The 71661-nt window shown below is 48.7% G+C and overlaps 1 long non-coding RNA gene across 2 annotated transcripts; it reads left to right on the top strand.

Moving 5' to 3' along the window:
* The first annotated feature begins 22442 nt into the window (after positions 1 to 22442).
* Positions 22443 to 63508, top strand: LOC112545549 (uncharacterized). Of its 2 annotated transcripts, none has more exons than XR_016347860.1 (3): positions 22443 to 22963; positions 25557 to 25755; positions 63261 to 63508. It is a non-coding gene; the product is annotated as an uncharacterized LOC112545549 (long non-coding RNA). The 2 variants fall into 2 exon arrangements; XR_016347859.1 differs by lacking the exon at positions 63261 to 63508 and adding an exon at positions 26127 to 26499 and having other exon boundaries at positions 22444 to 22963.
* The last annotated feature ends 8153 nt before the right edge of the window (positions 63509 to 71661 follow it).

The raw sequence follows: 71661 nt of genomic DNA, 5'->3' as shown, positions 1-71661 counted from the left end.
TATTCATTTACACCTGTGCCAAGCGGGTGTTAAATGCAACCCAATCATAATTGTCTCTGCTTGCTCCTATGGCTGGTATTTGTTCATGGCAGGGACTCTGCAATGCAGTGAGTAGAGAGCCTGGAGGAAGCACATTTTGTTACGTCCATTATGCAAAGGAAGAAACTGAGGCATAGTGGATAAGTGAGTTGCCCAAAGCTAACACAAACAAGAGGGCCAAGATTAGAACCAGGGATTTCTGGCTCCTTGCCAAACTCTCTGGGCCTGATTCTCTGTTGCCCAGCAACTTGTGCATAGTAGGAGTCAAATGTTGCTACCTAAGAGTGGTAGCTACAGTGTATGGGAATTGAATGGGGAGTGGAGAGTCATTGGCAGAAGCCACCCAGAACAGAATGTCAAGATATATATGTGTGTGCCTGCAGAAAGCTAGGCCTTAGGTGCCTGAATGCAATTAGTAAACCTAGGTATTTGGAACCTTGCTATATCTAGGTGGTTTCCTCGTCTTCTCAGGGTGTAAAGAGCAAAGACAGAAAGGCAGTGTTTTGCACTTAGTTTGCACTTCTGTTAAATGGGACCAGGACAGGATAATGCAAGATCAGACTTCTTTCCTTTTCCCCACCTGTCCCAGACACTGCTACCTTTCTTCACACTTCATTTTCCTTACTGGTTTGCTTAACTGATCTTAAAAAAGATGACTAGCCCCCACAATCAGTGTTCCCTCTCATCTTTTCCATCCAGGTGCGGAATAAATTTTTGCGTGCACTGACGCACGTGTCAGTGCGCGCCACCCATAGAAACACAAAACCTAGCTGAGTGCGCTCTGCTAATCAGCTGGGCGGCATTGGAATTTCTTCTGAGCAGCTGCACAAGGGCCCAGCTTATAGGGAACACGGCTCACAATCCTTCGAGCATCCGTGCAAGAGCAGCAATACCAGCAGGAACAGCTCCTCCACTGTGTAAAGACTGAAATGAGGAACTGCTAGTTAAACAGTATTTTTAAAACCTTGGTTGTTTTCCCAACCCCAAAAGGTTGCTTTGAGCAAACACACCAGCCCTTTCAGACAGGGATTATTGACTGGGAGCCATACGCCGTGTAAACAGGGCTGACAGTTTTGATCTACAGCGTGTCCGTATCAATATTTTAATTGATCCACACCGAGGGAGTTTAAAACGTAGAGTGCAATCATTCTTAGCGTGCAGAAGCAGAGCTTTCACATGGAGGGAGCTAACCTGGATTGAAGAGCTGGGCTGTAACTGGCAAAGCTGAATGATTTGCCTGCAGCAAGAGGTGGCATCCCCAGCTACGGCGCAGCATGTTTGCTGGTATGGTCAGCCCCTCCGAAAGGGAGCAGGCACGAGGCAGAAGAGGGACAGCTTGCAAAAACCTGGCCGGAGAAGACATTGCCTCTGAGTTGTATTTACATGCATCTGAACTGCAATCAAGGCTAGGTTTGTTCTCCTTAGCGGCGCGCCAACCACTCACTGGACGTGTAGTCAAATTCAGACTTGATCTGGAGAAGATCTGCTTGCTCTGTCTGTCTGTCCATCCTTCCAGGTTTTTCTTCTGTCTGGACACCTGCCCCGCACATGCACCTCGCTCTGGCAGGACATTGAACGGCCTCTCTCTTTTTCAGCCAGCGATCGGGAGATTTGAATGGGCCGCATAGCGTTGGACACTGCTCATCCCAACAGGCCAAGATGGATGGGTCACGCTAGTGGAAAGGTAGTGCAGGGGGCAGTTTGGTGTCTCTTCCCTTCCCACATGCTGGTTACTGGCGGACTCCATTCTCCAGGGCTGGTCATCTGGCACAACATTCAAATCTGACCTTTGGGACTTATAATGAAACAAGGAGACTGAAGACCAGGACTAATATGGCTCAGATGCTCTTGGAAAAGGAGGGCATAGAAGTACCTAGAAAGAGCAAGAATACCTAACTTTCCTCTGTGTGTGTGTGTGTGTGTGTGTGTGTGTGTGTGTGTGTGTGTGTGTGTGTGTGTGTGTTCACACTTAAAATGTCTCTCTGGTTTGAGAGACTTGCAGTTTTGAACCTAGATTTTTAAGTGGAGAATACTGGTCTCTCTCAAACCAGAATCAAACAAACCAAAACCTTTCACTTGATTGTAATAGAAGCAGGGGCCTATCAAATTCACAGCCATGCAAAATGCATCATGGGCCATGAAATCTAGTGTCCTCCTGTTCAATCTGGTCTTTTCAATGCTTTTTTTCTGTACCGTACAGAGTTCACAGGAGGAGACACGTGTTTATCAACGTGGGGGTCCTGACTCAAAAGGGATTTGCACGGGGGGCCCAAGGTTATTTTAGGAGGGTCACGGTAGTTTACTTCCATGCTGCCTTCAGTGCTGGGCCCCTGGAGATCAGTGGTTGTAATGTGGGCCAGGTGTCCAGTGCTGAAGGCAGTGCTCGCCAGCAGCAGCACAGAAGGGTGGTAACACTATAACTATGTCGCTCTTACTGCTGTGCTGCTGCTTTCAGAGCTGGGTGACTAGAGAGCGGCTGCTGCTGACTGAGGGCCCAGCTCTGCAGGCCGCAGGGCAGAAATAAGGGTGGAAACACCACAGCAGGCCATCCTACTGCGCTGCTGCTGGCAGGAGCTCTGCCTTCCGAGCTGGGTTCCTGGTCAGCAGCCGCTGCTCTCCAGCTGCCCAGCTCTGAAGACAGCACTGCCACCAACTGCAGCACAAAGGTAAGGGTAGCAGCACCGCAACCCTCCTTACAATAACCTTATGGCCTCCACAGAACTTCTTTTTGAGCCAGGACCCCTACAAGTACAACACCGTGAAATTTCAGATGAAAGTATCTGAAATCATAAAATTTACCATTTTAAAAATCTTGTGACCATGAAATTGACCAAAATGGACCATAAATTTGGTAGGGCCCTACTTATAAGGTCTTTGGAGCATAGGCTGTCTCTTAGTTCTGTAGAGCCCCTGGCTGGATGGGATCCTGAGCCTGATGGCAGCTTTGCCCCAATACAAATTATAATCAGTGTGAGCACTGCACACACATAATTTCAGGAGTCTATCAGGGAAACTTTCTTAGAACCATATGTTTGACGTGTTACTTTATAGGAATAGAATCGCATGTCATGGGAATCAGACAGCAAGATTCAGATATGTACCAATGGGATATATACAACTGCTTTGACAAGAGAAATTCAGTACTGTCACTTTCACCAACAACAACAAAAAAAAAATCAGAGAGAAATGTCTCTGTGTGTATCATGGACAGAAGGAGTGTGTGATTTGTGTGTGTGAATGAAGGAGGGAGCCAGGGAAGAGGGATGGATGCACATTCATGTTTCATGCAGTAAGAAATCACTGTTACATTTTGATTAAATACATGGCTCCTTTGTGATAAAAAAGCCAAAATATAACCTACAGTCACTTGGTCAACAGTGCAGGAGATCTGAAAGCCTCTTGGAATATATTATCTCCTCCTTGGACCGCCAGCACGGTGGAAGAAAACCGAGCATGAGCATTAGACCTCCTAAGGGTTGGGAAGGAAATCTGCAGGAAAAAGCCCAGATTCAAGGGTTGTCTAAAGGGGGTGGGAACCCAACCAACCAACTAAACATCTCCTGCCCCCAGAGAGGGTCTGAAAGAGCGGGGAGAGGGCTGTAATGAGTGTGCTGGGATCAGCTCAACGCTTCGGCTCCTTAGCAGAAAAGGAGCAGAGAAAACTCTGGTGCCTCCACATTCAGACAGGTCACGTCTTATGGAGCGGAGCGGGATTCAGGACAGCTGGGTTCGTGTCCCAGCCTTGCCCCAGGCGGCCTGTGCAACCTTCAGCCACTCGCTTCAGCTGCGTCTCCGTTCCCCATCTGCCCAGCGGGGGTGAATGGTCCTGCCTTTGGACGATGGGTTCGGATTGTAACCTTGTGGGTGCAGCTGTCATGTGCCATGTGCCGGTGCAGCTGCTGCCACTATGGGATCTTGGTATAGGATGTGGCTTCTAGAGGAGTAATGACCAACCAGGCCTGCTGATGGAGGTGAGGGGCAAAGAGGGCAGTTGCCCCAGGGGCCGGCAATTCAAAGGGACCCTGGGGCTCCTGGCTGCTGTCCTTTGAATCACTGCCGGAGTGCCACATGCTCCAGGCAATGCCAAGGGTGCCTTGGTGCACACCTTTCAGGGGCATGGAGCTGGCCTCCCCACACTTTGCCCAGGGTCCCACAGAGACAATCCCTGCCCCAAAGATACTGCCGGGGCAGAAGAAAGAGATGGTGTCAGGAGAAGGGAGGGAGGAGACCAAAGGGAACTGGCCACATGCTGCCTGCTAAGCAGCTGTTCTCATAGCTCCCCTCCTGCCCAGCCCTTTCTCCGAGAGGGAATGGCATCCCTGCAAGGGAAGAACCCTGGGAGATGTACCCACTTCCACCCTGGGCACGTACACCGTCGCCATCAGGGGTAGGCAGGCAAGCGCTGGTGAGGGCTGTTTTTACTGTGACGTGAATGTCTATAGCACCCGTTGCCAGAGTTAGTGTTTGCATCAATCAGGTGAAGAGGCTGGACTAGCCTCGTTCAGACACTTTGACGGGGAAAGGACAGGTCTGCTAATTAACACCCACAGCACTAACCCGTGACACACCCAGCCCTCATTACCGCTCCTGTTTAATAAACATGTCGATGTAAAAGGAGAGTTCAGCCACGTTACACCAGTTAATGCAAACTCCCCGCCGGTATCGGAGAAGCAAATGCTCTCGTAGTGCGGATCGTACTTGTAAAAAGGGAGCAAAGAGCTAGAGGAGTAACTTTGCTTACACCTGAGCTGCGCACTGAAGGTTTTCTATCCGTCTGGTGGGATGTAATACAGACTCACCGTTGGGAGGCATTCCTGAGCCTCTTGAAAAAAACATGCTTCCAGAGTGGTTGCATGTAATAACCTGCATCAGAATCGGCTTCCTGTAGCTCCCTGCAGCACAGTTTAAACACGCACCCCCAAATAATCCTACCTTTCTCTGTCATTACTTGTCTCTACATGCAGTATCCAGGGTTTGGTAATTAAATCAAGCAGCAGAAGGGCAAAAACACCTAGCGCGATCCGATCTGATATCCTATCAACACCCAGGAGCTGCCAATCACTTCACATGAAAAACAAAGTGCACAATTTCCAACCTTGTTCTGAATTTATTGCAAGCAGTTTGTTTAATCACTCTGGTTTTTGATCTCACATTCCTCCCCACCCTGGGTCCCCAGCACTCCTGTTTGGAGTCTCCTGTTCCTGCCAGATATTTCTCACAATGTATGTAATTCAGAATGGAGCTTTATCCTTTCCAAAGGTGTCTGTGAAATCTGATCACCGAGTAGAATGTGAACAGTTGGGAACAACCCCTCATCTACATGTTGAACCTCTCTAGTCCGGCACTCTCTAGTCCGGCACTCTCTAGTCCGGCACTCTCTAATCTGGTACTCTATAGTCTGGCACTCTCTAGTCCCAGCAAAATCCATGAGTTTGATTAGCCTGATATCCACTTACTATAGGTGTGGCCAAGTTTCCCACAGCCCCATAAAGTTTGTTTACAGCCACCAGTCTTGGCTTTCAGTGTTCTGGGCTGTTTTTTCGCTCTAATGTACCCCAACATGTCTTCTGAGAGCCCAGTAAGCAGTGGAAGTGTTGGTCATGCTGCTAGACTATAGTGACCTCCCGTGGTCCAGTAAATTCTCTGGTTTGGCACCGGTCAGGTCCCAAGGGCGCCGGACTAGAGAGGTTCAAGTTACATTGCAAATCAGTGCAAATCTGTTGACTTTAACAAAGCTATGTGAATTTACACTACCCAAGGATGTGCTTTTCAAATGGCACCAAGGAACCAATTTGGATTTAAAATAGAAGAATTCAATACTTCCTGACCCACGTTCAAACTCTCAGCCCAGCCCAGGTCTCCTTAGGACTTCAGAGAAGCTGTGATAACTTTTTTTCCAGTTTGGGCCGGTCCACGTGGAGCTAAGAGTGCAAATGCTGAAATATCCCAGGAGCGGCTGTTGTTGGTTCTTGAGGATCGTTGTGAGAACAACAGCGTAGAAGACCCAGGAGGCGCCATTTAGTGGGACAGTGTTGCATTTCTCCTGACAAAACTGCCTGGGAACATAGCACCAAAGGAAGACCTCAGGGGTCACCATGAGAGACCACTTGGCTTGAGCCAGGCCCGTTGATTTCTAAAGCATTAGCTTCATGCTGAGAGATGCTGGCTCGTATGCTCCTGCAGTTTGGTCGCATCTTGAAGTATTTTGTGCGCAGAGATACCTGATTGCAAGGAGGCGGCTGCGGCGCGGCATGAGACGGGGCGTTCCAGCCTTCTGCAGGAACCTATTTATCTTTGGGAAAAACAGCAGAATATTTTGTATCTTTGACAAACCAGCACTTTACAGGCGCTTGACACTTTATTAACTAATCTCTGGTACTTGAGTAATTTATTATGTTTAAGCTGGTGCCATCCAGTCTCTCAGCAGTGCCCATGTGCGCCGGAAAATAAATTAAAGACTGTCTAGAGATACTTGGCTCATTGCTGTGATTGCTGGGCTGGCGTGATGGAGGGCGAAGGTTCTCGCCTCCTGCAAATTGGAAATTAGGAATTAATAAGACAGCAGGCCAAAGAGCCCCGCAAGCTGCCTTTAGGTGGAGAGACGGGGAGCGGGGACTGGCCACACTTCCCATTGGGGCTCCGTAGGCCTGTTCCCTACCGCGATGCCTAAGGATAGGACTACGCTGCAACCACCAGGGGTGGCCGTTGCGTGTGCGGATACACGAGAGCTGAATTTGATCTCCTTGAGTCGTGCACTGGAGTAGCAGAGCTGGCAGCACATGCTTGAGCCGTAGTGTGTCCAACCCGGAGCCTTGATCAGTCCCTTGGGCAGTTAGCCCAAACCAAAACCTCAGCTGTGGCATCACTGCTCTGGCTCCTGAGATAGCTTAAAGTGAGCTCTGGGTTGTGTGTGAGCTGCAATCACCCCCCCCCCACCACTGCAGGGCAGGCATATGCTGAGTCTCGGTACACTGGAGACGGAGCTGTCCTGTCCAGAGGATTGTTCGGGGCCCCGAGTTTCAGGGGGACGAGGAGCCCGTGCCGCTAGCCCCGGTCCGACAGCAGCACCTGCTCCGCTCTGCCTCACTGGCTCCCAGTGTCGCTCAGGAGAGGAGGGTGCAGGGACTTGGAAGCAGGTATGGGGGGGGGGGGTTGTCCTGGGCCTCACCCCCCACTAGTGACGGCCCTGACTGGACAGGTTCCAGAAGAGTGGGAGCTAGTTCATCTTACGCAAATATTTTAAAAGGGCAATCCAGTTTGCAAAGGCCTGTCATCTTGACCTTGATCCTAGGCAAAAATAACAGCCTGGCAGATACCAGGTTCCATTCATAAGGAATTAGAGGATGGTAATACAATTAATGCCAATCAACGTGGCTTTCTGGAATACAGAACCTGTCAAGCAAATGTGCTACTTTTTGGCTGAGATGACGGGCTTGGTTGATAAACACAATAGTGTGGCCATAATAGACTTTTGTAAAGCAGTTGACTTGATACCTGTCAGCATTTTGATCAAAAAAAAAGAAAAGGAAAAAAACCCTACGACAATACAAATTCAAGGGGCCGTACCTTAAATAGATAAAAAACTAGCTAACGGCGAGGTCTCCGAATAAAATTGTAAACGAGGAAGTCTCATCTCGTGTGTGTATTCTAGCGGGGTCCTTGAGGGATCTGCTTCGTGCTCCTGCTCACTCCATCCTCCCTCCCCAAGCTGGGGCATTGACTTGGGGTGCAGGCTCTGGTCATGAGTTAAGGGATTTGGAGCGTGAGAGGGGCTGAGCTGAGCTTGGGGTACTGGAGGGGGTTCCAGGTGCAGGCTCTGGAAGGGTGTTTGGATACAGGGGTGCTCGGGGCTAGGGCAGGAGCTCGGGGTGCAGGAGGGGGTTCATGACTGGGGTAGGGTTGTGGGCTCCAGCTAGGCCCTGCTGACTTCAGGTGGCTCCTGGGTGGTAGTGCAGTGGGGCTAAGGCAGGTTCAGCCAGGCCCTGCACCGCTCCCGAAAGCAGCCAGCAAACTCCTCACCCCCAAGTCTTGTTGTGACCCCTCTCTGCTCTGTGGGGAAGGGGCACCTTGACGTCAGCACCCTCCTCTCCCTCTCCTGCCTTGCACAGGGAGCAGGAGGCTCCTGCAGGGCCGGCTCCAAGGCAAAGGGCAGGAGACGAGCAGCAGTGGTGGGAGGGGCAGCTGAAGTGCCGGCACTTGGCCAAGCCAGTCTGGATCCCCTGTCAGAGGCTCCAAGATTGACCAGTGGGTCCCGATCGACTGGCTGGTGACCACTGGTGTAGGCCTTGCATACGGGATGGGTGGATCTATCCTGGGTAGCAGTGACTCTGCAAAGGAACAGGACAGAGGGCTGAACATGAGTCCCCCGCGTGCCGCTGTGCCTAGAAGGGCTAATGTGAGCGTGATGACGTGCGCTAGGCACTTGATGCCTGTTGGGAGCCCATCTGCTCTGGGGAACCCTGCCTGCTCCTTCCTTCACACGCGGAGGCCCCTGGTGGCTCCCCTTTGCCAGCGGCTCTTTATTCCTTTTCTCGCTCCCTGCGGCTGTCAGTCCCAGCTCTTTTGGAGGATCTCTCTGGCCCTCTGTCAAATGTCTGTGCGCTGAAAGCCAGAGGCTCCACTGTGGCAGCGCAGAGGCTAGAACCCAGGGGGGCATGGTCAGCTGAGAACTCTCTTGGCATGGGGCAGTTCTCCATGGCTGCATGGCTGCTTATAGACGGCCAACACGCCATCCCTATTCTGTCTCAGCATAGAAAACATGCAGGTTGTGGCCAGAGCCACAACAACCCCCAACTGCTGCCAGCTGGCATAAATTAGAGCAGCCCGGAGGCTGCTCTAGGCTGTGCCAATGCTGAACAGACCAGCCCCAGGATCACTTGTCCCCCAGACGTCTCTTGGTGCTGGAGGGGGTTTACACCAATATCTCTAGAAAAGCAGCACAAGCTGAGGGTCAGTTCCCTTTGTAGGAGAAGCAGAGAATGACACCCAGACAGCTATGTCAATTTACCGCACCCCTGTCTTTTCCTGGCAGCAACAGGAGGGGTCAGAGATGCTGAGGAGGTGCTTAAAGCTTTAGCACTAACCACCGATGACCCAGCTCTTATCCAGAATTGCTGCGGCGCCACTTCAGAGCCAATTTTAGCATCTGGATTATTTATTTATTGCAAGGTGGTGGGTGCAGGGTTAATTTTAATTGGATCTTTCAAGCCTCAGTGGCATGCCGCCTGCCCCTCCCCCAGGACAAGGGCCTATTTAGCGGTATTTCATCAAAATAATCTCCCAAACCATCTAATTCAGGGGCCTTAAACCTCGCCTTTCATTTTCTCTTCACCTCTGATCCATAAAAGACTAAAGTCTGGGGAGGTAGGAAATCAATACACTGAAATCTATCTACAAAAGGAGAGCAGAGGCGAAGGGGGAAAAAAGCCATCAGACCACAGACTGGCAGAGGGATGCTATCTTGAAAATCCCTGCTGCTCAGAATCTCTCCTCACCTTCTTGTTTACCATCCTCTCTGAGCACCTACTTAGCTCCCGTGTCGTGCACTGAGGCAGGGGCTTCATGGTACCAGTAGAATGCTGATTTTTGAGGATGTTCTTCCGGAGGGAGAACTACAGCTCAGCAAGGAAGTAGATCCAGCCCTTCCTCAATTCGTGACTCGATCGCAGGCTCCTCCAATCAGCATCTCCAAGAGCTCAGGACGGCACGGGTGTGGGATGTAGCCAAAAGCCTCGGAGCACTGGAAAGGTGGTTTTGGGACAAAGGATTCTTGGATTGGGGTTCAGGCTTGAAATCCTCGCCGTGCCGCAGATTCTAGGCAAACCATTCGTTCCGTTGGTGTCTCTTTTCCCAGCAAAAGGCATCGCACAGGTTGGACCTCTCTGGTCTGGTGCCTTCAGGAATCCTGCATAAATATGTGGTCTCCTCATCTCAAAAAAGAGATGTAGCTTCCCCAGTTATCACCCCTAATGTCATTATCTCATAGGGTATGTCTACACTACCACCCTAGTTCGAACTAGGGTGGTTAATGTAGTCATACGAACTTAAATGAAGCCCGGGATTTGAATTCGGAATAGGAAGCCTAGTCCGAACTATCTAGTCCATGCCGCATGTAGCCGCGGGCACGGAGTCTGCACTAGCGGACATTTAAAAATGGCGGCGCCCGGCAACATGCAAATGAAGCCCGGGAAATTCAAATCCCGGGCTTCATTTGCAAGTTAGTATGACTATATTAACCACCCTAGTTCGAACTAGGGTGGTAGTATAGACATACCCATAGACATTAACCTCCCCCCCATCCCTTCTCTGTTCTAAAATCTGATTTGTCAATTTTATATGTGTTCACTTTTTTTAATTGTATCCCTTTGGTATATATGGTCGTGCCAATTTTCTTCCACAATTTGATCTGAGGAAGTAGGTCTGGCCCACGAAAGCTCATCACCTAATAAACCATCTTGTTAGTCTTTCAAGTGCTGCATAGTCCTGCCTTTTGTTTCAGCTACACCAGACTAACACGGCTACATCTCTATGGCATTGGAAAAGGTTCAGAGAAGGGCAACTAAAATGATGAGGGGTTTGGAACAGGTCGCATATGAGGAGATATTAAAGAGACTGGGACTTATCAGCTTGGAAAAGAGGAGACTAAGGGGGGATACGATAGAGGTCTATACAATTCTGAGTGGTGTGGAGAAAGTGAATAAGGAAAAGTTATTTATGTGTTCCCATAATATAAGAACTAGGGGCCACCAAATTAAATTAACAGGCAGCAGGTTTAAAACAAATAAAAGGAAGTTTTTCTTCATGCAGCGCACAGTCAACCTGTGGAACTCCTTGCCAGAGGAGGTTCTGAAGGCTAGGACTATAACAGGGTTTAAAAGAGAACTATATGAATTCATGGAGGTTTAAGTCCATCAACAGCTAGTAGCTAAGATGAGTAAGGAATGGTGTCCCCAGCCTCTGTTTGTCAGAGGGTGGAGATGGATGGCAGGAGAGAGATGGCTTGATCATTACCTGTTCGGTTCACTCCCTCTGGGGCACCTGGCATTGGCCGTTGTCGGCAGACAGGACACTGGGCTGGATGGACCTTTGGTCTGACCCAGTCTGGCCGTTCTTATGTCCCAAATGAGGGAGTTTGCTGGAGCAGGGGAAGTCAATGCCAGTCTCCTGACCCAGGCCCAGCTGGGCTTCTGGCCTGCACAGGACTCCCAGCCACCGGAGCCCTGTGGGCTAGGAGCATGCATGGTCCAGACCAGAGAGTCCCAGTTTCGATGTTCAACCTGTATTATTTCCCCCTCCTTTTCTGTGTGGATCGGAAGCTCTTTGGGTGCGGGGCTATTCAATACTGTGTCTGTACAGTGCCTAGCACAGTGGGGTCCTGATTTCAGTTACTGCAACCCTTGCCAATGGGGCCTCACAGGTGTGCCCGGTGGGGCGGGGGAAGGAACTGCAATGATAATTAAGTTTCAAGCATTTTTGACAACAACAACAAACTCTTAAACTGTCACCTCTATTACAGTCACCATGGCAACTCAAAATTACTCACTTTGGAGGAAAAAAAAGTCTTTCTGTTTCTGTGCAAGCTTGTGGCAGGCTGTGGTGGCGGGTTTCCTCCTCAGCGAGCCTAGGTGGCTTGAACGCATGGGCAGACTCAAGGGATAATTAAAACATGTACTATTTAACAAATGACAACAATCTAAACTTTAATTACTCAGCCTGAGCCTGGCACCCCCTCCTTTGCCAAACTGGAGGTGGGGTCTAAGGAGGGGGAGCTGGGGAAACAGAGGGTGAAACCTGATTGTGTTCATTAAGGCAACACACAAACTTGGCACAGTAATAATAATTAAATTAATTATAAAAGCAATTTGCTTTTGAAAATTTGATTTGACGGTTTACGAGCTGCCTCGCTGATCCAGGGCTTCAAATAGGCAAGATGCAAACCCACCCAGAAGAGTATCAGCTAATTTTAATGAGATGCCAGAACTGGTAAACAAAAGACCACAACACACACTCATTGCTCTTGACTTTAGCAAAGGGGAGGGAAAGGAATAAGATGCTGTGGTGTGTAATCTGAGTGGAAACAAAGCACAGGTCATTTTGAACCTCAGTGCAGTCAGTTTAGTTAAGCCCCAGGTTGGAGGAGAACAAGGTTGAATTCAACTTCATACGTTAGAGCAGATGGACAATGTCTTGTCTCCCTTAAGGTTTTACACAGGGATAGCTGCGAGAGGCATGCAGCAGAGGTATCACCTGGCACAAACGCTTCCCCTTTCTTCCCCTCCCATTATGTCTTGTCTGTTTAGAGTCTGAGCTCTCTAGGCAGCTGGAGCCTTGTGTTTGGGCAGTTCTGAGGACAACCAGGCCCGGCTAGGATACACTCAATTAATGACGAGAGGTGATCCAAGTTGTACACTCAAATGGAAAGCCTGTGTCCACGAGTGTGAGGACCAGGCAAAAAGAATCCAGGCAGGGGTCCCTGTGAAAATCACTCCCTTCTTTTACAGGAGAAAGATGGGGTGGAATACAGCCCGGTTCAAAAGACAGTATAAGGTCAGTGCCCCACTTAAACCTTGATATGAGGATGGCATTGGAACACAAGCCTTACGCTAGTCCTCTGCAACGGGGTGAATTCTATCTAGGGTGGATGGAGGAGAAGGATCCCTTGGGATGGTGGGAGGAACCAATGCCTCAAGAAAGATGTGGAGAAATTGGAGATGGTCCAGAGAAGAGCAACAAGAATGATGAAAGGTCTGGAGAACATGAGCTATGAGGGAAGACTGAAAGAACTGGGCTTGTTTAGTTTAGAAAAGAGAAGATTGAGAGGGGACATGATAGCCATTTTCAGATATCTAAAAGGGTGTCATAAGAGAGAGGGAGAAAACTTGTTCATCTTGGCCTCTGAGGATAGAACAAGAAGCAATGGGCTTAAATTGCAGCAAAGGAGGTTTAGGTTGGACATTAGGAAAAAGTTCCTTCCTGTCATGGTGGTGAAACACTGGAATAAATTGCCCAGGGAGGTTGTGGAATCCCCATCTCTGGAGATATTTAAGAGTGGGTTAGATAAATGTCTATCAGGGATGCTCTAGACAGTATTTGGTCCTGCCATGAGGGGAGGGGACTGGACTTGATGACCTCTCGAGGTCCCTTCCAGTCCTAGTATCCTAGTATTCTATGAAAACATTGTGTTAACCTAGTAGACCTTCCTCTTCCTCCTGGCTAGTGACTAACAGCAGAGAATAAGGCCTCATGGAGGCAGCAGGCCCCCCAGAAAAATCCAAGAGCCAGGAATACAGCTCCGTACTACCCACTCACCCATCACCGCCAGACGGTCCGTGGTCCAAGGTTCTGCTTTGCTGCATGGAGGCGATGTGTAAGCTTTTCCTTTCAGGGGAAGCAGGGCCTGGTGCTGTAAGATGCTGTTGTTGTTGGTTTCCCGCACAGCGAGAGCCGTCATGTCCTCTCCGGTGCCTTGGCACACCTCCCGGTGACTGGGCATGTTGGGATTTCATTTCACAACATCTCAGGCTACCAGAACAATCTCATCACCTCGGTTTTTCACACTTGTTCCTTCATGAGTGTTTGTGTCTGAGAGAAAGAGAGAGAGAGAGAGAGAGAGAGAGAGAGACTTCATCTTCTCTCCCTCTGCCTCCCCCTCCCAGAGTCAAAGAAGAAAAAAGGAAATATTTAAAAGTGGGGACTGGATTCAGCCACCAGTTCTGCTGTGGATGCCGCAGCAGAGATTGCTGGTTCTTGTACTGATGCCCAACTTCCTAGGACAGCTGGGGAGCTGTCCAGCACAGGGACCTCCTGAAATACAGCAGAGGTGGCTGAGTACTGTATAGGATCTGCCCATACAACTGAAAGGGACAGGACAGGGCCAGCCCATTCCCCTCAGTGCAGCTTGCTTGGAATGTCCTGGAGATCATAGAATCCTAGAGCTGGCAGAGACCTCAGGAGTCATCGAGTCCAGCCCCCTGCCCAAAGCAGGACCAACCCCAACTAAACCATCCCAGGCAGGGCTTTGTCAAGCCGGGACTTAAACACCTCTAGGGATGGAGACTCCACTGCCTCCCTAGGGAACCCATCCTAGTGCCACAGAATTAGCAGGCACTAAAGACTCCTCTGGAGTCCACGCACAAGAACAAAGTTTCACAATGTCCTTCGGTACGTCGTGAAAACAAACCCCATCACCAGCTGTGTGTGCGCACGCATTCTGGTCAAGCCAGAACACACACATGCCACATGAGGTCCAGAGGAAATCCATATCGTACAAGATCTGCCCAGGGTGACTTCCCTTGGAAGTGAGATGAGTTGGTGCCTGCTAGCTTAGCCAGTGAGAGTATCTGCTTCTGAACTGTGACTGCGGGGCCTAACTTGGGTGAGGGCAGCTTTTGGTTGTTGGGGGTGGATGCAAGCGTGGAACAGGGGATCTTATTGCTGGTGGCCTATTTGTAGCGTGCAAGCTGCTGTTGATGCCCCTGACATAGAATAAATCCAACACTTTGATGGGTTGAGAGGCTGGCTCTGAATTCCTTAGCAGCTCTGCCGTTGGATGCCCTGGGCAGGGACTGGCTGGAGAAAGGGGAGAGCCATCACATCTATTTCATTTCATTTCCTCTGTTAATCCCAAGCACAGAAATTAGCCTCAGGCCCCTCCCCAGGCTAGCTGATTGCGAGGCTAATGAATCCCCAAGTAGCCGCCTGGCGCTCAGTCCTTGTTGCTTGTCCAGGTCCATGCCAGTTTCTCACAATCCAGTAGCACTTATCTGCATATTCAGAGATTGCAGGTAAACAAGGCCCTGAACACTAGCCAGCGCATGCCAGGCTTACGTGCAGTCCTGCCAGACATGCTCAGACCAATGCAAACTGTCCTAGACAGAGACCACTTCCAAAGGGAGGGGCCTGTATGGCTCTTTGCCTTTGTTTGCTCCAGGCTGCACCCCCACTTCTGGGGTACAGAAGCTGTTCGAACTCTAAACACTCCACATCCCTTTTCTCTTCAGATCCCTTGAGCGCCGGCCGACATTTTGTCATTGAAACTTTGCTTGGGACAAAAGAACCCAACCAACCAACCAACCAACCACCAAAGGGCTTTTGGACCAAAACAAAAATATTTATTTTGGTCCAACATTTTCCATGTTTTTATAAAACCCCCAAATGTCCAATTTTTCTCCTCTCTTCCCTCTGTATTTTGGGGGGTATTGAGGAAGGGCCAGGGGAAAAGCAATAAAAAGGAAATAAGGGGAGAGAGAATAGTTTCCCATCTTTATTCAATCAAAAACTGAAAAAAGAGCATAAAAATGAAAAAAATGTGCATTTTTGGTTCATTTTTGTGTGGAAAATATCTAGCATATTTGGATCTTCCCCACCCCACCAGCTGACTTTCTCAGTATATCAAGCACACTTGGTTGTGACGATTACTATTGTTTCACTCAGTGATGCACCTGGAGGCCAGACATGTGGAGAGCGGGTCCACAAGGGCCAGGTGTGCTGCACAATAAAACACGCCCCTGCCCAGACACACTTCCAGGGTTGGGATGGCGGTAGGGATCACTGAGGTCAGGGCCCTGCACTGCCCTCGTTTCTCTGTGGAAAAGCACTAGGACGTTCTCCAGCGATGCCAACCTGGGTCCCTTGGTGGATATTCCCTGCATGCCCCTCTGCAGCGTGGGACAGAGAAAAGCAGAAGTCAAACTGTGATGCTTCAAAGCACGACTTCTATTTTTTTTTCTGTACTGGAAAGGAAACTCACTGTGTGTGTATGGAAAGTCTATTTTTATCCCTTCCCATGTTGTTTCCTTTAGCTGCAGTCCCTTCCCTCCATTTCACTCCTGGACCATCTTTTCTGCTAGCAGCAGCTTTTAGCTGACTGGAGGAGTGTGAGCCTTTTCTTTTCCCCCTCTTCCTGGTCTGTACATGCCGATCCCATTTATCATCTCTTGCTGGAACTCCAACCTGCTCGCCAGCAGCAGCCGGTGGAGCATGTTCTGCAGACAAGCCACTGTCTGTCCCAGGGCACGGAGGGTCACCAGTCCCTGCAGTTGTGGCTCTTCGTTCTCAGTCACCCACCTGTAGAACACCCACCCACATCACACACACGATGCACAAAGGGTGAAATTCATCCCTGTACAGAGCTGCCAGCACCGCTTTAAGCACTCATAAAGCCTTGCTGAAATCCTGGCCACGTCTTCATGACACTACTGCAGTTGATCTTCTGGGGTTTGATTTAGTGGGTCCAATGAAGACCCACTAAATCAAACTCAGAGGGCGCCCCCGTCAGCACCAGTACTCCTGCTCCTCATGAGGAGTAAGGGAAGCTGTGTGGATGGCATGGAAACTCAATTAACATAGCGGGAGTTGCATATTTTAATTTGACCTTCCACTGTAGTGTAAACCAGGCCCCTAGGACTTAATTGGGCCCATGTCTTGCAGCACACAGATGTTTAGGGCTCATCTGTCCTTCATGGGATGACGCTTATTTTCACTGCATCAATGGAAGGTGTGAGTCCACAATTTATTCTCTGCTTGTCAGTTTTCCTTATTCCTGTTTCTCCTCTGGGGGTGAAAAGAGCCACAGTCTTTCAATCAAGATGCAGATATAAGGGCATGCAACTTAAATGACCAATTGCATATCAGGAATAATAAATGCTGAATAGGCTGAAACTTATTTGCATAAACTGTCCCAGCCACCGTGAATAAGAAAGTTCATCCAAAGTTCAGTGAACTCAACGGAACGTTGCCCAGTGGATAGTCGCCTTCTATGAGACCCAACGGAAAATTGCTTTCTATGCGATCCAAAGTCTATAGAAACCAGGTTTGCCTATTGAAAGCCAGAAAGGGTTAGGATTGTTATATAAATGATTCACAAGAAACAATGGTCCGCCTGTACCTAGAAATGCTGTTTTCCTTGTTATCACTCCTCCCATGTTCTGAGGGTCTCTAAATTTCTCACTGAACCTGGACAAAAGGGGTGGTTCACATTGCAGTTGCCCTGTTTTGTTCTTTCTCTTGGAAGCCTCCGGCAGTGGCTATTGTTGGAAGTCAGGGTTCTGGGCTGGGTAGATCGTTGGCTTGGTTAGGTTCCATTCCTTCTTTCTAGCATTGGTCAGAACATGCTTTTTATTTCATTTTAACTTGTGATTCTTTGTCAACCCCCCCCCCAAACCCATTCAGCTGAAAGCTATAAAAATATGGAAAAAAAAATACGCCAAAAAGTACTAATCACAATGCCAAAAAAATTGGTCAAATCCTATAAAAAGCCTGAAAATATTTCAAGGAAAGCAGACACTTTCTAACAATACTTTTCTTTCCTTCGAAATTGCCATGTTCTATAATCAAGAAAAGTTTCAGCTGAAATGTTTGAGCAACCCAACTGCTGGCCATTGACAAAATGCCCCTGTTAGTCTTTCATCAGTGTGTTTTGCTCATCCCCAGCCAAGATGTCCATCACACCCTCTGATTTTGATTATTACAGTTTTGCAAGGATGTTTTTGCAGACAGGCAGAAGGGTAAGTACATGGCAGCACCTCCCAGAACAGGAACATTAAGTGAGAAGCTGTCATTTTTTCCCCATTGCCCTCTTACACTGGCATCCTATTTCCATTTAAAGGGGGGGAAAATTGCAGCTGAAATCTTTGATAATTATCTGAGGCATTGTTCCCAAATTGCCTCTGATTGCCATGCTGGAGCTGCTGGGGCTGCTTTCTTATAACCTGCTGGGTTGTATTTTGCTATTTTTAATATTTTTCTATGATGGAGTTTGCTTATTGCCATGCAAAGTAGGTCAGAAACTTAGCAAAGAGCTTTTCATATACTCTGCTTTTTGAAGCTGTGAAGTGCTATCTATGATCCTTCTGTCTCCTCTTCCACCCCCCACCCCGCTCCTTTCTCCAAAAGCACACTGACATCCAACTACTTGAAACCACTGGGTTTGAACAGCAAATTATAAGTTAAATTATAAATAATGCCCAGCTTTCCAAGGCTCTGGCTATTACGCCAGACTTGGAGAGACTCACCCAGTCTGTCTCGCAGCCAGGCCAATGCAGTCATTATGTCTACAGGGTGCCGAGCCGCATTGATCTGCTTGAAAAATGCATGAGTTTGCGCCCCTGTCAAGCGGTGTCTGAAGCAGAGGTTTCAACAGAACTGAGCAGAGCCTGCTGTCTGGATAGCCATGATATCCCTGGCTTGGGGGGAAAAAAGTGCAGCTAGTTCAACAGAACACATTTACATTGCAACCAGGGTGCAAAGAGCTCTCCCGCAGCCCCTCCAGCTGTGGTCAAGGAGCAATCTAAGGGCAAGAGTGCCTTTGATAGGGATGTAAACAAGCTCTTAATAGGAGGTCAGGGGCAGAGGCAATCAAACCACATTGATGAGCATTGTATAGAGAGTACATATGGTAACAGACAGGGAAAGAATAGATGGCAGTAGTTGAGGAGAGAGAGAAAGCTGATGTGATGATAGATCCGTTGATACTGTTGTTTATGTGGTGATATGTAGACATTGGCTTATTTACGGTGACAGAGAGCTAGATCATTAGTATTATATTGTGCTACTATATATATATATGTAACCCCCTTTTTCCTCCCCGGGTTACTCGGGGGCAGGTCACACTCACAGGTGTGCCTGGGTGCCTGATGGTTTTAACATGGAAAAAAAAAGATCCTGAGTACCCCAGTGGTGATGTAGTTTAGTTGGGGAAAACCGCTATCCACCCCTTTGCTGCAGTCCCTTGCTCATGAAGAACATACAGTGGCAGTGCCTTCACCTGACTGGCCCTGTACTCACTTAATGGTGTGCCTTGGGAGCCTCCAGGAATAAAACTATTCCAGCAATAAACTGGCTCTAACTCCAAAACAACAACAAATCATATACAACGAATAGATTACATTAGAATGATCAACCTTTACTTAACAACTTAAAGAAACAGGGTTTAACAGATTATCAGTGAATAACATTAACAAAGTATGCAGAAATAATAGGAAACGTATCTATCTGGCATTTGCACTGCCACTATTTATCCCACTCTAGAGCGTGCGCTCCTAGAACTCACAGTACCATACACTTGCTTGCGTGGGCGCACTTGAAGATTTTGCAGCTGGAGTGGATGACTCTAGTCTCCTTCCGTGTGCTGGATGCAGGGTAGTACTTCTAGCCACAGGTACAGCCAAAGGGCAATCAGAAGCAGCCTGCTAGATTCCAGTCCCAAAGGCTCTTAGTCCAAGTCTGTAGCTGCAACCTAACAGCTCCTGGACTGGATCAAACTCCTCCACAGAAGCCAGGCTCCTTTTTTTCCAAAAAACAAAGGGAAGAGTCCACAGACTGCTGAGCTTCCCTTCATACTCGTGGAGAGCCCCCAGAACCCAAAAATAAAGAGTCACTTCCTTCCTGGTTTCCTCCAGGGCTCATGGGAATTGTAGTCTCTGGGGCTAGATTGCAGCACACAGGATCTTCCCAGAGAATAAGCAGAGGCACCTTTAGTAAGGGGACTATATATATGTATATATAATATTGCATGATACCAATATTGTTTTCTGTTTTAATTTCATAATTTTATCAAGAAAAAGATCATAGACCATAGATCATAGACCATTAGCCTTCATTTCAGGAATTCTGAGCACAGGTAATACATAGCTTCAATTCTAGAGAGCACCTTCCCCCTGCAAGGGATCCTAAACTATCTCACTCGTCACAATAATGCAACTGACTCTGGGCTGAAACAGAGACGCTTTTCGGAGCAATGCTAGCTACATTCTTGGAACAGGAAGAGGAAGAATCACACTCTAGGGATAGCTTTGGGAGGGCAAAGCAATTACTAATAATTTGGCTAATTGGCTCATGCCCTGGTATAATGACCCCCCATTGTGGGGGAAAAAAATAACCCTGGAACCTTCAGTGCCAATACACAGGCCTCTCCCATTGGAACTAAAGGAGTAATACCACCAGGTGGCAGCAGTAGTGGGTAATTATCTTCTATTCTGCTCAGTCAGTAGAGGAGGGACGTGACAGATGCAGCCAGTGTGAGGCATTCACAAGCGCCACAGGATCTTCCATCACCGCAGTGGCTCAGGGCTTCCCCTGAAAGTAGGATGTTGCTTACCTTCAAACCGGGGAGTCCAAACACTGCTGTCTAAGCCTGCGCTTCGCCCCGTGCTGCACCCGCTGGGTTCCCATGCAGATGTATCATGTGGGGGGGAGTTTGTCTGAGAGCCTTGACGTGTAGAAGGCGCTGTGAAAGCCATCAGTCAGCACAAGAGCAAAGAAGCCACATTTCTGCTCCATCATTTTTAATTTATTATTTTCGCTTGGTTTCCCGAGTGTTATTACTGTGCTTAATATCATTTACACATGATCCCATCAATTCTAGGAATATGAGGGAAAATCTGGCAGATGCTAAAAACCCAAACTTTGTAGTGTAAATGGGAATTTATGGCCCCGGGCTGGCTGGAGAGCCGGCGGAGTCACTTGCAAGGTATACAAGTGGCCCAGCCATTGGCATTACATGGCAGCAGGCCCCAGCTGAGCTCAGAGCCCCATTGTGCAGGGTGCTGTACAAACACAGATCAGCCCCAAAGAGCTGCTGTTCCAACTAGCCAAGACAGACAATGGGGTAGGATGGAAAGTGACTAGCCCAGGGTCACCCAACATTTCAGTGGCAGAGCCAGGAGTACACTCCAGGTCTCCCGGTTTATCCACTCGCCCACAGTGCAGCTCTAATTATGCCATTATCAAGGATACAGTTGCACAAGTCAGGTTGGTGGCCTCCTTCCTTGGCTGCAGGAAGGCTGCGCGGCATTGCACGGCCAGAGCAAGGCATCCAGAAATGCAGCGTGCCCACCTATGGTCGGGCTGCCTCCGTGCTCGCCAACGCGTCAACGTCGATGTCGTTGCGCTCCCCCTCGTCACTGGGTGGGGTGTGGTGATATGTAGACATTGGCCAGCTGCAACAAGGCCACCAGTAAACGAAGGCGATGGAAACAGGCCCATTTTGACTGGTTTCTACATTCTGTGCAGGGCTGGTGGCAGGTGTTGGCTTACAAAGACTGCCGGCTGACTCCTCCGTACCCCAGAACTCTTAGCAAACAGATGGCAGCAACGTGAGGTTCCTAACCAGTGGGCACCTCACTTACCAGGCGGGAGGAGGGTAGTTCCTCTCTGTGTGGTGGCACGTGCAGGGTGGAGACGCGAGGCAGGCTCCTGCTTAACAGTAACAGGCATGAAGTCCTGGGTTTGGCACGTTGCAGATGAGACAAAACCAGTACGCGAAGGTGCCCTTCCGGCCTCCAGGGAGTTAAAGGGACATCTGATAACGACTGTCCCCAGCCAGGATCCTTTCAACACGGCCTTTGTGTATTCTCTGCCTGAGTATTATCATCTGCCCTCCTCTCTCATTAGCCCAGTTGCTCACTTCACTGCCCCATGGGTTGAAACGCTCTGGATGTCGCTGCAGAATCCGCGGGGGGCGGCCTTCTCCCTGGCAGCTCTGGAGCGCAGCCACCGGGACAGACGCATGGCCTGGCCAAGAGCTTGGCACTCGCCGCCTTGTCTCCCTGGGGCCTCCCAGCCCCAACCGCTGAGCGCTGATCTCATTGGACTCATGTAGCAGCCGATTCTTCGCAGAGGCCCAGCACGGAGCTTGGGCGTCACTCAAGTGGGGTTTGGCTTAGGGCCTTCTGCACTGGGATGAATCATGCCTGTCACTGAATATGGGGAAGCACCCGCATGGCCCAGCAGTGGGACAGGCCTGGGAGATGAGGGGTGAAGCCACTGGTCTCTCCCATCTAAACTCCTGTAGGATGCAGGCCTGAAAAACACACACACATGCAGGGTGTTCTCTGGGTGCAGGATCCTGCCCCGGGTGCACCCGCTTGCCCTGCTTGCAGGTTTTGCAGCTAAGTTTTGATCCACTCCTCTGCCCATCCGCTTGGCTCTTACGCTCTGTGGTGTTCTGGGCCTCAGTATGGAGGGGCCAGGTGGAGCTTTCAGGGTAAAGGCAGGGACCCGGTGCCACTGTTTCTCTTTTCGCCTGTTGATCTGATGTTGGGAGCAGCTGGCGCTGGTTCAGTGGCATTTCCTACGGGCGCGTTGCCCGCTGATCGCCCAAATGGAGAACAAAAGCTCTTTCGCTGCAAATGTTTCCGCCGTTTGCCTCACTGGCAGGCTGGGCCCCTCTGAACCAGATTTGATCCCTCCCCCCTTTTTTAATTGTTTTTGTTTTCTTTTGTCATTTCTGAAAGAAAGGAAGAAAGAAAGAAAGAAAAAACCCTTTCCTGTTTCCCCCCGCCTCCTCCTCATTAACTCTGCATCCCAGGCGAGCTCAGGATCGTGAAATTTCCTTTGTGTTACTGATGTCATAATAATCTTCACCATGGCAACACAGTATGGTTTCACAGGCACCAGGCCTGGCAAGGGCCTGCCAAGATTCCTACAGGAAAGGAAAAATCCACAGGCAGGAGGTGGGGACAGAGCCAGGGGAAGGAACCCAAACGGCACCTTGAAGGAATTCTTTCATGGGAATTCTTAAATGGCGTTTGTTTAGCGTGTCACAATTTTCTTTGGGCTCTGGGTGAGATGTCAGCAGAAGCCTGTGGAGACATAGGGGCAGTGAGTGGATGCCTGCAGCAGATAATGAGAGGACCAGCTTATCAAATATCCTCGAAGCTTCTGAGTTCCTAGGCGCTTGAGTTTGTTTATTTTTTCCCAGGAGAAAGGGAAAAAATGACTCTAAAATGGAAGGTTTGAATTCTCGCTCTGGCCGGGTTGCGAGCTGCCTGCAGTTCCTGGGCAGAGCACAGGGACGTGCCTTGTGAGTGAAGGGGTGATGTCTGGGTTAGCATGAGCGTTCCTAAACTCAGGGGCCATGGAATGTTCTGATGTCCTAGCACAAGTCCCAGGCCTGTACCAAGGGGAACGTCTACCTCAAAATATGGTGAGCTCTTTGGGTTAGGCACCCTTGCTGTTCTGTGTTCGTACAGCACCCAGCAGGGTGGGGTCCAGTCCCGTGGCAGGGACTGTCATAGGTGCCAGCACAGTAAAAACTTGCATTACGGGACTATGTCCAACATGGAAACCAAGAAGGGGGCCCCAGTCGTATGATGGAAACAGGGGACATGGGTGTGCAAACCAACATACTTGTGGGCATTCTTAGCTGGCCTAAAGATTCTGCTATTCACTACATGTTACCTTCTCTCTCCCTTCCAAGCTACGCTGATAGCTCATTTCAGGTGGGAGGGAACCTGTTGTACTTTCCTCCTAGAGATTATATCAGGGAAGGGTTGCAAATGATCATCAATGCAGCTTCCTACGGCATTCCTTAATTATCCTTCTCACAAGGTTCAGACGCAAGCAAGTCTCTGCAGAGAAAACAGTCCTTTGTTATCTAATAACTTACAGAGAACTGTGATTTGCATACAGCACAAGGAACAGAGAGAACCCAAGAAAAATGCCTCCCTCTGAACATCAGAGAAGCATTTGATTGAAAAAAACCCTCACCCTGGCCAATTTCCCTGCTTAGAATTTTCTATTAGTATCGGGGACAAATGGGACTTGCAATTCTTCTCTTCTTAAAGGAACAGTTCTCAACGGAGTCTTTCAACAAAGCTGTGCTCCTCTGTCCTGTAAAAATAACATTTACAGATTTGTCTTTCATGCCAAAGCACCTGGATACCAGGGTGATGTGTTCTATGAAAGATCTAGGGTAGGTAAATGCATGTGTGTGATGTGATATATACACATACACACACGGATAGTAGAAGTGGCCAGCAGGAAATTCCAGAATTTCACCATTTGTTTGGAAATATCAATTTTTTGTGTGTGGAAAGTTCCAAAAAAATGTGTTTGGGCAATGTCAAAATATTTCATTTTGCCTTTGTTCATCATTGAAGAATCTCAGACTCCCGCCCCCCCCTTGTCTGAAGAATCTCAGAACCTATGGGCCTGGTTCTATTTAATCTCCCATGATGCACCACAGTCATGGAACTCCCAGGATGCACCAGGGTGCTTTAACCGGAGGGCATACTATGTGTCATGGGAGATATAAGTTGGCTGCCTAAAAAAACAAGTATAGCTAAATATCTGAAATACACACACACAGAAAAATTAACTGGTATGCAAATACGCACTTCTCACACTGCCAAAATGCAGCCACCACAATGCTATCCAGCAGAGCAGGGCAGCAAATGAGAACCAAACCAACTTCAAGTTGAAAGTATGGAGGGGGCAGGTGGCCAGGCAGAATGTAGCTAGCTGAACTGGTCAGAGAATTTAAAAGGCTGTGTACCCAGTGCCCTCTACCTATGGAATATCAGATCTGCCAGAGGGGTGTTTGCGAGAAAGATTCTTGAGGTCGGAGTCCCCATTGCCCAAGGTTTATTACAGTGTCCTCCTGAGTGATCACTGCTTGTCCTTCAACAAACACAGAAGGAGCTTGCTTTTGTTTTCACCTCGGGTCCCCTGACATGGATGTTCCAGCCCTCTCCAATCTCCCCCCTCTTCTCCACCCTTTCTGGCCTGTACAGAATGGTTTCCATCCTCCCTCAGGGGAATTTGCCATTGCATCCTTATATCCAGAAGGCCCTGCTGTGGGAAAGCCATAAGACAAGTGGTTGTGAGGGGAAATACAGGGAGATGGCTGAAGTCAGTTGGTTCACAATGGCGCATACGTGTTTAGCTGAAGCTGAAATGAACTGGATTGGACGTTAAGTGGAAACGTTTTGATATGGTAAATACACATTGGCTGTGGTAAATACAGAGAGTATATTACCGGACTCCATGGAAAGGTACAGTGTTATCTGCAAACAGATTATTTTTAAATGAAAAGACAGTGGCAGATGCTTAGATACATTGACTTGTTGAAAATGTACAGATTTGGATACAAACGCAATAGAGCGCTATCAGTGAGGTGTCTCGGCCCATCTGCGTAGAGTAGCTATTGATTTTAGTTGATACATATTGATTCCAAGAAAACTGCTCTGCTTTGAAAATGAACTTCCAGTAATTTCAGGGAAAATACAATGCGCTGTCTCTATCGCAGAGCTGCCTTGTTTTGTTAAACATGCCTGGTGTGTTTGAAATACAGAAGTAAAGCCAAACAAATACCTCAGAGGAAAATAAAATACATTGATTCTCAGAGTGGGAATAATGGTCTCCGTTAAAAGCTTTTGGAGCCGTTAACATACATTGCTTTGAATAAGGATCTCTTGCCGGCCCTCTACTCCCACACCTACTACAACTCAAATTGTTTGAATAGGGAGGTTTGGGGCGAAAATGCAAAACATTTTCTGCACAGGCGTCAATGTTGTTTCGTGCTGTTTAAAAACCACAGAGACAGATGCTTCAGAAATAGCATAGATTAAATGGATATAGATTTATAGCTACGTAGATTTAAACCTAGAAGAGAACATTAATTCATCTCATCTGACCTCTTGTGCAATACAACCCATAGAATTTCACCCCGCTACTTTTGTCAGATATATCTACATTATGTAAATCACACTGGTTGCGTTTCTTTTAATTTTTTCCAGACAGCAGAAGTAATGCACCAACCAGGCGTGTGAGGGCTACATGTCTGGAGAAGGTTAGTGCCGATCTGCATTCTGCCCTGTGGATTCCTTTGGATTCTCCGCGTTGGAAGAACAAAGTGTGGGATTGGCTGCAGCCAACCTTGACATGATGGCCAAGAGACCGTGGAGGGAAGCAGTGAAACTGGCATCCCAGATCAAAGTAAGAGCTCATCTAATTCCATCTTGTGCCTTGATTTAAGAAGCCCCATAATTATGATGCCACCTGCTTGCGGGTGGTTGGCTCATGCCTTGTTGCTGTTTTTATTCAGCAGCATCCTCTGCTTGTCTAATGCAATGGGGGGGGGGGGGGGGTGAAGGGACAAAATGGAGAAAAAAAGTTTGAGCCAAAAAGGAGGAAGGGAGTGAGGGAGATGGGAGTCTGCATAGAGAGAGGGACTGGTTGTTGGCTGGGGAGACAGGAAAAGTGATGCTGCCCACATCTTACAGGTGGCGAGGAGTGGAGGGAGGGCTTGGAAGTGAAAGAATACGACAGAGACAAACTGACCCTCTCTCCCCTTCCTGCCACGGAAGATGCCTGCCTCATTTCGGCACTCACAGTCTCCAGAACTGGCCTGCTCGGCCACAGAATGAGCCTCCCCATTGTACGTCCGTGTCCCTTGGAGAGGCCTTGGCAAGACATTCTGAGAACGCTCCATCACAGACCTGACTCCACTGAAAGTGCCTCCATGCTGGGTAGGTTCCCCGCCACCCACCCATCTGTCCTCGAGGTGGGATCTGTTCCCTGGCGGTTCTTTTAATTGGCATGGAACGGCAGGTATCTCAGTAGCACATCGTGGCTGGCCTGACCTATCAGAGCTGATCCGTGAAGCTCAACGGGCAGGAGGACCATCTGAGAGGACAAGTTCTAGTCCCTCCAGTGAGTCCTCGCTGTTAATTAAAGGTATTAATTGGCACACAGCCTGCTTATTTATACACAGGGAGCTGATGCGGTGGCCTCTGAAGTGCATGGCTGTGATCAGAGATGCAGTGAAGTTTTCTGAAAGCACTGGTAGAGCCAGAGAAAAAGGAGGGCATGGATCAGTTGACCCAAGACATCTCTGTGCGGGGAGTCTGAGCCTTGGCTACGTGGCTAGTTTTACGGGTGTCCCGGCCACCCGGCAAGTTTCATACATGCCCCAGAGTTGAGAGCCCCGGTGTCCCATAACGTGTGAGGCGCCAACCTCTTTCATTGCCCTGCCCCTCCGGCAAACACCTGCACGTGTGGCCCCTAAGATCTCTGGCATTTTCCAGAGCATTAACCTGGGGCGAGTAGGAGAGCGTTGCTGTGACTTGCAGCAGTGCGACAGCTCCCATCTCTTCCTGACTCCGGGGGCCATTGTGGGAGCTCCAAGTTAATGGAGACCAGGGTTTTATATTCCATGGCCTCCAATGGGTCAAATGACGATTCAGCGACTTAAGCCACGGATCCCAAAGCTAGGCGCTCTTATCCTCTGTGGTGTAGGTAGTCAGAGGGAGGCAGAGCAAGCTGCAGTGGCTTCGTGGAGGAAACCCAGAGAGCCTGCGGAAGGTGTAGGGTGAGAAACCAGAACGGCCAGACACACTAACTTACATAGTCAGGGCTACAATCTGGAGTCCTGACGTCTCTTCAACAGGGACTAACCCCAGGAACATGCGATTTGTAGCCGAAAGATTTTCAGCCTGCGGAGGCACCATGTCTGAAGGCCGCGGGCTAGTGACAGACAACAAGCTGGGGTGGAAGCATTTTGTCAGGGATGAGAACAAGCATGTCTCCTCATGAGCAGGTCGCAGGACAGCCAGGGCATGTCATTGTGGAGAGGGGTGTGACGTAGTGGGGGGTACCTTGCTGGTTGCTAGGCTTGGGTTGTGAGTGACCTCCACTGGCTGCTGTCTGCAGCGTGGCCCAGCAGGGCAGGGATGAGTCATTATGCAAGGGGGCTTCGAACCTGTCTAACGAGTTATCTCCCAGGGAGCGGAACAATGGGAAGAAGGGGAGTGGAGCCCTGGCTGGGGGCAGGGCTGGAAGTGAGTGTGTCAGTTTTGGTCTGAGAGCATGGAGGAGACAGCCTAGGGAAAGGGGCTGGGATTTAGGGGCCCAGTCTCCCCCATCTCAAGGGGGCTGAGGCATCCTAGGCCTGCCCTGGAACCAGATTACATCTGTGCTGTGCTGTATCCTGCAGAAGCAATAAACACCTCGGCTACGTCTAGACTGGCATGATTTTCCAGAAATGCTTTTAATGGAAAAGTTTTCAGTTAAAAGCATTTTCAGAACAGAGCGTCTAGATTGGCACGGATGCTTTTCCGCAAAAGCACTTTTTGCGGAAAAGCGTCCATGGCCAATCTAGACGCGCTTTTCCGCAAAAAAGCCCCGATCACCATTTTTGCGATCGGGGCTTCTTTGCGGAAAACAAATCTCAGCTGTCTACACTGGCCCTTTTGCGCAAAAGTTTTGTGCAAAAGGGACTTTTGCCCGAACGGGAGCAGCATAGTATTTCCGCAAAAAGCACTGATTTCTTACAGTAGGAACTCAGTGCTTTTGCGGAAATTCAAGTGGCCAGTGTAGACAGCTGGCAAGTTTTTCTGGAAAAGCAGCTGATTTTCCGGAAAAAGTGGCCAGTCTAGACACAGCCCTCTATTCTACTGGCTGGTGGAGTCTGTCCGTGCCATTACGGGGGTGCAGGAGACGGGAAAACCCCAACGCACTGTCACAAGAGATGTGCAGAAGCCAAGTAGCTATGGAACGTTCCCCATCATAGACCTAGAGAGACGTATGTGACTTGTGCTGCATTGCACCCGTTTTTTCCCCAATCCTAGGGAAAAAAAAATCTCCACAGAAACTTGGCATGCCGTTTTCTCACTCACTCTTCTGCAGCGCTTACCTCAGCAAAATCTGAGGTGATTGTCTCTTCCTGGGTGCTGAAGGGTCGTTCAAAGAGAGAGCTTTGAGCCTCGGGGCTGAATTTCTGTCAGGACCCTGGACCTGACATCGTTAAAGTCTTCTTTGCTGTGTAATTTCTGAACGCTGTCTGGGAGCGACACGAAAATTAGATCTAATAATGAATGATTACAACTTTCAAGTTAAGTCTAGTTGGTTGACTAATCAATTTGGTTAAGTGAAAATCCATAGCAAATGAGTCAGCCGCAGTACAACATTTCTCCATCCAATTTAAATTAAAATCACCAGCCATAATAATTTCACAATTACGCTGTGAGGATGCACCAGGGACTTGACCCTTGAGATGGAAAATTTCAAGGACTGCAGAAGATGCACCATGGGGGTGGGGAAGAATGCCAAGAGCAACCGTCTTTGCTGCTATTTGGCAACCTGGTCTGTGCCCTGGAGGACAGGGGCCCTGGTGCTGAGAAAAGGGGCAATGAGGGAGACACAAAAGAGCCGAAGGGGATTTTTTCGGGGTCTGTAAATGGCACTAGATGCTCTTGTTCTGATTAAGTAGCCTCTTTTCAGATTCGGGCCAAACGCTCTGCTGGTGTAAATTCACCTGTTGATGCCAGGGGAGACACATCAGTTTACTTTATCTGCAGATTTGCCCCCATTGGCTTTTACATAAATTCAGCTTTTGGAATGAAACAATTATAATTTTGGGAGGGCGAGGGACAGGAATTTTTTTTTCAATATCTCTGCTCACTGGTGATTCTAAAGTGCATGGAGATCCGGAGAGTGCAGGTGTGAATGGCCCTCTTGGGAACCCACTCTCTGGAATACTAGCAGGAAGAAAGGCAGAGGGGCATTGCCAGAAGCCAAGTGAGTTGCTCACACCACTGAAGCAAATCGGCCTTTGCTGTATTTGCTCACTCGAGCCCCATATCTGTTGTCTGGCTTCCATCTCTGATGCATCAATATTGATTCTGCAGTCTTATGCATTATTCATCCCAGCACCAAAGTTTTCCCAGAACTGAACCTCAATTCTGCCTGTCCCCCCTTCCCCCCCTGAATAAATCCAAGCTGCCAAAGGCTTATTATAAAGAAGTAGCAAAGGAGTAGGAGAGGGGAATCCAGATCAATTTGTAATTTTTCTTTTTTGACTGTGGCAGAACTGTGGAGGACGTGAGCATTTAATCCCCAGGAAAGTCACCTGTGTGGCAGTCTTCAGGGGCCTGAATTATTCATTTGTGTAAGGTTGTGCTTGCGACACACCAAACCACACCAACACAAGACCGTTGCAGTCAGCTTCAGATAATGAACGAGTTTCAAATTTTTCTCTGGGTTGCACAAGTGTGTTGGTGGGTCTCTCATTCTAAGTTTGAGGCAGGTGGGAAAGCTGTCTGCTGGTTAAAAGAGAGAATTGGCAACCAACGATTCCTGGTTTGTAAACCTGCCTCCTTCCCTCAGCAAGTAACTTGCCCACTTCCCCACCTCAGGTTCCCCATCTATAAAATGGGGAGACCAATGTTCACCTCATGTGGAGTGCAGAGAGGGGTGCATTAATATGAAGACTCTTGATTTTTAAGAGGCATTTGATATGGTCATGCATGATATTCTTACCAATAAACTTGGCAAATACAACTTAGATGGGGCTACTATAAGGTGGGTGCATAACTGGCTGGATAACCATTCTCAGAGAGTAGTTATTAATGGTTCACAATCCTGCTGGAAAGGCAGAACAAGTGGGGTTCCGCAGGAGTCTGTTTTGGGACCTGCTCTGTTCAATATCTTCATCAACGATTTAGATATTGGCATAGAAAGTACACTTATTAAGTTTGCAGATGATACCAAGACGAGAGGGGTTGCGACTAATCTGGAGGATAGGGTCATAATTCAAAATGATCTGGACAAATTGGAGAAATGGTTTGAGGTAAACAGGATGAAGTTTAATAAAGACAAATGCAAAGTGCTCCACTTAGGAAGGAACAATCAGTTTCACACAATGGGAAGCGACTGTCTAGGAAGGAGTACGGCAGAAAGGGATCTAGGGGTTACAGTGGACCACAAGCTGAATATGAGTCAGCAGTGTGATGCTGTTGCAAAGAAAGCAAACATGATTCTGGGATGCATTAACAGATGTGTTGTGAGCAAGACACGAGAAGTCATTCTTCCGCTCTACTCTGTGCTGGTTAGGCCTCAGTTGGAGTATTGTGTCCAGTTCTGGGCACCGCATTTCAAGAAAGATGTGGAGAAATTGGAGAGGGTCCAGAGAAGAGCAACAAGAATGATGAAAGATCTAGAGAACATGACCTATGAAGGAAGGCTGAAGGAATTGGGTTTGTTTAGTTTAGAAAAGAGAGGACTGAGCGGGGACATGATAGAAGTTTTCAGGTATCTAAAAGGGTGTCATAAGGAGGAGGGAGAAAACTTGTTCATCTTGGCCTCTGAGGATAGAACAAGAAGCAATGGGCTTAAACTGCAGCAAGTGAGGTTTAGGTTGGACATTAGTAAAAAGTTCCTAAGTGTCAGGGTGGTCAAACACTGGAATAAATGGCCCAGGGAGGTTGTGGAATCCCCATCTGTGGAGATATTTAAGAGTAGGTTAGAGAAATGTCTATCAGGGATGCTCTAGACAGTATTTGGTCCTGCCATGAGGGCAGGGGACTGGACTCGATGACCTCTCGAGGTCCCTTCCAGTCCTAGTATTCTATGATTCTATGTTTAAATACCATGCATCCTTTTCTCTATTGACCCGTTGCAAACTAAATATGTCAACAATGTGACACTGTTGCAAAACAAAAAACATAATTCTGGGCTGCATTAACAGGAGTAACATGAGCAAGACACGAGAAGTCATTCTTCCGCTCTACTCTGCGCTGATTAGGCCTCAGCTGGAATATTGTGTCCAGTTCTGGGCACCACATTTCAGGAAAGATGTGGAGAAATTGGAGAGGGTCCAGAGAAGAGAAGAAGAATGATTAAAGGTCAAGAAAACATGAGCTATGAGGGAAGACTGAAAAAACTGGTCTTGATTAGTTTAGAAAAGAGAAAACTGAGAGGGGATATAGAACCATAGAAATATTGAGCTGGAAGAGACCTCTAGGCAGGACCAATCCCAACTAAATCAACCCAGCCAGAGCTTTGTCAAGTTGAGACTTAAACACCTCTAGGGATGGAGACTCCACTACTTCCCTAGGTAACCCATTCCAGTGCTTCACCACCCTCCTAGTGAAATACAGGCAGTCCCCGAGTTACGCGGATCCGACTTACGAACGGGGCTTTTCTCGCCCCGGAGGATGGGAGCGGCGGGACGCCCAGATGTGCCGCGGTCCGCCGTCCCTGTCCTCTGGGGCAACAAAAGCTGCTCCCCGTCTCCCTGGTCTGCAGGGAGATGGGGAGCAAAGCCTTGGAGCATGCCCGCAGCGGGACAGCCCGGGCGTGCTTGAGCTGTCCCCCTGCGGGCGTGCTCCGCAGCTTTGCTCCCCGTCTCCCAACCAGCAGACCAGGGAGATGGGGAGCAAAGCCTCGGAGCACGCCCGCAGTGGGACAGCCGCAGCGTGCCTGGGCTGTCCCGCTGCGGGCGTGCTCCAAGGCTTTGCTCCCCGTCTCCCTGCAGACCAGGGAGATGGGGAGCAAAGCCTCGGAGCACGCCAGCACTGGACTGGCCCGCTGCCTGCGTGCTCTGCGGCTTTGCTCCGCGTCTCCCAGGTCAGCTAGTGCCCCCCCCAGCAGACCAGGATTTTCTTGCCTACCCCTGGGGTAGAGCAGCTGGGGACTGCCGGGTTGGTCCCGCAGCGCCGCTCTGGACCAACCCGGCAGCACTCCAGCTGCTCTGCCCCAGGCGTCCTGATTCAGCCGCTGCTGGTCAGTTTCCAGTAGTGCCGAGGAGCCGCGCTAGTGGAGCAACCCAGCAGCACCCCAGCTGCTCTACCCCAGGCGTCCCCAAGTCAGCCGCTGCTGAAACTGACCAGCGGCTGACTACAGGAAGCCCGAGGCAGAGTTGCTCTGCCCCAGGCTTCCTGGAATCAGCCGCTGATCAGTTTCAGCAGCAGCTGACTTGGGGACGCCTGTGTTTGTTAAGTTGAATCTGTATGTAAATCAGAACTGGCATCCAGTTTCAGCAGCGGGTGACGCCAGTTCCGACTTACATACAGATTCAACTTAAGAACAAACCTACGGTCCCTATCTTGTATGTAACTCGGGGACTGCCTGTAGTTTTTCCTAATATCCAACCTGGACCTCTCCCGCCACAACTTGAGATAGCAGCTTTCAAGTACCTAAAAGGGTGTCACCAGGAGGAGGGAGAAAAATATCCTCTGAGGATAGGACAGGAAGCAATGGGCTTAAATTGCAGCAAGGGAGGTTTCGGTTGGACATTAGGAAAACCTGCCAGCCTGTCAGGGTGGTGAAACACTGGAATAAATTGCCCGGGGAGGTTGTGGAATCTCCATCACTGGAGATACTTAAGAGCAGGTTAGATAGACACCTGTCAGGGATGATCTAGATGGTGCTTGGTCCTGCCGTGAGGGCAGGGGGCTGGACTTCATGACCTCGCGAGGTCCCCTCCAGTTCTAATGTTCTACAATTCTGCAAACTTAAAGGCAAGACTCCTGTTGACTTCAGCAGGGTTTGGATCAGGCCCTTTATAAAGGCTAACTATTGCATCGTGATCTCGGTCTGCAGGAGTAGCTAGGCCTGTACAGAGAGAGACTTAGATGTGCACAGTCTCCGAGTCTCTGTCAAGCTGAGTAAGGATAGGGCTTGGTGTAACACGAGGAATCTTGGCTGTGAGCCCTGATATTGCTCCCCAGCTGTGCTGCTTATATGCACCTTTCAGCGGTCACGTGAGAGCTCTCTGGGTGCCTAGTAGCTGCCGTATTTATCTGCACAGTCACTGCACTGCCGGGATCTAACTCAATTGCTTTGTAATGTGCTTTTGAGATGCCTCTTGAATGTAAGCAGTGCTAGATGAAACCCAGTGCTATGCTGATAGATTATGCACCGCATACAATGTACTGACAAGCAACAGAGCCGGACGAAGATAGCATAGGAAATCAACACATGCCTCGCAGTAAAGGAGTTCCCAGCTAGGTCTCGGGACACAGCAGGCTTAGCAAACTGGTACCCAGGTTAGGCCTTAGCATTCAGGCTCTGGGGCTGGGCGCCCCCCAGCCTGTTGCTCCAAGCTCAGGAAGGAGCCAAGCTTGCCTCTAACTCCACTGTGAAAAGCCCGTCACTCTGAAAGGGCAGAGCCCTAGGGGGATCTGCAGCCAACGACCCCAGTGCGAGGAGAATAAACCGATGTCCCCAGTCGATGGAGAAGGAGGAGCAGCTGCATCATCTTGCTCCTTTGGTGGGTGAGAAGCTCTCAGTGATGAAAGATTTACACATGCCTGTAGCATGCGTGGGAGCAAAAAACACTGCAGCGTCTCACCTGCTCCCAACATGGAACAGAAGCCAGGAACTGCCCAGGGAATTCTGAGATTCCCGCTTGCCAGTGCAAGAGTGGCCGCGCAATGCCAGTATTCACTCTCCGACAGCAACGGCCGCTCCTCCCTCTGAACACAGTACTGATGCTTGGTAATAATAGTTACTAATTACTTTGCACTTTTCCGGCACCACCACGGAACTCGGGAGCACTGGACAAAGCTCTCGGGATAAAGTTCCCGAAGAATAGATAACCCAGAAGAAGCGAGAGATGGAGACTTCATCCGAGTTTTTCCTTTTGTTCAAGTTCCCTGAGCAGACAAAGAGCCAGCGTGTGACAGCAGATTCCTCGCCCCTCCATGCCCTCCCCACCCCTGTCCTTGCATAGCCAAAGGTCCCGCACTGCCCTTCCTCCTCCGTTCAATTAGCATTGCAATTGTGAATCCCCTCCATCACCAGCAATTTCCAAGTCCAAACTTCCACCGAGCCTCCCAGCAAAACAATTTCAGTGGTGGGGGGGGGGGGGCATCTCTCAAATCATTGTTTCCAGTAGATGCCCCCCCTCTTTGGGTTCCCTTGAGAACAATCCAGTGGGATCTGGTTTTCAGTTTGATCTTCTGCTTTCTTCCTCCCCAGAGTGCCTGGCTGCTTTGGGCGGAGGGAGGCATGTGATGGGAGAGGCTACATCAGTGCACATCTGGATAAGCTCACTAACCTGGTATTTTCATCTTTCATTGGAGCATTATCCTTTGACCACACGGTGGGTAGGATAATGGACTCAGACCGTAAGTCAGATCTGACATTGGAAACTCCATATAGTCTTAATCAAATCCTTGGGGTGCCATCTCCTTCTTCCCTGCTCGTTTTCACAAGATGCCCTCCACTCGTCTGCCATTCACCTTGCTACGCTCTCCTGGTTAATCTGAGCCTTCCCTGTGAGGCTGGCGCATGGCCAACGTGTATGTCTCAGGAACACAGAAAGCATTCACTTAAGTTTGCTTTACCGACACGGCAAGAAATCACCATCCGTCTTCCAGGCCTCAAGGCAAGTTCTCGGTGACGCTTGCCCCTTTGTGACTGATTCAACCCCGGCTGCAGATCTGACAATACTTCTTGTGGATTTATCCTAATAAATACTGAAATAAATTTCCTTCTCTCTCATTTATAAAAGAGCTTTTGTCTGATGGAGGAGAAGCCTTATGACACCCTTTTGGAGAGCAGGGTCAGATGCTGGAGAGCACTAAGCCAAGAGAGATTTATTTAGTGCAGCAAACACAATCGTCTCTCTGGTTACGCTTTCTGAAGAACAATTGTTCTTAAATCACAGAATGAACATCTCCTTAGTTCACCTTTGCTGGACTCTGGCACGGATATTTTTTTATTTTCATTTTGTATGAGTGAAAGATACGTTCTGTTCTGTCGAGGAAGATCCTAAAAGCCCGTTAGAAATTAAAACAACCGTGGGGCAGTCTATTCTTCAGGCTGGAAAAAGATGTGACGATCTCCTTCTAAGGCTTTTAGTGATGAAGAAATCATCAAAGTGGGAACCTGTTGGCCTGCACTCTCCAAACTATTGCTTAGAAAAACCCAAGACAGATTAGACAGACAGATAAATAGATGTGTAGGTTTGTTAGCTAGAGAGATGCCACTATCAAATACACTTCAAGGAACAATTCTGCACTGGCGGAGGAAACTGGCTATCACTTAAGAGGCCATTTCTGCAGTCCTCCTTTTTGACTGATTGGTTCACGGCCAAATCTCGGGCATGGCAAATTTCTCTTTGCCACGAATAAAATGTCACTGTCTCAGAGCCAGGGATGTTGGCAAGAAGGTCTGTATTCCCAGTCTCTCTACAGGATTTGTGTGTGTGAAAGAACAAGCGAGGAGGGGAACTGACACCACGCAGATGCATAATGCATGGAACAGAGGCAAATATTCCCATATATTTAAATCACTTAAGTCTCGGTGTTTCTGTTTTGCCAGTTTCCATTTGTAATGAGTGGGCTGAGCAGACAGGGGAGGGCTCAGATGTAAAGTGATGGGTCCAATTAAAACCCTTTGCTGCCAAGTGACTGTACACGCTAACAAGGACTTCTTTCACTTTAATTGTGTGTGTGTTTGTTTCGCTGAAACATGCTGGAAAGGGTCGAGTCCGGTTACATTGACTCAGGCTGTGCTTGGAACCAAACAGTCTTTAGACAATATGTTTTCCTCTGCTCTACAGAGATTATTCAGCTATTCTAAATGTCACCATTAATTTTGTGCGAAAACCAACTATTAGATCAGAGCGATGCCAGTTTCATGGCTAATATTTAATGGTATCGTATTGCACATATAACACCTTTCATCCGGCTTCCCGTAGAACAGCAAGTTAAGTTCAAGGCCCAGTCGTACCTTATGCTGCAGAAGGAAGGTCATGGTGGAGAAGTCCTCTCTGTGGGTGCCACAGAACTGTGCCCAGCAAAGGTTTAGGACAGGGGTAGGGAACCTTACACCCAGGGCCGGATGGGGTCCCCGACTTTCCTGGACCTGGCCCCTGGGGTTCAGAGCTCCTCCAACCCCTGCTGCCCTTTGCCCAACCGATTTTTCTGGGGGTCAGCAACCCCCAAGCCCCCAAAAGTTTCCCACCCCTGGCTTAGGAGTTTTCTTGGGGGCTGGTACACTGCTACGTGACCAAATTCTGGAGAAATTAAAAATGCCCTCAAGCCACCACCTAGTCTCAGTGCATGTGTTTGAGCTGGAGTGGTTCCCCGGTGGTGGAGGGCCTGGGGGGGACGTGACGAATACTGAGCCCTCACTTTCAGGGCTAACCGTTCTGGCCAGTCGCGCTGGCCCATAAGGCACCCTCTGCCCAAGTGCAGGGCCTGGAGTGATTGCCCTGAAACACCATTCACCCAGGGTCAGCTCTGGATTTGAGCTTGTCTTCGATAACAAACGCACACCGGACAGCAGATAGGAAATAAATACATGGTATACTGAATGAGAAGAAAATCGTCTTAATTTCCTCTTTGGAGAGGAAAGGAGAGACGGAGAGAATCACACATGGGAGATGTTCGTCACATGGCTTGTGCCCAACCAGGAGGTGCTCAGATCCTGAGGTGATGAGGGAGAGACAAGAACCTGAGCAGAATCCCAAAGGACTGTGGAGGAAAATATAGTGGATATTTACGAGAAACACCAAGTTACACAGCGTGAACGGAAGAAAGCCCTTTGAAATGGAGAAATAGAAATATCAATCTCTAAAAATCAGAACAAAGACTCTCCCATCCTGTGAGACACAAGATACCAAAGGGGAATGGCTCAGACAATTTACAGATATTAAGGGCAGAAGGAACCGCTAGACTAGTCTGAGACCAGAGAATTTCACCCAGTTACCACACACTGAGCTCAGTCATTTGTATTTGACTAAAAGACTCTCTCCCAGAAAGGCCTCTCTCTCCCAAAAATCCACCGCTTCCCTTGCCAAAACAACAAGCAGACCTATGACACCGTAGGGACCAACAAATATATAGGATCATGAGCTTTCATGGTCAAAACCTAATTCATCAGATGAGATGAAATGGAAATAACAGAATCCAATGTATATATAATAGCAAAAGCAGTTATCTGTCAATTGTAGGGCCCATGTTAATGAAGCTAATTAAGTAGGCTGGATATGTCCCATTCATAACTTTTGATGTGAAAATGTGAATGTCAAAGGCAGGGGAAATTGCCTTTGTAATGCGTTAACCAGTTAATATCTTTATTCAACTCCAGGTTGACAGTGTCAGATTTGTAAGTGAATTCCAGTTCTGCAGTCTCTCTCTGTAACTGGTTGGTGAAATTCCTTTGCAGAAGAATGGCTGGAAGAACTATTTCTCTTGTGGTTTGTTCCAGTGCTTAGTCACCATCACTGTTAAAAATTGTCCCTTTTTTCTCATTTGAATTTGTCTGGTTTTAACTTCCAGCCATTGGTTCTTGCTCTGCCTTTCTCTGCTACATTAAAGAGCTGGTTAGTACCTGGTATTTTCTCCCTGTGAAGGTACTTATACACTAATCAAATCACCTCTTGATCTTAATTAATTAACCATCTTGAACCATTACTTTCTCTTCCCTTCTGGTTCCTACCTACTGCTGATTCTTAGGGTAAGGCTGGAAAACAGGCAACTCACAGAGTGTTACAATATAACACCTTGCCCATCCTTGTTTTAAATGGAATGGTCTGCACCCCACAGAGACTAGAATATGACTATCCAGCCTCTGCCTGGATTGAGATAAAAAAATAAGAGTGGCCAGACTGGGTCAGACCAAAGGTCCATCCAGCCCAGTGTCCTGTCTGCTGACAGTGGCCAATGCCAGGTGCCCCAGAGGGAATGAACAGAACAGGTAACCATCAAGCGATCCATCCCCTATTGCCCATTCCCAGCTTCTGACAAACAGAGGCTAGGGACACTATTCCTGCCCATCCTGGCTAATAGCCATTGATGAACCTAACCTCCATGAATTTATCTAGCTCTTTTTGAACCCTGTCAAAGTCCTGGTCTTCATAACATCCTCCAGCAAGGAGTTCCACAGGTTGACTGTGTGTTACATGAAGAAATACTTCCTTTTTTTAGTTTTAAACCCACTACCCATTAATTTCATTTGGTGGCCCCTAATTCTTATGTTATGGGAACAACTAAATAACTTTTCCTTATTGACTTTCTCCATACCAGTCATGATTTGATAGACCTCTCTATACCCCCTTAGTCGTCTCTTCCCCAAGCTGAAAAGTCCCAGTCCTATTAATCTCTCCTCATATGGCAGCCGTTCCATACCCCTACTCATTTTTTTGGCCCTTTTCTGAACTTTTCCCAGTGCCAAGATACCTTTTTAGAGATGGGGCGACTACATCTGCAGACAGCATTCAAGATGCAGGTGCATCATGGACATACAGGGTATGTCTAGACTACATCCCTCTGTCGGCAGAGGAATTTAAATGAGACATACCAAAATTGCTAATGAAGCGGGGATTTAAATAACCTGCCTTTCATTAGCATAAAAATGGCTTCCACTTTTTGCTGATGCCACACTTTGTTGGCAAAAAGCAGCAGTCTAGACGGGGATCGGTTGAAAAAGAAAGCCTTTTTCGACCTATCCTGTAAACCTTGTGTCACGATGCGGAAGGGGTCGGTCGAAAAAGGCTTTCTTTTTTGACCGATCCCTGCCTAGACTGCTGCTTTTTGCTGACAAAGTGCCACATTGGCAGAAAGCGGTGGCCATTTTTATGCTAAGGATATTTAAATCCTCACTTCATTAGCAATTGCGGTATGTCTAATTTACATCCCTCTGCCGACAGAGGGATGTAGTCTAGACATACCCACACAGAGGCAATAAGATGGTGCATGGGCCCATTGGGAACTGCATTAATTTTGGGGCATTAAAGAGGCCGAGCTGCAGTTTGATTCGTTCCACTGGGAACTAAGGGGTGGCCCTCAGATGACACTATCTTCTGGGCAAAATATGGACACTGGTGCTTTAGGGGCTAAGGAGGAAGGGACACATTGCTGAGGGTCTGCACCTTCCCTCTTGTTCCAGAACGAGCATCGTCTCTACTCCCTGCTGCGAGACGTCTTTCGAATGTTAAGACTCTATTTTTGTTCCTTTTGCAGCCCTAACTAAAAGGTAGAGCGGAGGCAGAGTCACAGAGCAGACAGATCGCATGAGCTGGAGGGTCGAAGGATGCATTATGAATGCAAGGTGTAGGGAATAGAAATTATTAAACTCACAGATAGCAACAGAGCTTCCTTTGTGAGCAGCAGAGATGGGAAATTATGCCGAAGCAATGCATTGCAAATCACTGAACGACAGGCAGAGAAGGGGCCTTTTATCCTCCAGGCCCTGAAGTTTTTCCGTAGCTTTGTATGCAGAGGCATTCCTTCAGGGGAGAAAGAGAAGCCGGCAATTTCGGAGCTGATTGGCAGGCTGTCCAGTGCCAATAAAGATATTTGTTTTTTCATACAAGTGCTCACAGACTGAAATCTCGCTCTTGCGTTTTCCATTACAGAGGAAAATGAAACTTGGAATGTTTTCTCCATTAGCGCTGCTTAGCCTCAGAGAAATGGCAGAGCTCGAGCAACTTGAAAGGAGAAACACTCTGCTCCAGCGGAGAAACCAGAGCAGACCTGCTGCATGGAGTGTCTTTGAAACGGTCAGGGAGAAGAGGCTCAGCAGAAGCTCTTCATTATTGCTGCTATTTATTTGTTTTGCAGCAGCACCCAGAGGCGCCATATGAGATCAGGCGTCTCTTGTCTGGGACTGTGCAGGCACATGGCCTAATCTAACTAGGCAAGCTAGAAAAAGGGCAGAAGAAAAGAAGCATTATCTCGCTGCAGATGGAGAGAGCTGGGTACAAAAAGATTAAGTGACTTTCCAAAGGTTGCATAAGAAGTCTGTGGCAGAAGTAGATATAGACGACAGATCTCCTGTAGCTCAATCTCTAGTCTTAGCAACAAGGCCATCCTTCCCTTCCATTGTGGGGTAGATCCAGAAGCAACAACTTGTAGTTTTCATGGTACAGAAGGCTGGGGAGGTCCGATTGTTAGAGGGCAGCCATCATATCCTACTAAGGGAGATTAGAGAGGCTATAAAAATAAAAATACCTCAACAATAATGGAAGATTTCAGCTATCCCCATATTGACCGGGTACACATCGCTTCAGGATGGGACTCAGTTTCTTGACACCTTCAATGACTGCTGCTTGGAGCAGCTGGTTCTGGAACCCACAAGAAGAGAGGAAATTCTTGATATAGACCTAAGAGGAGTGCAGGAGCTGGTCCAAGAAGTGAAAATAGCTGGGTTGCTTGGAAATAGTGACCATAAGCAGAAATTAAAAGGAACAGTGCCAAAAGTGAAATCCCTGCCAACTGCATGGAAACATTGCAAAGACACCAGAATAGAGGCCCAACCTAAATGTATACCCCAAATTAAAAAACACAGTAAGAGAACTAAAAAAGTGCCACTGTGGCTTAACAACCAAGTAAAAGAAGCAGTGAGAGATAAAAAGACATAGTTTAAAAGGTGAAAGTTAAATCCTCACTAGGAAAATAGAAAGGAGCATAAACTCTGGCAAATGAAGTGTAAAAATATAATTAGGAAGGCCAGAAATGAGCTTGAAGAGCAGCTAGCCAAAATCTCAAAAAGCAATAGCAATTTTTTAAAGTACATCAGAAGCAGGAAGCTGGCTAAACAACCAGTGGGGCCCTTGGACGACGGAGATGCTAAAGGAGCATTCAAAGACGATAAGGTCATTGCAGAGAAACTAAATGAATTTTTTTGCTTCAGTCTTCGTGGCTGATATGTCAGGGAGCTTCCCAAATCTGAGCCATTCTTTTTAGGTGACAAATCTGAGGAATTGTCCCAGATTGAGGTGTCATTAGAGGAGGTTTAGGAACAAATTGATAAACTGAACAGTAACAAGCCACCAGGACCAGATGGCATTCACCCAAGAGTTCTGAAAGAACTCAAATGGGAAATTGCAGAGCTACTAACCATAGATTGTCATCTATCCTTTAAATCATCTTTTGTACCTAATGACTGGAAGATAATGTGATGCCAATTTTTAAAAAGGGCTCTAATGATGATCCGGGCAATTGCAGGCTGGTAAGTCTAATGTCAGTACTGGGCAAAGTGGTTGAAACTATAGTAAAAAGAATAGAATTGTCAGACACATAGAGGAACATAATTTTTTGGGGGAAAATCAACATGGTTCCTTTAAAGGGAAATCATGCCTCACCATTCAAACAGAATAATTTCAGGGGATCGGTAAGCATGTGGGCAAAGGGGATCCAGTGGATATAGTGTACTCAGATTTTCAGAAAGCTTTGACCAGGTCCCTCCCCAAAGGCCCTTAAGCAAAGTACGCTGTCATGGGATGATAAGAGGGAAGGCCCTCTCATGGAGATACCTGGTTAGAAGATAGAAAGCAAAGGGTAGGAATAAATGTTCAGCTTTCAGAATGGAGAGAAGTAACTAGTGGTGACCCTCACAGTGCTGTCCTGGGACCCATCCTATTCAATATATTCATAAATGATCTGGAGAAAGGGGTAATTAGGGACGTGGCAAAATTGGCAGATACCAAACTGCTCAAGATAGTTAAGACTAAAACAGACTGCGAAGAGCTTCAAAAAGATCTCACCAAACTAAATGATTGAGCAACAAAATGGCAAATGAAATTTAATGTTGATAAATGTTAAGTAATGCACATTGGAAAAAATAATCCCAATTATACATATAAAACGATGAGGACTAAATTCGCTGTTACCACTCAAGAGAGACTTGGGGTCTTTGTGGATAATTCTCTGGAAACATCCACCTGATGTGCAGCGGCAGTCAAAAAACCAAACAGAATGTTAGGAATAATTTAAAAAGAGATAGAGAATAAGACAGAGAATATCTTATTGCCTCTATATAAAACCATGGGACGTCCACATCTTGAATGTTGCGTACAGATGTGATTACTTCATCTCAAAAGATACCTTGGCACTGGAAAAAGTTCAGAAATGAGCCGGGATCTGGAACGGCTGCTGTATGAGGAGAGAGTAATAAGACTGGGACTTTTCAGCTTGGAAAATAAATGAGTAAGGGGGGATATGATGAAGATCTATAAAATCAACCCACTCCTTCATGATGGCTGCCATCCAATAAACTGCCTTGACCCAGAGGTGTGATACTGAGAGGCCTTCATGAGCTCATTGTTCAATATGTGGATTTTCCATCCCATTCCTCATTTTGAGAAGTGGATTTGTTTTCCCCTTGTAAGCTGGAACAATAGCCAACATTGCAAATCATTTTGTGAAACAGAATTATGAAACTAAAAACGACGTTTGTTTCAGGTGAATCAAAACACTTAGTTGCAATGATTATGTGTATGCTTTGTGTTGATTTTGACCCTCACCGTTCACTTTATTTAAGAAAACAAATTTCAAAATGAAAAGTAGCTTTGGAAAGTCACAATCCAAACATTTCATTTAAAAAATGTCAAATCATGTCAGTTTGATATTTTAAAATGGATTTTAATCCATTGTTTCAAAACTCAATTTTGTGAGCTTTGCTACTATTTTGCTAAATAATTTGGTTTAGCCAAAACAGCATTTTCTGAGGGAGAACTATTTCTGTGAATTTTTTTTTCTGAGCATCGTTAGTTGATGAACTGAGCATCGTTAGATGAAGAACTGAAGGGGAGAATCAGAGGTGGCCTTATGGATTGTTTGTCAAATGGAGATCTGTCGTGATTGTCAGACGTGCTCTGATAAACCCCCCACAATGCATCCAAATACACTGAGTTAAGGGCATCGGGAATTCTAAATATGTCGTGTGATCTTAATGAACCTCAGTCTCACCTGGAAAGAGCCACCAATACCTGTCCCTCCGTAAAGTCTGGGATAGTGCAGTACTGATCCCTTTTCTTACACAAGGAGACTTTTTGGCATCATTGCAGGTCCCGCTAGTATGGGTTCCTAAACTGAGGGGGGGGGGCGAAGAAATTCCAGGGTGGGGGCGCAAGGTGGCACAGCCCCTCCTCCCCAAGAAAGAGCCCGGTCCATCCGTCCACTCGGGCATCCGCCGGAACACATGCAGCTTGGGCTGGCTGGGGCAGATTTCAAAATGGACACCTTCAAAGGGCAATGCCTGCTCTGCTCTTAAAAGGGCTCTTTTTTTTCCAACAAGTTTTGTTGGTTTTTTGGAGGGTGGGGCGTGAGGGTTTCTCAAAAATCAAAAAGGGGGAGTGATGCCAAAAAATTTGGGAACCGGTGCACTAGATCCAAATGATGACTTTGTGTTGGCAACCTCTTTATGGTCAAGGTGAGAATCAAATTCTGCTCATTTACATATGTCAATGTATATAAAAGAGCGAGGCTGATTTGTCCCCTGAAAACTAGGGCTGAGGCCTCGGGAAAGCAATGGGAACCAAGAAGGGCAGGCAAGTGTGCAGGACATGTGTGTGTACATGAATGTGCATGTGTCTGAGCCGATGTTTCCCACATTATCTTGTCTCCCACCCATGGTATTAATGGACTAGCCTCCCCCTTCGCCTTCTCTGTAGTGTGTCTGGTACACCGGAGATGGGCCAGGTCTGCAGAGCCTGCCAGCAGGAGGCTCTTGCTGCTGCTGAAGTTCCAAGTCACCTGTGAGTTTCTCCCAACAGCTACAAGGCAAAGTGAGCTGGTGCCAGGTGTGAATTACTCGCGCAGGAGAACAGGCCTAAGGGCAGATGTGACACTCAGTTACTGGGAGCTAATTGATCAGATCCCAGCCAGATGAAAGAGGCAGAGAACAATATTTTCGAGGTGGCTTTGCTTTCACTGGGCATGTCTGTGCTGTTCTTTAGGCTCGGGTGTTTGGTGATCTCAGAGTGACTTCGGAAACAGGGTAGAGAGTCTTTGCGGATAGTCTTCCCGCTTCTGGCTGGCTCTTTGGTTTATGCAGGGTGGGCATACTCAGGGTAACCGTGGGCTAAAAGTATTTGCATGGGAGCATCAGGCTACAGGCTTGTTCATGGGACTCAGAGCCAGAAACTCTTAAGTGTCAGTCCTGACTCTGCCACTGATTTCTTCCATGGACTTGGTCAAGCTATTTACTCTCTGTGTGCCTTCGCTCATAATGAGCGGCACAATGAGGAGCATAGATACTTGCCTTCTAGGGTCTGTGGAGCTTAATGTTTGTTGAGTCCCGTGAAGAGCCAAAGTGCTGCCTGTTATGACAGAGAGGCGTGCAGTCCAATGGACAGAATGCAGGAGTAAGAGCCAGGAGCCTCGGTTCTATTCCCAGCGCTCCCCTGGACTGTTATATGATCTTGGGCAAATCTTTTTCCATTTCTCCTCATACCCTTTGTCTGCCTAGAGCAAGGGTGGGCAATAACAGGCTGGTGGTGAGCCCCCACTGCTATCTTTACCTGCACACCCACAGGTACCAGCAATTGCAGCTCCCATTGGCCACGGATCATCTTTCCCAGCCAATGGGAGACGCAGGAAGCGGGGTAGACTGAGACACCGCTTCCCACATCTCCCATGGTCTGGGAATGGTAATCCACAGCCAATGGGAGCAGCAGGAAGAAGCACACACTAAAACACTGGTTCCCGCATCTCCCGTTGGTGATTCACGGCCAATGGGAGCTGCAGTCACCAATCCTTGTGGCAACACAGGTAAATATAGTGGAGGGAGTTCACCATGACCTAATTCTGCTGGACTGGATCTAGACTGGTGGCCGGTATTTGCCCTCCCCTGGCCTAGAATGTAAGGGACTGTCTCTCACTGTGTGCTTGTGCAGCGACTGGCAAGTGCGGCCCTGATCATGGCTGGGGGTCTCTAGATGCTGCTGTGTTATAACAGCAATGACACAACATTTGTAACGTGGCCACACGGACGGAGTGAGGGGAAGAAGAGAGCTGGGATTTACGGCGGTGATGGGCAACCTAGGCTAGTGAGTGTGCTGCCCGATGGGCTCCCTTCATTTCAGCGAGCTGCAAGATGGCCGTAAGCAAGACACTGTGCTGAGACAGGGCAGTTTTACTCCCTGCGCTTACACACCTCGAACGTGGGAACCGACGGAACCAGAGCAGGGCTGTGGTTGGCTGCGGAGGGAGCGCATGGTGCTCCCAGGCAATGTCGTGGGCCATTCAAACGCACCACACGTCACGTACCCTGGCTTTACGGGCGCGTCATCTTAGTAACAGAGGCAGGAAAAAAATGATGTGGAAGGAAATGAGCAGAATTCGGCAATTCTGTATGTGGGCAACGGTAACAAAATGTCGCAGAACCCCCATGGGCTGCCGCAGGTTGCCCACTGCTGATTTAGAGAGAAGAGGCAAGAGATGTAAAAGCTCCAGTGACTGCACAGGGGCACAGAGCAGTGCGTGTCTGTGTCACGTAACCAAGGGCAGGCAGGCAGATGGCTTTGCCGTTGCCACAGCCCAGTCGATAGCCAGAGTTGAGAGAACTGAAAGTTTGTCTCTGAACCCCTTTCAGCTCTGGCTTCTTCTCGGCTGTAGGTAAATTTAGAGCTACCCAACTCCACTCCTCACAGATCCAAGGCAGCGAGGAGGAACGTTTGGTAACATGAATGCTTTTCTAATTTCTTCTTATCTCTTGCTTGACATTTGCCCCCCTTCAGCTTGTATAATATTTAATTTTGGTTTCAAAAAGTTTCAAAACAAAACCTTCTGCGACTGGAACAGGAAGGGGGAGCGCAACCCTCTAAATAATGCACCGAGTCAGAACTGCCGAGCTTTGTCCTGATCATACAGAAGAGAATAACTAGAGACTGAATTTCTTAATAACAAATACCTTTGCAGCATCTCATTAAATCACAGTATTTCAGAAACACAGCAGGGCAGTTGTGTGAATAAATAGTGCAATCTCTTAGTCTGAAGTATTTTCACATCTGAGTTATTTCCCTGCATATGATCGGCTCCTTCTCTTTTTCCCCCCCTCTTCAACATCCCCTCCACAAATGATTTTAGCTGATGAGTTCAATTAACGAAGGCATTAGAGAGGCAAAGTTGAAAAAGCACATCGTTTTTTTTTCTTCTTTAACATTTTACAGTTTAACAAATAGCGCTGCATACTGGGGGAGGAGAGAGAATGAATTATCCTGGTGATTGGAAGACAAAGCACTTCTGTGCTGCTGCTGTTTGTGTGGATGATGAACTGTGCCAAAAAAATGAAGAGGAGAAAAATGAAGGAAAGGGGGGGAAAAAAGGAAAGAAAGAACCTCTTCAGGGTGTTATCCAGCCAGCATGTTTGCTCATTTTGTAGCTTAGCTCGTGCATAATGCCAAAGAGATGGAAAGAACCTGCTTTGCTATCAAGGTACCAGTAAACTGGGATACACATTATGGAGTCGAGCGCAGTGAAAGAAATGGAGCAAAGGTTCCATTTGGCAACCCTGCTATGTTTTGGGGGAAGAGAGGGAGGAGGGCAAACCTTTCCTTGCAAGCCACAATAGCCATGCAATTCTGTGCGTGTGTGTAAGTGTATTACACACACACAAGTGTGCGTGTGTGGATATGTGGTGCTCGACTCCTTGCATCTCCCCTTCTTTCTACATCTGCCCTGAAGCGCCTTCATGATTCAGCATGAGACTTGTGTGGTGGGTGAGTGCGTGGAATTCGGGCAGGGAGCGATCCAGTCTGTGCCGACACGCATTAGAGGGAAGAGGCAAGCAGGGCTCCACACGAGACGGGGGTATGGCCAGGAGCAAGCGAACGCCCCTTCCGAGCGCACATGGGGGCAGGCGGCAGGGCACCACCAGGAGGCGCTGCTCTGTTGGCAGCCATCAGTTCTGCCAGGTGAGGGCTCCATTGTCCCTAGCTGGCTTCTGTAGGAAACCCTTTGAAACCGGCACCTCTGGGGTGACTTTGCTGTGGCAGCCGGTGAGAGCGTAGCCTGATGAGGCAATGTCTGTGCGTGGCAGAGCTGGGCAGGGCAAACCCAGAGCTGGTTTAGCATGGGACGCAAGGACATTGGAGGAGCTGGAGGTGGGAGGCCGGCAGTGTCGTGCTTCGCCCCACTGACTCCCCTCACTACCTTAGTTTCACCCCTCACACTTCTCCAGTCCCATTCAGCGGTGCTAAGAGACGGGAACGGACCCATTGGTCTCGGAGTGTAAAACACCCCGCAAGTATCAGGAAGCCTTCCCCAGTTGTTTACCGCCGTGTGCAGCAAGCAGAGGAGGACAGACCTCGGAATCAGTGAGAATGCAGCCTGGCTCATTCGGGCTCCTGCTCTCCAGCTTCTGCTTCAAAGCCGTAAACCTTTCTAGAGCTGCCTGCTTTGTTTCCTGCTCAGAGGCCATTAGCTGGGCTGGAGCCAGCATCTGAGTTCTCCGCAGCTGGGTGCAGAGGAGATCAGCTGCCTGGCCCCTGTGATTGAAGGTTACTTGCCACTTCATAAAGAGCATTTCCCATCCGGCAGCAGGCAGGTTACAGTGCTGCCGGGACCCACAGCCCTTTTTTCTTTTTCTTTCTTTCTTTCTTTTTTTGTGACCTTTTTTTTTCTCCTCCGTCTGAATGGCAAGAGTGAGGTAATGCATCGGAGACATGAACTTTAGACGTGAATGGTAACATAATGCCTACAATAACGCTCATTCAATGGTTCAAATATCTTAACAGCTCAGATAATGCCTTCAGAAAATGCCCGTCTCTGAGTGCACTTCATCATACAGCACTGACCTACTTGTCAGTCCTCTAAAGAGACTCAATTATTCCCAAGTTTGGACTTTGCAAGCGTGAGCAGGCCACAAGTCCAGGCAGTCTGGTATGCTGCAGCCTCAGGTTTCGAAGGATTGGCTTTCCTGTGCCATTGAATTGAATCGGATCTTACGCCCGTTGCTGTGGTATCTGGTCACCATGCGTGATAAAGGTCTCCATAAAACCTGTTCTCCCTTCTTTGCTGCCCACAGTTACGAGCAGTGAGCAGTGTCTGGAATAAACTTGCAGGTCCGTCTGGGCCCATCTACACAGCAGGGCTAAACTCAAAATAAGCTCTGCAATCGCTTATTTCAGCTTTTGGTGCTGTCTACTCAGCAATTATTTCGAGATAGAGCACTCTTCCCCCGACTTCCCTCACTCGTACAATGAGAGTTACAGGAGTCGGAGTAAGAGGTCCTCCAGCTTGACATTTTTTCGACATGCTATCAAAATAACTGCTTGTGTGCAAATGTGGACTAAGTTATTCTGAAGTAACACCGCGGTGTAGACATAGCCTCAGAGAAGGGGATGTTGTGTACCAGACTAGAAGGTGGCTAATGTAACACTGATTTTTAAAAAGGGCTCCAAAGGAGACCTTGACAAGTACCAGCTGATAGCTCATCCTTTGCTATAGTTTCTACGAATTTGCATAGAACCGAAGTTAGGCTATCAGACACACAGACATGAGGTAAGGGACACACCCAGAATTTCTCAGCTCTGAGAGGGGCTCAGAGAGAGAGAGAAAATGGGGTACCCAAGACCTCTTTCTCTCTGCCTAATAGAAGTGGAGAGGAAGGAAGGAAGGCCTAGGAGTTAGGGCAATACTTTGGGACTCAGGTAGCCCGATTTCAAATTTGCTGCTCTGTTACGACTTTGAGCATGACCTAGATCAAGTCACTTTGTGCCTCTGAGCCCCAGTTTGCAATCTGTGCAATGGGAATAATAGCCGCTCCCGCCTCCCATGGCGACACTGAGGTTGAGTGCAGTATGGATGATGAGGGGTTTGGGCGTGGCGGTAATGGAGGTGAGATAAAAATCGAACACAGAGAGACCAGATATCCTGACTCTGCTGCTTGTTAAAGGGAAGTCCCCAGGCTAAAGTCCCATGCACCCTGGCAAGCTAAATGCGGTCGCCCATTGCTGAAAGGATCAGCCTGTCTTTCACCACAGCCTGCACGGCTGCGCGGGAAGGAGCCGGCATGCTGTACGGAGATCGTGTTCTATCTGACACTCGATAATTTATGCCCTTCCGCGTGACATTTTATATTAAGCATTTCCCAGCATAGTCTAATTACAAGGTAAATAAACGGGCCCTCCCTTCCAGTTAATTTGTTATGTAGCTTTATTACCAACAAGAGAGAGGCGACACAAGAAGGATATTCTATGCAGTGTTGCTGGTAATTATTTTCATTGCATCATGTGCATTTTATAATGCTGGCCGAGAGACGTTTGTGTCTTGGCTGTCAGTGCGAAAGGAATTAACGTTCTCTGAGGGAGACCTGGGGTACACGGTGGCAGCAGAGAGACAGTGAAAGTCAAGGCCTCTGGAGCACAGGGCCAGGGAGCTTGTCCATGTGGGGCCTGATCCCCAGCAAATCTCTGAAGTTCATGTTCGTTTTTAGACACAGGAGCAGCCCTGAGAACTTCAGTGGACTCCTTCACATACATATCTACGTGTTTCCTGCTTTGCTGGCCTTAATGTCTCCTTCAATTCAGCCATGTTTTACCCTCAGTACTCTGCCGTGGATGTCAGCCAGTCAGTCGTCTTGTCTGCCAATGCAAAATTCTCCCGTCAGCCTGTGCACACTGGACACGCTGTTGCTTGCGGACAGATTTTGTCTTCCCCACCCTGTGACAGATGGTATTGGGGGAGGGATAGCTCAGTGGTTTGAGTATTGGCCTGCTAAACCTAGGGTTGTCAGTTCAATCCTTGCAGAGGCTGTTTAGGAATTTGGGGCAAAAATTGTCAGGGATGGTACTTGGTCCTGCTGTGAAGGCAGGGGACTGGACTCGATGACCTTCAAGGTCCTTTCCAGTTCTAGGAGATAGGCATCTCCATGAATATATTTATTTCTAGGGGGGCTCTGCTGCAAGTTTGGGAAGGGATATTTATGTGATTTTTGGGCACCCCTTTGTAGGGAAAAAGCCTTTGCACCATTCCTCGCTTTTTTCTCCACACCAGCCTCTGCTCTTCCATCCCCGCCTAGGCCCCCGCGACCGCTGCCGCCCTTCTTCCACGTAGGGCAGATCAGAGAGAACTCACTGCAGTGTCCATCAAAGCTGCTCTTCCCTCAGCAGCAGGGAGGCTGCCTAGCAGCACGACTTCCTCCCCCCACCTCCCTGGGAGAGTGTGAGCTGACATGTCACGAAGTGTAAGAGCACGTTGCAGGCTGTAACGATTCAACCCGTGGCCGTGGAGACAAAGCTCGGCTCGGAACTCTGCCATATTGAAAGAGAATCGCCGCTCCGGAGGCTGTAGCAAAACATGCCCATGCGGGGACCCTCGTTTAACGTGGAAGGAGAGGGACACAGGAAGAGCTAATAGAGATCAGTTCAGACAAACAGAAGGGCATTAAGGGAGCCAGGAAGGAATGGGCATCGTCTTGGATACACATCCCTGATGTTTACATCTGGAGTCTGATTATAATCTCGCTCACCCCAGTTTTACAGCAGTGCAAATCCATTGACATCAGTTCATTGCCTGCTGATTTATATAGAATCAAATCTTGCACTTCATTCTTCATTGCCTTCTACCCATGCAGGGCACTTTGTACTGGTATAAATAATTTCACAAAGTACATGGCAACAAGGATTTGTGTCCTTTGGTTCCCTTTATTAGTATTAGGGTTGCCAGATGGTTTAACAAAAAATACGGAACACCTCCTCCCCCCCAAAAAACACCGGGGAAAAATTCTGTTGAGGGGAAAAAAAGGGGGGGGGCGCTGTGCCTTTAAATGGCCCCACGCTCCTCACTCCCCTGCCCCCACGAGACGCGGCAGGGGAAAATTGTCCCCACTGGGCTTCCTTCTGAGTGAAACAGGATATACCAGACATTACACATATCCAGTATTTTCGGGAGTTTTTTTACCAGACATGGGACCCGAATATGGACAGTCTGGGCGAAAACGGGACACCTGCCAACCCTAATTAGTATAGCTAATGTCTCCTTCAATTCAGCCATGTTTTACCCTCGGTAGTAGTTTAAACTCACTGCACCCCTTCTACTTCAGTCTCTTGTGGTGTTGTGATAAAAATACAACTTTCAATTGCATTTCTTAGGAAATGTTATTGGGATAAATGTTTGTGTAATTAATGTGTGGAACTAGCTGCAGCAGGATATTATTAGGACAAAAATCTTAGCAAGTTCCCATAAAGAGCTGGAAACATATATGCATAAGACTAATGACCTTAACTGGGAGAAAAATTGCAAAGATCATGGATCGTCATGCTTAAAAAATATAAACTGCAAGGGGGCAAGAAAACATCTCTGTTGCATCCTGGCATAATATCGAAATAGTTGGGCAGATTCAAGGCCTACTCTCACCCTCGCATTCACTCACCAGATCTGTGTCACGGACATGCCGCTACCTCTGCAATTTAAGGATGAGGAGTCCATCCATGTTTGCCTGGGGAAAATTATTTGTAATTCCTGATTTGATCCATGTTCCAGCATTTGGCCTTTTTGTGCATTTCAAAAGCAAATGGAATGCAAGAAAGGAGCTTGTTAATTCTCTGCATAATGAAAATATATCTATAGCTATCTTTGTGAAGGCTGATGAGTTCTTGGAATCATCTAATAGCAAATCTTGATTCCCTAAATCTCTCTCTCTTTGCATGTGCTAATTGGTCTTGGCATTAATTAATCTGATTTCATTATATTCTCTTTAATTTGTCAAGATATAATTTCTTTATTGCGCAAAGAAATGCTTTAGAGAATTGCCACAATTGGAATAATTTCCACAGCCCCCTCCCTCTCTTTAAAGTTACCAAGAGAAGTCATCAATTAAGCTAATTTGCATACGCATTAGGTTAATCGTTTTAGTTTAGCCAAATTTGTGGAAATTTACATAGCAAATTGACCCTCCACATTTTCACTTAAACATATAAAGCGCAAGAGAGAATTGTGTTGGAATTGATAATGAAATGGAGTTTATTTAGCATGGTTCTCTTACTAAAAGAGGTCTAATTAGACCAAGTAATTTTTTATTTCATCCGTAATTGCAAAACAAATAAGCTCTTTGGCAGTTTTTTTCCTCTCTCTTTGCCTTTGTCACATGGATGGGGAGCATTAATAGGAAAGTCATGTTCTCCTAATTAAGCCCCATTTGATTTCAGCACATTCTTCCATCAGAACCTCTTTAGTTTCTTCTAGGTTTTCTTCTGCATGAGTTGCTGAAGCTTCCTGGAACACCTATTAATAGACAACTCCCCCATACTGATCTGCCTGAATTAAAATAAAAAAAACCAAAAAGCCCTGTAACTAAGACAGCATTACAGCAATGACAGAATTTGTGTGTTAGGGTAAATGGAACTGGGTCTCAATTCCCCTGTGGAAGAGAAAGAGAGAAGCTTTTAGCCATGAAAGAGCTGGCATAACAAAATGTGATCATTAACACCCAGGCACAAAAAATACCCACGCCTGATTTTCCTATTTTAATTTCACAATTAGGTTTCTGCAGCTTCTGTTCCTTGCTCTGCTACTGTGGGAAGAGCTAGCTCAGGATCTTCTCACGAGGGTACAGGGGGTAACCCTGCCTCCCTCCCCATGCCCCAAGGTAAACTGTATGCACTGTGGGGCAGGGACTGACTTTTTCTTGTGTGTCTGCCCAGTGCTTAACCGCAGGCTGTCTTGCGCCTGGGGCGGGGCACCTAGGTGTTCCATAGAACAGATCTAGCATCATGAATGCTTAGGCTGCTGGCTATGGGTTCAGTAGCTAGGATTGCCGACTTTCCCAATTGGATGGCTCAGACGCCATTGCTGCAAGTAGTGTCCAGTCCATCGGATGAGGAAGGTTGGCAACCCTGTCAGTAGCTGGTCTGGAATGAGTGCCCAGGGCGGGGTCATACAGCCTCCGGTGAGCAGCTGTCACCAGCTACCCCAGGCCTCCTCCTCAAGCAAAGGAGTGTGGACGATAGCGCAGATCCAGTGCCCACTGCAATCAATGGAATCTTTCCATTGGCTGCAATAGGCACAATCACAGTGCTATCTGGGGAGGCAGCAGAGGGGCTGGCCAGCAGCTGGGAGCAGAGCCGGGCTGGGGAGCTGCTGGCAGAGGGGCCAGCAGCTGGACCCCAGCTGAGCTGGAAGCAGAGTTAGTCCATCGTCTGGGGTGCAGGGAGCCTGGCCAGAGCCAGGAGCGGAGCTGGGCCAGGGAGCCCAGCTGTGGCCAGCAATGGCGTCTGTAGCCAGGAGCAGAGCTTGCCTGGGAGGCTGGCAGCCTCTTGGGAGAGGACCCCTTGTTCGGGACCAATCAGATCTCATGGGTGCCGGACCAGGGAGGACCAGCTTGTAGTATAGCATGGGTTTGTAACAAGACCCTCCCCAGCACTTTAATGTGCCTTAAAAACATCACAGTGCTATCTGGGGAGGTTTTTTTTTGGGGGGGGGGTGCTGTTTGTCTAATGATTGATGTTCCTTTTGCATTGGGACCCAGTAACATTTCTGTTTTGCTCTGTTAAAAGCAGGGCAGCAGAGAGCTCCAGGACTGAATCAATGACATTTCACTCTTCTTCTCCATTTGGAGACCCTGTAGCGTGCTACCAACCATTCTTGCAGTATCACAGCTGCAGGTATCGTAGCTACTCTGCAGATGGGGAAGGGGAACAGAGTGATACCACAGAGCTTAGTGTGGTGAAAGGCATAGGCCACGTCTCCACTTGTCATGCTGGAGATCGAGCTTCTGGCATTTGATTTAGCGGGTCTAGCAAAGACCTGCTAAATTGAACTCTGAGGAAGGCTCTGGTTGGTGCCAGTCCTCCTCGCAGTCACGAGGCGTAAGGGAGGTTGATGTGAGCGTTTGCTGTGAAGATGGTGCCAAACTCAACTTAAAGTATGTGGACTCCAGCTACGTTATTTACGTAGCCGGAGTTGTGTGCTTGAACCCGACCTTCTGGGGCTAGTATAGATGTGGATTTAGAAAAAATTGAAAGGGATTGTGCAACTTTAGCCAAGGTTTCCCCATGAGTGTGTGGCAATGTCGGCACTAGGGCCCAGCCCGCCTGACAGCCCTGTTTTTTAGCAAATATCCATTCACCTTTTAGGGCAGTGGCCACTGTACATACTCTGCAATCTGCAGATCGTTTGAACTCTGCACCAATGAGTTGGGCTAGAGTTAAGACTCGCCGGAAAGGCGAGTCTGTCATTCTACGCAGATGAAGCCTATTTGCATGTCCAGCAGAATTCTTGTCCGGGAGAAGTGCCCGGAGCAGATCTGCAATGGCTCCCGAAAATGGAGCAAGCCGCAGCCACTGTGGCTGCCCGGAATAGCCCAGACGCTCGTCCTGTTCAGGCAGCAAAGTAGAAATGGCATTTCTGAACGAGCCTGACAGCTCACCCAGAGTGAAACTCATTGAGTTGTGACTCAGCGTAGCTCAGATGCACGGAGAGAATTAAAGAAATGTTAATGTATGCAGCTTGCTCGCCGCCTGCCCACACAGCAATCGGGGAAAGTCTGCACGGGCGCTGAACGGGGCTGTGTGGCCGGAGATGAAGAGGGCCGGCCAGACGTGGTGCTCCCTGGTGTTAAACAAACGCCAGCATGAATTCTACCGCTCTGCCGGGAGGGGAGGGATTTCCAAAGGAACGTGCTCCCACCTGTTTCGCACCAAGATCTATAACAAGGTGCCGGGTCTATAGTCACAGGGAAATTCTTGTTCAGATCTGACTTTTGATTCTCCAGCATGGTGCATTCGGGCCAGATTCCTTGTTGCCTTTCCCCTTGGGCATTGTCTTTTACCCCGGACAAAGCAGGCAGCGGGGTATACACTGTGCCCAGGTACAAAGGATGATGCGAGGAGCAAGTCGTTGCGAAATCAGTCCCTCCTTCCTCCCTTCCCCTCTGTATTTTTTGGCCTTGAGTGTTTTTAATGACAGCCTTCATGGTTTGATGGAGGATTTTACACTAATGCAAGCATTACCGGTTAATTTGGCTAGAATAGAGTGCAATTTTGCACAGTCAAAGTCATTGCTACTTGAGCTAAAAGTTCCATTATAGCGCACTGTCCACCTAGCCATTTTAGAGCAGGGAGAGATAAGTAGCATTTTATTAATGGGTGTCCTCGGGAGCTTATTTAAAGGATGGCTCCTTGTCTGCATTGGTGATGAGTACGGGAGATAAGCCAAGACATTGAGGGATGTTGGTAGCAGCTGTCTAAGCAGTTGATTGTGATGGGTTCTCAGCTCTTTTCTTCAGCACCATGACTTTGGAGTGGGGCATTTGCTGGCTGGGGTTTGCCTCACACGTTACTGCCACAGGGAGACATGGGCATTGCAGGGTTAGCTGCGGGGATGCTCATGACACCCTCCTAGAGCATTGACTTTCACATGTGCTCCAGTCCTATGGTTAGTCCGACACTTTCTGGAGGAGAAGATCAGAGGGGCAAGATGGGGCGGGGAGATTGGCTGAAAAGAAAGTTGGCTGGGCATGACTCATGCCACGTCACGCTATACAGAAAAAGGTGCGACCGATATAAACACCCACAGGTTTGAGGTCCCTTTGCTGGCTCTGCTGTTCATTATTATTCCTAGAGCTGTGCTCGTGTTCCTGGTGACCCAGGAGCACATATCAAAATGACTGCTGGGGCCACTGCTTCATTACAAACAGTGGAAGGACGTTGGTAGCACGCCATGAATTCAGCAGCCTTGATTTGTAAAACTTTATGCAAATCTTTTTTTCTGATTTCAGCTTGCATAGGTTCACAGTTTTCTGCTTCACTTTGCTCCAGGGATTCGCTCTTTCCTGCGAGTTTGAATGACCTCAGAAAATCTCAACATGAACTGCAGACAAAGAAATGATTGTCTGTACTTTCAGTGCAGAATCAGAAGTCAGATCAAGTGCACTAGAATCCAGGCTGGCTTGGCCCTGGCTCACATTCTCCTCATGAAACTTAACAAACTTGTGCACAACCTGGGCTGTGTTTCAGGAATCACTTTAAAAATCTTGTATTTAAATGTCTAAGAGGATTCTTTGGGGGGAGGGGGGCGGAAGGGGGAAGAATGCTACTAGTTGAATCTCCCTAGTCCGGTACTCTCTGGTCTGGCAACATCTGTGGTCAGCATGATGTTAGTTAACCAATTATCGAGTGTGGCCAAGTTTCCCACAGTTTGTTCACTGCTACCAGTCCTGATTCTCAGTGTTCTGTGCTGCTATTTAGCTCTAATGTCTTCTACCATCCCCGTAAGCAGTGGACGTGTTGGGAATGCTCCTAGACAATATTGACCGTCAGTGGTTTGGCAAATGCTCTGGTTTGGTCAGGTCCCAAGCGTGCCAGAGAGGTTCAACCTGTATCAAAGGAACAAAGTGACACTGATATCTTTGACTCTGTGGATCTTCAGAATTCCAGGGTCCACAGCTGAGACCCCCCCGGTGTACGTGACATGGGACTAAACTCATTGTGAACCAGCTAAAATGCAGCCCTGGTGAGAGCAATGCTGCTGCGTTATAACCCACATTTCTTTTTTTTTTATTTTACACATTTTCCAAGCTGCAGGATCCGGCTTTTCAGTGCCTGTCTGCAGTTTTCTCCATAACTTACAAATGAACGTCACTGATCACTCGCACTGGCCTTCGTGGTGCAGCAGGAATGGGGAAGGGGCAGCGTTGTAATGAGACAGCCACAGAAAACCTCCTGCCCTTTGAGGCGACGGGAGTCTTCAGAGGCTCTGCAGGGCAGCAGAAGAGACCTTAAAATAGAACAGAGTCTCTTTGAGCAGAGCTGGGCTATTCTGGGCAGGAAAGGCCAGCTCACCAATTCTGTTTTACTCTTTACACCATAGCGGCTGTGCACCTTCCAGGAGTGCACCAGGCAACGTGACGACACAGCTGGCATCTGCTGTTTGCTCTTTTCCCAGAGAGAGAAGCGTGTATTGGCAGGGCATTTATTTGTTTGTTTGTTAAATATACCTATTGCTATGTGTTTATATTATAGACGGCAAAGCCAAAGAAATGTGCATTGTATTTGCCATGGGAAGTGGCGAAATTTGTGATAGACACGGCATTCCCTGTAGGCTGAGCGCATGGGTGGCTGACCAGGAGAAGTTCAGGTGCTGCCCAGCTGATTAACAGAGCACTCATAGCATTCACAGCAGGAGGCGTGTGTTTCTATTGGTGGTGCACACCTGCCCATGCCTTGGTGCACAGAACAAAACTGATTCAGCACAGGGATGGACAAAATAGAAGAAACGTTGGACACGGACCAGTCTTTCTCTTATTGTGGATGGTTCTGCCTTGTTTTTGTGTCTTAGTTCTGCTTTCAAGATGCACCCCCCTCCCTTTTAGTCAGTGCCAGGTAGTGTGGAAGCAGGGAACCCTCTGTAAAGTGACTCAGAAGACAAACCTGTGTGTGAGTTTACTGTAGGGCTCTGGGCACTGGGAAGGAGGAGAAACATGCCACATTCTGCTGCTATGCCAGCACTTTGGTTTTTGACTGTTCTTCTTGCTGTCTATGCACATTGCAAAATCCGCAGCCTGCTGCTCTCCCTTGCCCTGCTATTGCCTCTGCGATAAATTCCTCTAATGGGTAAGTTTTTTTTTAAATTCTCCTGTATTCGGTCCCCCCCCTCCTCCTGCAAAACAACATCCCCAACAAGTAACCCAGCCTGGCACAAATTATCCCAATTCCCCACTTCTGAGCAGAGCCAGCTGTGACAGATTCAAGCAAAATACCTTTCGTCTGGTCTACAAAATCCAAGCTAATCTCCACATTGAACCAAAGCGGGTCCTTCCTGATCACATGCCTTGCACTGGCAGAGCTGGGAACGTGGCTAATACTTTGGAGCCACTACAAACACTTCGGAAAAGGCTCTTGCCATGGTAGCAAACAGCTGGTGCATCTAATCCATTTTCCAAGCACATTTGCAGGATACATAATTAAGAGTTCTGCTGAGGGGAAAAGTAAAGCAAACCATTAGATTTGTTTGTAACATTATAGCTACTGTAATGCCCACTCAGGGCCTTTTTTCCAGGCACGATATTAAGACGGCCCTTAAGAAATGGCTCCGGGACTTCCTGTTGATGATGTGATATTAATTTTAAGTAAATATTTGCATTTCCAGTTCCCATATAATTAAGCACAAAGAATGGATCCCAGAGATCTTTTGCCTGTTAACTGTGATTCTCATGCAGATGAGAATTCCTACGTGTTCCTTCCCCCGATGTCACTGACCGTTTTTTATTCGGTTCTGCTGTAGACTAAAAAATGAAGGATCGTAGTTCATAGGAGCTTGGCCAACTTCCACTAGCTGGGAATCGGGGTCCCGGTGCTAATTTGAAGTACAGGACTTCAAGGCACAGAGCCAAGATCTGTGGTCCCTGGACCTGGTGTGTATGCAGAGCAAGTCCAGGGCTTCGTCAGGGAACTGAGGGAAGGAGCGTGCTCACGGACGTCAGCTTTTGACTGGAGTTTTCCCTCACAAAAAGATAAAGAAGGAAAGCATCAGAGAAAGGTTTCTTCGATTGGGAGACCAGCCTGCTGCCAGGGTTAGGGACAAGCCAACTCCAGAGGAAAGCAGGCGGTAGAATGTTTCTCATCTCACTGGAATGTCTTTGCCTGTGTTGCCTTTGTGAACAGACCCATCTGCTGCTCACTGAATCGTTGCTACAGAAAGGCAGGGTGATGTTCCCACTTAGCTTAGCTAAGCAAAGTACCAAGACCCCAAGCACCTCTCACGTTTGGTGGAATTGCTATTTGCGGTTCCATGTATTGGTGTCCGTCCCGGCCTGGAGGGGCTGGAAGGTGCGGGGAACTCACCGTGGGGCTCAGGAGATGGCTCTCAGAGTTTGTGAATTTTGCCCTTCGCGATGGTGCCAGGAACGCATGGTGAGGGGTTTCTGTCGTCTTATTCTCATAGCGCAAGGCAGGTCACATCGCAATGAATGTGGTCCATGGTGAGTCATTGGCCTGCAGTCTTCCACATGCCACAGTCTTAGGAGGTATACCCCAAAACTGCCACCGGCATGACACTCACGGGCAGCTGGCAGCAGTCTCTGCCAAAGGTCATTATTTTATTTACAGGCGACCCCTGTGATTCGCGGAATTGCTATTTACGGTTCCACGTATTTGGGGGGGATCTTCTGTCCCGGCCTGGGGCAATCTTCATTCTGCTCATCTGACCCTCATCTCTCACACACTCAAGTTGTCTTTGTCTTATCTTTCTGCTCTCAGGTATCATCTGGGAGACGGGGAAGAAGGGAAATCCGCCTGATGATTTCCTCATTAGCTGTGGGTGAAATATAGCTCACATGCCGCAATCACTTGTAGCACTTCAGTCCCAAGGCAGAAGCCTCCAAATGTCCTGTTTCCTTATCGGCCGCATCGCTCATGCATGTAGCAAGATGCTGGAGACGAGAGATTGCAGCAATTTCCTTTTACAGTCACAGTTCTACCTTTGCCTCCGTACGTGCGGCTGATCTGACGCTGTTCTAGCAACAAGTCACCTTCTCTGTTGGATCACTAAATGATGTGTAACACCCCTTGTAGCCATGCCTCCAGATATTGGAATGGTTCAACATGCTCCAGTGCCCCACTCCGATTTTGATAGGAAGAACTTTGCCTGTTCGGCAGACTTAGAGGTCACCATGGTCCATCTTTCCAGGAGGTATTTTTAGACCTAACGTCTTGGCTTTCATCAGAGGGATGTTGAATTTCGGTTAATTGGCTAATCGGCTGGGGTGGTTCTTCTTCGTTACAGAGCTTTGAGCCTCGGGCGGGCTATCCCACAGTGCGTAGGTGAACTTTGTGGCTAGCACTTCCGCAGCTCTGATGCCAGGTAAACAGCTGCCTCCCTCTCCCCGTAAAGCCCCAGGAACTTAGAAACTCCCCTTCTTATGTCCTTGGCAAGTGCTCACATCTCATCAGGCCCAGTGACAGTGCCTGTTCCATGGAGTGAACGATCCCAAACTTGGAGCAATGCTGAGCTACTGGAGCTGATCAGTGTTTGAAGAGGGACCCAGGATACCCTGCAATCACCCCCCCCTCACATCGCCCTCCTTCCCAGGAGAGCTGCCCTGTGAGAGAGCTGCCCTCCGCATGCTGCTTCTCTCCTCAGCAATGGAAATGCTGCCAATGTAAACACACGCCGGCACCTGTGCCCGTAAGCAGGAATCCCAACCAGTGCTTTTCTTCCACAGGTTCCGTATTGCCGGGGAAACAGACAGCGCAAAGCCTCTGCAAGTGCAGGCACAGTCTAAAATGTGTTTTGTCACCCGCTCTAGCTGCAGGATTCAGGATGATGGGCACAAACAGGCCCTCTTTGTTCCTCTAGCTTTGGATTAACTAACCCCCGCCCGTGCTCCCTGTTGTCATCACAGTGTCTCCCTAAGTCCTGGCCTGGACAGAGCACGCCTGGAAGGAACTACAGGCTAGGGTAGCTGGCCCGAAAGGAAGAGACCGACTTCCCCGGATCCGTCATTCAAACGCCTCGGTGGAGACGGGCCGTGCCTCTTGGCCTGCGAGGTTGCTCTGTGGGATTCCATGGGCTGGTTCAGGGGAGAGGGATGCAGGGGGATACCATTCTGCAAGCCAGGGGAGGCGCACGTGGGTTTAGCTGCTGCACTCCATATGGAGACTCCTTCTCGCCCCTCTTCCTGCTAACGCACCAGGCGTAAGTGCACCAAGGAAAACAGCTAAGTCAGCAGAGCCAGAGGCACCTTGCTGCCAAAGCCTCCTCAGCAGAGCATTTCTGAAAATAATAAAAAATCAGGAGAGCTTGGGGCGGGGGGGAGAAAAACCCGGAGTGAGAGCACGCAAGAGGATGTGTAATTTACTTCAGCCCCAGGCAGCAGCAGCGGTGGTGGAAGCAGCCGTGGCAGCAGCGAACGGTGCTGACAAGTTGTATGTGTTTTACATGCCCATTAACTCGCTTACTCAATAAAAAATGCATAGTTACTGCAGCTTCCACATGTCACTGCTGCACGTGGCACTTAAGCGACGGGGAGACAGGGAACGTCTCTCAAAGAAAGCCACTTACCGGCCTGTCAGGAGAAATGACAACCTTTAAAAGGGTTTTCAGGGGGAAATATAGGGAGCTGACATGCTGCAGCCGCATTGTGCTGATAGATTATATGTGCACTATCAATATTATACTACGTCTATAACATATGTATATGTGCAGGCTGCTCGTGCAGCCTGCTGTAGCTCACATCACAGTCGTTTCCACCACAATCCTCTATTTCCACAGGTTTCTTTATCAGTCAAAAATTATCTCTGGGAATGAAACTATCCGGGCATTGCTCTGGGCCCAGAGAGGGCGGGCACGGGGTTTCTTGCTGTTAGAGTCGGGGAAGAAACGGGAAGAAAGTCCTGCCAGCTATTTCTTGAGTTTGTAGAACGGGAGAGGAAAACATAAATGAGCTCCTGGCTCTGAAAGCGACCAGCCACAATTCACTCTTTGGGAGACACCGCCAGCAACAAAAGCAGCTGCGTTCCAGCACCCTGAATGCAGCTTCCAGGCAAAGTACCCACCAAGGCGGTGGCGGGCAGCCTGCGGCCCATCTCAGAGTTTTCGGTGTGGCCTGGGAGGCATTTTGTTTACCGTGGCCCATGCACATAGTTGCCAGATTCTGCTGGTTTTCGTCTGTGTTGTTTTTTTCCTACCGCCCGATATTACAAAAGTGACCTGTAAGTAAAGCACGCCAATCCGTTCTGATCTCCAGTACCCCCCGCTACAGCCGGCCCAAGGACCCTGTCCCCCACAGCTCTGCCACATCACCGGGGCACCTGAAACTGTGATTGAGCCCAGCTCCCTCCATCTCTTCCCTTTCTCCCTCATGTTTTTAGCTTGCCAGACAATAACTCAAAGGCCCTGTGGCTCTGGAAAGGCCTCTCAAACCGTGCTTCTCCTGCAGCGTGTTCTGAGCCCGCCTGACCCTCAGCCACAGAGCTTGCCAGGTTACCGCGTAAACAAGCCCTGGAGCACGGATCTGTTCCCGCCGAGCGGGGCGGTACCCAAGTCTGAGGCAAAGCTGCAGCGATGAGGCAGGAGCAAGGGCGTGCGGGGTTGTATTTTGTGCCTGGCCTAACCGCAGGGTCCATCTGCTTGGCATTGCTCACCCCCCAAAACGCCGTTTCGTTGCAGCGGCCAAAGCTACCCACCATCTTGACTGTGCTGCTCCAAGCTGACGTGCCGGCTCGCCTTTGCCTTTCACTTCAGTGGCTCCAGCAAGCGGCCGCCCCTTGGGCCTTTCAATCCGGGTAATTTTTAGCCAAGGAAAGAACCTCTCTCTGCGCACACACATTTCTTGACAGAGAGAGAAGCCGGTTCTCCACTCAGCCCCTCTCCCCCCACCCCCCCCAGGCTCGGCAGCTGTTGACATTTCTTTTATTAAAGCAGTGATGCCCGCCTCTCACCTGCGACCAGGATGGTATTTTCCAAAGGGGCCCAGGACCTCTCCACTTCGTGTTTATTATGCCTGGTTAATGCTCATTAAAACCTTTGTTTGTGGAACTGACTGACAAGGAGAGTGGATTAATATTAGAACGCCCTGTCAAAAGTGGTGAGAGGGCTGGATTGATTTTATAGGAAGTTTAGTCAGAGCTCTGTGTAAAGGCCTTGAGGGGTTACGCTGCAGTGAATCAATCCCCTACATTAGCAAGTCCCTCTGGGAATAGTCAACTTCAGTGTTTATTACAACCAAGGCTGCCTTTAACAGATATGGCATTCACTTTCTTCTCTCGCCCCCTCTCTTCCTTGTTTAAATAAATAATCTGCTGCTTGAAATTGCAACCCCTGGCCTGTCGGCGGAGAGTGTGCAGCTAGTGTTGATGGCAGACTGGGCATAGGGGTGAGGGGAATAAAAGCCCGACTTGTTTGCTCGGTGCAAGACGTCACGCACGGGATGACGTGTGGGAGGTGCTGTGTCTTAGCTTAACCCTGACCCTCTACAACACTTCCGGCTCCTCCAGCCGGAGCCTTTCCATACCCCTGGCAAGACTTTTCTCTCCTGTTTTGCAGTGTCACGTTGTGCTCCGGAGCACAGCTCATCCAATGCCCGGCAGTTGGACCCTGCAGCTGCCTGGTTACTCCCGGCCGGCACTGTCCATGTACCTCGCTCTTTGACCTGTGGCACCCCGGCCCTCCCACATCTCAGAAGATGCCAAAGAAGATGTCTCGGTGCCACCAGCAGTGAATCTGGCAAACGGATTGTCCCAGGTCTGGGCAAGTATCATATATGGGCTAAATAATCAGCTGGCTTTGCTGTGCTCTTGGCTGGGACCATTGTGATGTTACCCAGCATGCTCATGTGCCAGGGACTGGCAGCGATAGGCAACTTCCCAAGTTTCCGTCCGCCCTCCCCCCTCCCGACATTTCACTGGGGTTTTGTTTGCTTGTTTTTCTTACACGTAGGGGTATTTTTAGATTGAGATTTTTTTTCCTTCCTCCAGAAATGCGCCGCATCCAGCTCCAAGAGGCGCCAAGGGCCTTTTCAATTGCTGGTTGAAAGGCAAATAGTTTCTGCTTTTCAAAGTCTCGATTCCCCCTGCCACACAGCATCCGTAGGTTAGACTGCTGCCTTCCACATGGCTGCACAGACACAGACAGTTGTGTTTATGTCAATCCTCTCGATACTCGTCGCGAGGCCTCTCTTGTGTACCAAGGTTCCCTGCCTCTGATGTTTCTGCTTAGAGATGCAATTTGCAAAAGGGCAGGTTGTCGTGTTTCCTTTTTCTCTTGGTGCAAACCAAACCTTGGGGCCTACTTTTTATTTTGGGGTCATCTAGTATCTTCTTCACCTGGATAACTCTCATCCTGGTACTCAAGGAGCAAAAATAATACGTGGAGAGAAACAGTTTGTATCTAGAGACTCAGAGAGCTTTTACCGACATTAATTAAAGGCATGCAACACCCACAGAGGGAGTTACTGATACCCCTTATGCAGCTATGTAAGCAGAGAGAGAGAGGGCCACACTCAGAAGTCATGTGGGTTAGATTCCCACTCACCCGGGGTGCCTCTCCACGGCAGATCTTAACTCGAAATAAGCGACACAAACTGAGCTACTTCAGTTGCGTAGCTTATTTCGACATGGGGAGTGTCTACACAGCGCTTATGCCGAAACAGAGCGCTCTTCCTCCAACTTCCCTCTCTCTGGGTACAATGAGGGTTACAGGAGTCAGCGTAAGCAGTCCTGCAGCTGGACAGTATTTTGACATTATTTCGAAATAACGGCCTGCTGTGTAGACGTGGACTAAGTTATGTCGAAATAATGTAGCTGTGTAGATGTACCCTGAGTTAGACCCAGCCGTAAGTGAATGTCAGGGAGCCTAAGATGAGGTAAGTTATGTGCCAGCAAAGTGTAAGTTAAAATAGGGATGTAAAGGTTTAACTGGTTAACCAGTTAACTGGTAAGCATTGCCTTAGCATGCTCACCGAGGCAACTGGCCAACCAGCAGGGCAGGTGGTTAACCGGTTAACAATTTACATGGGATTTGACAGCCCTAGCTTACATGAATGTGTGCATTCTGACACCCTCCTCTTGCTGGCTTTTCTTGCTATAGTTGTCTTTTCTGATACCTCGGTGTCTGGGTTCACTTAACCCCTGCAGGACAGGTTCTGCGGGGTTGGGGAAGATCTGGTGTGAGTCCCCGTGCCCTTTACAGCTGAGCACCGGGGCTCTGGCATGCTGGTGTTGCCTGAGCGACCGGGGAAGTGTTCACACATGGCCGCTAGAGGAGGAGAATCGGATGGGGCTCCTTTAGGCATCTTCACTAGCGATAAAGAACTCGCACTGAGAATCAGTGCGTCGGTGTGGTGGTGCTGTGTGACCCCCGGTCGAATCCAGCCTGCTTCCCCACAATTACCAGCAATGGAAAGTTAGGAAGAAAGATGTACGAGGTCGGGATGTAAATGGTTAAGTGGTAAGCCTCAACCTTAATGGATTCCCATTGGCTTCACTGCACCAGCCAACTCTTCCCAGAGAGGCATATTGAAGAGCCTACAATGAAGCCAATCCCTAGGAGCCTGCCGACCTGACTCCTGAGGAGACTTCGCCACGAGCGCTGCAGTATAAAGCTTATATCCCCCGTGTGAGGGGCGTTGGCAGTTGCTTTATTTTAACCTGTCTGCGAGGTTCTCTGCCTTCCAAACGGTCTGTATTGGATGGTATCCTACCAGCCTTTATCTCTTGCTCTCATTGTTAGAGAGCAATTCTCTTCAGACCAGGCGTTTGCCCTCTACCTAGCAACAATAGGATCCAAATCTAGGCTAAGGCCTCTGGCCATTACAATATTAACAAAAACAATAGGCTCGTCTGGGCTAATAGAAGACGAACATAATAAAGACTCATTTACTTTGTACAGCACCCGGCATGATGAGGTGCCAACCTGGTTGAAGGCTGTAGATGCCAGCACGGGATCAGAGTTAAAGAAGAATGAGAAGTCAATAGCCCTGCTTTGGAAGGCCACAATTGAGACACGTCTCTGGACTGTAACTGTGCTTGAACCAGGGTTACAGAAATAGTCTGGAGACCAGCCAAAATCAGACTCAGGACTCCTGTCAGTAGGTGATAGAGAGGACTCCTTTCTGGATGGGAAAATTGCAATAGGAGCTGTATCCATCAGCCAGGCAGCCAGTGGAAACAGAGAGGAGGCAGAATCTCGTGCTGACCTGGTTTCACCTGACCCGAAGAGAGGCCAATGTGCAAGTTAACTCTCAGAAGTCAGAGCAAGCAACCCCAATCATCAGTCCTGCCAGGAAATAGGCCAAGCCGTCTTGTGTTTCTCTCCCTCCCCCACTCCCATGCAGTGAACGCCAGTAATGTCATGGGCTGGGGTTGGGCTGGGCTCAACAGAGAGGTATTTATCCACCAGCACGCAGAGCAGGCTGGCTCTGAAAGAAGCGAGCACCGGGTTAAAAACAGAGCCGGGATCAAGCCGAGGGAAGCGGATGTGTTTGCTGCTGAAATGTCGTGGGACAGATAGAGAAAGGGGGGAGGGAGCGGGTGTGTTTGAGGATGGGGGGGAGAGTCGGGACGAACTAATGCAAATGTCACCCAAGCTTGGGAAGGTGGGGAGCAGCTCCGGGATGGCCCCAGACTTCGCTGGCTGTGCAGTGACAGGCTGCTTGCGGCTGATTTAAGAGGGGGGCTGCGGCCAGACCATGATCCACTCCTCGCGCTCCCAGGCAGTCGTTCACAGCCTCATAAAAAAAAAATTAAAGATAAAACCCGTCACGCCAGGGTGGCAGCTTGCAGAGCAGATTTAAGGGTGGGATGAAATCAGATTCAGAGACGAGGTGTCAGACACAGCGCGGGGGAGGGACAGAGGGAAATTACAGCAAGCTGAGGACAAACAGTCCCTGCGAGACTATTAGGAGAGTCTGTATTTTATGGGCAGCTCGGTGCTGGCTGAATCCTCTGTAAAGCAAGTAGAGAGCTGTTCCTCCCCCCTTCCCTCCCAGGGGCAGACGGAGCAGGGACACGGATGGGAAGGGAGCGGGATAGAGAGATGCGCCAACTTGTTCAAAAATAACCAGTCATCCTGGGCGACTTTGTTTTAGGGAGGGTGCTAACGTCCAGTAGATTGCTCTGGCTTTCAGAGGCGTTGCGCTCCAGCTGCACACAGGGCTGCATTATGACTTTCGTGGGCCCCTTCCTCCATAAAAAAAATATTAACAATTATTTTTGATATAACTTTAAATACTTCAACATTTTATATTTTTTCTGTTTTAGGCCAAATTTAATAAATTTATGTGGGCCCTAAAAGTTTCATTTTTTTCTGATGTGAGAAAAAAATTCAAACATTTTCTTTGACCCTAAAAGTTCATTTTTTTCTTCTGATTTTAAAAGAAATTAAAACATTTTTGTGGGCCCTTAAAAGTATCGTGGGCCCTAGGCACTGTGCCTATTGTGCCTAATGGATAAGTCGGCCCTGGCCGCATATGCCGAAGTCCAGGGGAACTGCAGGTGCGCTGCAAAGTTTAAAAGGGGATCCAAATACTGTTGCAAGGAGCTGTGCAAATGAAAACAGAGACCCACAACCGCCAGGCATTTTTGAAAATCTCTCGCTGCCAGCAGCTGCTTTTGAAAGCCTGGCCCCAAATGCCTCTTTCAATGTCTCGCTCTCTCCTTTCGTCCTCATGCATGTCATATTTGCATGCTGGCTACGACTCCAAGGATGTTAATTGGCCAGCTGAGGAAGTTCCAGCTACAGATGAAAGGCTATAAATAAATATTTTGATATTAAACATCTTTATTAGAAAACATCAATGTTTTATTGGCACGGCTGCTGCCTTCTGGACAGGGTTTTTTTTTTTTTTTTCCTTTTGGCTCAGCTGTGCGCCTCCCCTCTCCCTCAATCAAGTCAAAAGTCACTTAAAGCTACACAGAAGGGATTTTTCTGCCACTTTCTTTCATTCATTTACTACATAAAAAGCAGAACCATAGATCCTTAGGACAGAAAAGGACCTCAATGCATCATTGAATCCAGTCTCAACACCCTGGGCTGTGGCAGAATTAAGTATTGTCCAGACCCTTCCTGACAGACGTTTGTCAAACCTGTTCTATAAACCTTCAGGGATGGAGATTCCACAACCTCCTTAGGGGTATAGTGATACTAACCACCCTAATTCGAACGAGGGAGGCTAATGTAGTCATTCGAACTTTCAAATGAAGCTTGGGATTAAAATATCCCGGGCTTTATTTGAATGTTCCCAAGCGTCGCCATTTTTAAATGCCCGGTAGTTCGAACTCCCTGCCCGTGGCTACACGCGGCACGGGCTCATTGCAGGAGGAGTAACCATAGTTCGAATTAGGAGCTTTAATTCAAACTACCTAGCCCGTGCCGCATGTAGCCACGGGCAGGGACTTCGAACTGCCGGGCATTTAAAAAAGGCGGCGCCCGGGAACATGCAAATAAAGCCCAGGATATTTTAATCCCAAGCTTCATTTGCAAGTTCGAATGACTACATTAGCCTCCCTAGTTCAAACCAAGGTGGTAGTGTAGACATACCCTAGGAGACTTGCAGCTGTGTTTAGCTGACCTGATAGGAAGTTTTTCCTAATGTCTAATCTAAAACGCCCTTCCAGGTGGCTGAGGGTTCAACACTGCCCACCCAATGTGGAGTCACCCAACACCAGCTTCCCAAGGGACAGAGCTGACATCCTTTGGAACACAGGAATGATAAGGGGGTCTATGAAGATAATCAGGTTGGGGAGTAGTGGTGGAGCAGCTAAGGTACCTGCTGCTGGAACCAGAGATCAAGGGTGTGAGCCCTACCCACCCTGGGTACAGCCATGACCAGCTTCCCAAGGGAGAGAGTTGGCAGCCTTGGAGCAAAGGACAGACAGAGGGGACCCGGGAGGTTGGGGAATCCTCCAGCCCATCATTTATTGCCCTGTGCCTAACGGATAACGAGAACGGTTTATCACCCTCCAACAGCAAAATAGTAGCTCCATATGCAAGCAGAAGGGGAAGGTTCCTCCTAGGTTTAAAATAATCTTCCAAAAGATACTGCCCCCAGCTCTGTGAGCCCAAGTGCTGGGAGGTTGGCAGCCACAGCAGGGGGGAGAGACAAGGAAGAGCGCTTATGCTCAAATGGCAGCTCATACCCTCAGCCTGAAGGAAAGTCAGAGCTGTGCATAGCCATGGCCCATCTGAGAGACGACGCATTCTCACAGATGGAGGCTTTGTGTATGAAGCCCGCTGTAAATTGGGGTTGTGAAGTACAAGACAGACAGGGGCCCGAACCAACACCGGGTCCCCAAACACCCAAAAGTTGAGGCGCTGTGAATCTCAGCTTTGTGACACAACCCGTCTCTGCATCTACAGAAAGCAAAGGGGATTCTTTGAGCAGTGAATAGCAAATGCCTGTTCACAATGCACACACTGGCAGCAATGACTTGGGCACACTTGACAGGTGTGCAAAGTTAGACTCCATCTGCATAGTGAGCTGGGGTCTGAGCACAGCTCACATGCACCTGCCCATATTAGTGGTCCTCCAGTGAGTTCCCAGAGTAGCATGCATAGCAGAAGCAGCGAGTATACGCAGCAGTATGCACTGCATAGCAGAAGCAGCGAGTATACGCAGCAGTATGCACTGCATAGCAGAAGCAGCGAGTATACGCAGCAGTATGCACTGCATCGCAGAAGCAGCGAGTATACGCAGCAGTATGCACTGCATAGCAGAAGCAGCGAGTATACACAGCAGTATGCACTGCATCGCAGAAGCAGCGAGTATACGCAGCAGTATGCACTGCAAAGCAGAAGCAGCGAGTATACGCAGCAGTATGCACTGCATCGCAGAAGCAGCGAGTATACGCAGCAGTATGCACTGCATCGCAGAAGCAGCGAGTATACGCAGCAGTATGCACTGCATCGCAGAAGCAGCGAGTATACGCAGCAGTATGCACTGCATCGCAGAAGCAGCGAGTATACGCAGCAGTATGCACTGCATAGCAGAAGCAGCGAGTATACGCAGCAGTATGCACTGCATCGCAGAAGCAGCGAGTATACGCAGCAGTATGCACTGCATCGCAGAAGCAGCGAGTATACGCAGCAGTATGCACTGCATCGCAGAAGCAGCGAGTATACGCAGCAGTGTGCACTGCATTGCAGAAGCAGTGAGTATACGCAGCAGTATGCACTGCATAGCAGAAGCAGCGAGTATACGCAGCAGTATGCACTGCATCGCAGAAGCAGCGAGTATACACAGCAGTATGCATAGCAGAAGCAGTGAGTATACACAGCAGTATGCATAGCAGAAGCAGTGAGTATACGCAGCAGTATGCACTGCATAGCAGAAGCAGCGAATATACGCAGCAGTATGCATAGCAGAAGCAGCGAGTATACGCAGCAGTATGCACTGCATAGCAGAAGCAGCGAGTATACGCAGCAGTATGCACTGCATAGCAGAAGCAGCGAGTATACGCAGCAGTATGCACTGCATAGCAGAAGCAGCGAGTATACGCAGCAGTATGCATAGCAGAAGCAGTGAGTATACACAGCAGTATGCACTGCATAGCAGAAGCAGTGAGTATACACAGCAGTATGCACTGCATAGCAGAAGCAGTGAATATACATAGCAGTATGCATAGCAGAAGCAGTGAGTATACACAGCAGTATGCACTGCATAGCAGAAGCAGCGAGTATACGCAGCAGTATGCACTGCATAGCAGAAGCAGCGAGTATACGCAGCAGTATGCACTGCATAGCAGAGCCAGCAATAGTACCTGGATTTTCTGAATCTCAGAGTCCCGTGCACTAGGTCGCATTGCCTCTTTTGGGCAAACTCCCCCCAAATATAACAACATTCTTCCAGAGGGACACGCCACGTGCAGAAAAAGACAATTTAGTTTCCATGGTCCATTGAATTGGCCTCTTTTCAGAGACTGCTAGAGCTGCACATCTGGGATGAGCTTTTTTAGCTGGGAGGTAAGTGTTCCTGTGTGAGGAACTGCCCCTGGCACTCAGGGTACGGAATACTTGTGATTTATGAGAGCAGAGCTGAGCCTCTGTGTCTCTTCCTGCTACCATGCATCCAGTCCCCTGTGGCACACATTTGTAGATTTGCCCCTGCAGCTAACACTGAGGGCACACAAGCGTGTCTGCAAAGCATGCTCCTGCCCACAAAGGCAGCGAGGCTTCAGTCTGCATGCCATAAGACTCCCCTTAGGACCAGGGCTCAGAGACAAGGCTACCTAAGTAGCCCAGAATCCAGCGTGAGATTTTCTACCCAGGCTTTTTTCTTTTTCTTTTTTCCTTTCTGGAGATTAGCCTGAATGGCCAGGCTGGTGCCATGCGTGAGCTCTGCTGGGTGTTGTGATCAGGTTCTGATTGTGCTCCCCCCGCTGCCTGACAAACCAGGCTGCTAATAGTGGCCACATTGGAGGGGAAAGCGCTCACACGGAGGAGGAGGAGGAGGCGGCAGGAAGCCGACCGAAAGCAAAACCCAGCCACGCTCGGCGCACTGCTATGAACGGGAGAACGCTCCCCTGCTAATGGCCCCCCTCTCATTTGGTCAGTTCAAATTATTTTCCTGCTGCTTGAGAGCCTCGCCGGGAACCCGCCCCCATCCTTGACATTTTGCTGGGCTCCCTTTCCATTCCCGTCAACCGCAGCCCACCCCTTCTAAAGAGACAGGCCGCAGAGAACCCAGCGGGGTGGCGAGGGGAGGAAGGTTGTCTGGATTGACAGGGCAGCAGGGGGTCACCCTCTCCAACACCCTTCCCTCCCACCACTTCACCCCACGGTCCGCCCTTGGGACCGACGTGCGAAGCAGCCTGTCCTTCAGCATCATATGGGGGGAAGGAGGTGTGCACTGCAGCTAGGCCCTACCAGAGGTGCCGTCCCTCCCACACACTTACGGTAGCCGCAGTATGAGCAAGACGGAGCCTTTTCCCAGCTGCTGCAGGAAACCACT

Source organism: Pelodiscus sinensis, chromosome 25 (genome assembly GCF_052426305.1).
Source record: "Pelodiscus sinensis isolate ZL-2025 chromosome 25, ASM5242630v1, whole genome shotgun sequence".
Taxonomy (NCBI): Eukaryota; Metazoa; Chordata; order Testudines; family Trionychidae; genus Pelodiscus; species Pelodiscus sinensis.
Note: the sequence above shows the minus strand (reverse complement) of the source record. Positions and strands in the feature narration are given on the sequence as shown.